Source organism: Zingiber officinale, chromosome 2A, assembly GCF_018446385.1.
Source record: "Zingiber officinale cultivar Zhangliang chromosome 2A, Zo_v1.1, whole genome shotgun sequence".
Taxonomy (NCBI): Eukaryota; Viridiplantae; Streptophyta; class Magnoliopsida; order Zingiberales; family Zingiberaceae; genus Zingiber; species Zingiber officinale.
Genome location: NC_055988.1, coordinates 78,324,601 through 78,396,689, shown reverse-complemented (window position 1 = coordinate 78,396,689; position 72,089 = coordinate 78,324,601).

Below are 72,089 nucleotides of genomic sequence, written 5' to 3'. Positions count from 1 at the left end.
GTGGTATGAGTTATTATTGATGGACTTGGGTTGGGTGTTCGGGCCGAACACAGGAAGCCCAAGCCCATCATAGGCCTAAACCAATTCCTCCTATAGGTCCCTGTTGTAGCCTCTATATAAAGTCTCGCATCCACCCATCCATAACTTGGTTTGGTTTAACTTGGCTTGGTTTAACTTGGTTTGGTTTAACTTGGCTTGGTTTAACTTGGCTTCGTTTAACTTGGTTATAGAAAGGGAGATTTTTCTAAATAGAATTCTGTTATTTTTCTTTCTTTGTAACTGACGGCAAGCCTATAAAAAGGAGTAGGTGGTGGTTCCTAAAACCTAATTTTCTCTCTTCTCCTCCTTGTGGCCAGCGCCCCTCCCTTTCCTCCTCACTTAGGGCCGGCGCCCCTCCCCTTCTCCCTTGCTAAGAGTCGGCGACCCCTCTCCTTGCTAGGGCCGGCGACCCCCTCCTTGCTAAGGCCGGCGCCCCCCTCTTCTACTCCTTGGTGGGTAGCGGCTTGAAGAAGAGGAAGAAGAGGAAGAAGAAGAGAAGGTGCCCTATCCTAAGAGCTCCTTTTATAGTCGGCGGTTTGGAAACCGAGAAGAGAAGGAGGGTGGTTTTGTCTTGGTAGATTGTCGCTCACATGACATCCAAGAAGAGGATAGGATACGACAGAAGATCAAGAGGTCTTTAGCTACAAAGGAAAGATACAACTAGTTCTTTAATTCTGCTGCGTAATTAGTTAGTTTTCTTTGTATCATTTTTAGAATACCAACACAAGAGGCCAGCGATCTTGTACTTCGATCAAGGTGTACTTTGATCATTCAAGAACTTGGTTGATTGATCAAACACATATTTGATCGAACATGCGGGTTGCTAGGAAAAGTTCTGTTCTTGTACAATTTTTTTTTTGTACAGGGAAATTGAAATAGAACAGAATTCCAGCGGCCTTCAAGTGGTATCAGAGCATGGTTTCTGGTTCTGTGTGATTGATTTTTGGTTAAGTTATGCACTGTTCATATATAAATTTAGGTCGGATAATAGTAGGATGTGCAAGATAGATTAACTCTGTGGTTGCAGGCATCCTAAATCCAACTATTATGGCTTTGTGTGTTTATGTATGATTTGAACCCTTGGACATGTCGAGGTTGTTTGTGTGTGCATGATTGTAATAATTAAATACGACCGATTATCATATTATTTTTTACATTTTGTTCGATCTAGATTACATGTAAATTCCTTTGTGGAATATAGGATCGATAAATGTAAATTTTATTTCTTTATGTTGCGGCTTGTATCCTTGCTATGCGTGGTGCTATTTTGAGGACCGGAGGCGCGGCAGAGAATTTTGTTCGATCTTGATCCATTGGCGGCACATTGGAGGGCAACGATCCATTAGCGGCATATTGGAGGACATGAAGCTGATTCCTGGACATATGATGAAGCACTCCAAGATAAAGATATAGCATCTTGGCAAAGTACAATGAACTTTGAAATAGAATCTATGCATTCTAATCAGGTCTGAGAGCTTGAAGAACCACTGAATAGTGTGAAAGCCATTGGATGTAAATGGGTCTACAAAAGGAAAAGAGGAACAAACGAGAAGGTGGAAACCTTTAAAGCGAGGCTTGTTACGAAGGGGTATACTCAGAAAGAAGGAATCGACTATGAGGAAACCTTTTCGCTGGTATCCATGCTTAAGTCTATCCGGATTCTTTTATCTATTGTTGCTTATATGGATTATGAGGTTTCACAAATGGATGTCAAGACAACTTTCCTTAATGGAAGTCTTGAAGAAAATATCTATATGAAGCAACCATAGGGATTCATTGTGAAGGGCAAAGGACATCTTATATGTAAGCTCAATTGGTCCATCTATGGACTGAAGCAAGTTTCAAGATCTTGGAATATCCGGTTTGATGGAGTGATCCAGTCTTATGGATTCATTTAGTGTCCGGATGAGTCTTGTATATACAAGAAAAGTGATGAAAACGTGGTGGTATTTCTTATACTATACGTAGATGACATTTTGCTCATTGACAACAATGTCAAAGTGTTGTCAGACGTAAGGGTATTGATGTCCAAGCAGTTTAATATGAAGGACTTGAGAGAATGTGAACATATTCTTGGGATCAAAGTAATAAGGGATTGTAAGAAAAGGATATTGTGCTTATCCCAAGCTTCATACATCGATACTACCTAGCTTGTTTTAGCATGCAAAACTCCAAGAAAGGTTTTCTACCTTTTCGGCATGGAGTAACTTTATCTAAGGAGATGTGTCCTAAGACATCAAAGGAGATAGAGGAGATGAAGGCAATTCCTTATGTTTCGGCTGTAGGAAGCCTAATGTATGTGATGCTATGTATGAGACCGGATATCTGTTTTATCGTGGGCATGGTTAGCAGATATCAAAGTAACCCAAGACCGGGATATTGGACTGCCATAAAACATATATTAAAGTACCTGAAAAGGACTAGAGATTATGTGCTGGTTTACTAGACAAATGATTTACTCCCTGTGGGTTACACTGATTCGAATTTTCAATCAGATAGGGACAATAGTAAATCAACCTCGGGATATGTGTTTACTTTGGGAGGTGGAGCCGTAACATGGAGGAGTATTAAGCAGAAATGTGTTTCAGACTCCACCATGGAAGCTGAGTATGTGGCAGCTTCTGAGGAAGCCAAAGAAGTTGTATAGCTCAGAAACTTCTTGATGGATTTAGATGTGATTCCTGATTTGCCCAAAGTTATCACAATTTATTGTGATAACAGTGGTCCAGTAGCAAACTCGAAGGAACCACGAGCCCATAAGGCAAGTAAACACATTGAGCGCAAGTACCACCTGATACGAGATATCGTAAAACGAGGAGAGATTGTTGTCGCCAAGATTACATAAGCAGATAACCTGGCAGATCCTTTCACTGAGGCCCTTCCGACAAGAGCTTTTGGTAGGCATGTTGAGGGGATAGGAATCAGATGTATGGCAGCATTTATGACAGCATAGTCTTTTAGTATAAGTGGGAGATTGTTGAGATGTATACTATAAGCCTAGCTTTTGTATGAACATCTGTTTTGAAATATTTTGAAATAAGAATCACTTTGGTCAAATGTCTGTATTTTATATTTATATATATGTATTATCCATTGAATTTATAATGTAGATAACATGGTGTGTGGTGCCACACAGAAGATCATGTTATCGGTTCCTTTAAATTATAAATAGTAGCTCACACCCAAGATGGATAGGGACGAACCATTGGAATGGTTGTAGTGTAATTTAGTATCAGTTGGGAGATAGTATTATTTATATGGCGTGTTGTTGATTATAGAAGGAATCTGTGTCCTAATTATTTAGGTTGATGATGTCCCCTTGAGGAGATCATAAGGATTATCATGTAAACCCTGCAGGTAGACTTAGTCTGGCATGATAATAAAGTTGAGTGATACTACTCTTGGAATAAGATGTTAATTAATTAGGTTGTCAGTAACTCAATTAATTAATGGGCACACGATATCTTAGACACAGGGAGATTAACGCACTCATGATAAGAAAGAGCTCATATTGTAATATGAAATTGTTGTAGTAGTTCAATAATAACCCTTTAGTGGTATGAGTTATTATTGATGGACTTGGGTTGGGTGTTCGGGCCGAACACAGGAAGCTCATACCCATAAGGAGGCCTAAACCAATTCCTCCTATAGGTCCTTGTTGTAGCCTCTATATAAAGTCTCACATCCACCCATCCATAACTTAGTTTGGTTTAACTTGGTTTGGTTTAACTTGGCTTGGTTTAACTTGGCTTGGGATAGATTCAGATGGTGTGAATTTTAATTAAGGATTTATTGATTGGATTAATCGAGGTAAATCGACGATTAGTGTTGATTAATAATCATTGCGATGGAGAGTTACCTTATCGATTTTGGGAACTAGGTTTAGCTAGTTGATGTATAACATGATTAGCTAAATTGTATATCATATTATTTGTAGGACGTTGATTCAGGACGAGCGTTTCGACATAGGATTTTTGATTCGATCTTCTATGAAAGGTGGGTACTTCTTGTAGGATCGAAAAGAATATAGATATCTCCACAATGGTATGATATTGTCCACTTTGGGCCTAAGCCCTCATGGTTTTGCTCTTGGGCTCTACCCAAAAGGTCTCATACCAATGGAGATATCTTTCTCTTATAAACCCATGATCTTTTCCATGTGTTTTCAATATGGGACTATGTTTACAACCTTGCAACCCCAACAATCCCCCCCTCAAACAAAGGACCATGGGCTTCCCACGTCTGATCCTTGACCCACCAGGTCTTCCTGCCCCTCGGTCTACCCGACCTACTAGGACTTCCTTGCCTAGCCGCAACTAGGACTTCCTACCCCTCGGTCCACCCGACCTACTAGGACTTCCTGCCTGGTGTCTGGTCCTCTTGATCCGAACATAGGAACCCCCACTTTCTTTGTTCAAGGTCAATATTGTACTCACATGGCTCAATCAGACCATAACTCTTGTGCACAGTCGGCGGTTAAACCTTCTGGCAGTCCGGGCTCTGATACCAATTGTAGGATCGAAAAGAATATAGATATCTCCACAATGGTATGATATTGTCCACTTTGGGCCTAAGCTCTCATGGTTTTGCTCTTGGGCTCTACCCAAAAGGCCTCATACCAATGGAGATATCTTTCTCTTATAAACCCATGATCTTTTCCATGTGTTTTCAATATGGGACTATGTTTGCAACCTTGCAACCCCAACATTTCTTACTTTGACTCTTTAGTTCTTTGAACTTAGTGCATGAGCTATCTTTGGTTAGAAATTGCTTTTACCTTGACTCCACTCTTATTTCTTCTGCGTTTGATACTTCCACTCGATCTTTGAGATATTCATTTCCATATCTATACAGTCTCTCATTGTTATCCATTATATGTAGCAGATACTAGATACCATGTTTGCATGTTTTGATTGTTATTTATTTATGTTCCGTATTGAGCATGTTGGCTTCATGTAGCATACCTAATTTCTGCTTATATTTTTATGATGACTGTTGCATCTTGCGCATCATATCATTACATGCATGTCAACAACAAATTCTCCCTTGTGGTCGAGAGAGTCGTTGACCAGAGTCGCACGCTCGGTCACTCGAGAGAGTGGTGGCTGGAGCAGATGTCGCTTGTCCTGTCGTGCTTCCACTCGGTCACTCATAGATAGTGATAGCTAGAGTTGTGAGTAGCAAGAACCCCCGTCGCAGACGTAGCTAGTTAGCTACTATGCAACTGTCCCCTCGACCACTCGAGAGAGTGGTAGCTGGAGTGGTGTACAGTCTATCACTGACCCGACCTCTCGACCATACAGGGGTCATGGTGCAGAGAGGTGGGCGGGAGTGACCATCCGTGCATACGCTGTTATTATACTTGCTTTGGCGGCTACTGTTTACATATGTTGTTATTGCTTACTTATGCGATTGTGGTATACTTGTGCTGTCATCGCTTACTGTTGTTGTTCACTTATACTATTATGCTTACTTATGTTGAGATATACTCTCATTGTAAATGTTTAGACGTTGGTTTATTTATTGGAAATTTATATATACCTTGCTTATTACCTCTGTGGTTATGAGTAGTACCGTAGCATATTAGTACCACTTCTGACCTTCTATTACCTAGCCTAGGATATGGTTTCAGGTATGAGCTTTTATTATGATTTTATTTTAGTATCTGCTATTTTCTTTATGAGACTGTATACTGTTGGTACTCTCTATTTGGATAGTATGTTCATGCACCATCTTTCCTTTACCCGCTGAGATCTAGTACTCACCACCCCACAAAATGGTTTGTCTTTTGCCAGGTAGCAGGTAGATGAGTCATGAATACTTGGAGAGATGCTGCCTGCCAGTCCTGTGTCATATCCAAGGAATGATTTTGGGGTTTTGTTTCTCTTTACTTGCATTTTGTATTCGTTGGATTTGGTGCTATGAGAACTAACTATATTTTGATACTTGTTTTGTGGACTTTGTATCTGTGATGTTTTGTGGACTTTACATTTGTGGGTTTACTTTCCGTTATTCTGCTATGTTTTCAGTGTAGCCATATGGGTTGTTAGTGTTTTAAACTGCGTGGGTGTTGTTGTTTTATTCCAGCCGAGTAGGCTATATTATATAAACTACGTGGTTGTGTGTTTGATAACCATGATTTTGCTACATTATTTTGATTCATAATACATATTTTTAATGGTCTATCATAGCTTAAATTCATGTTTACTCTACATTTCATAAATTGCATTTGATTTTGAACTTAATTGTAAATTAGCTTATTTTCATGGTATTTGATGCTAATATTTTACTTTTATTTTATAGGCATCAAAAGGGTCAAGGACCCGATCAGATCAGACCACACTTGGGCTCAAATCTAGGGCTAAACGAAGCGATCAATCTTGGGAGCGACTTGGATCATCCATTGAAGATCGGAGAGATCTACACCATCCATTGGAGATCTGGATCATCCGACCTAATGAGGAGCAGATCACATCCATTGATGAAGATCCAGGAATTTTGATCTAGATCCGAGACAATCCAGCCGTTGATCGAGCCCTGGATTGTTCTGAACTGTTGGATCAGATTTAAGGAGGATTCAAAAGCCTCGCGAGAAGCTACAGTGACTTGGGCTCGGCTTCGCGATTTCTTCTACTGTGCCTTCATCTTCTTCGCAACGACGCTTAGTTCCCATTCCACTTTCAGATCCTAGAGCTTATCTTCTTCATCGTCGGCGATCATTGAGCTGTCGGCGTTCATCGTCCGAGGTCAGATCACGACGGAGGGTGTTTCCCCAGTCTGTGAGTTTGATTCTGATTCCCGTCCGCGATCCAGGCAGAGGGTGTTTCCCCAAGATCTGCGATATCCATTAGCCAACGGAGCTCGAAGGGCGTTTCCCAGAAGCATCCGGATTTCATTCCATAATCATTCCATCTGCTGAACTCCAGTTGAATTGATCAATCGGTCGAGTGATGCAAAATTCCAAAATTGAGCTACTATTCTTCGTGCGATGTGAGTGCCAGCCGATTCGTGAGCCCGAAGGGTGTTTTCCAAAGGCTGTGATTGAAACGTTGCACTAGTTGGAAGCTTGATTCTTTGCCAGTGGTCACCCGAAGGGCGTTCTCAGAGGTGACTCTGTTTTTTTTGGAAGAATGAAGAGGATCGGATCCGGATTTGATTTGTGGAATGTTTAGGCTTTTTGATTTTTTTAATCTTTATCTTTGAATTGTTCATGTTCATGCTCAGATCTTCAGATTTGATACATTTTCTTGCAATTTCATTTTTGTTTGAGTTTTTTGTATTTCCGATTTCGATTTCTTGCTTACAACCCCAGATCTTATTGTTCCTTTGCAATTGATCTATGATATGTTAAGTTCTTGCAGCACTGATACTGCTAACTTGTAGGTTTTTGTTATTTCGTTAATAGTTCCAATGCTACATACACTTAATCTTTGTTACTTTGATATTGTTAAAGTGTCAATTGCTTACTTTAAGTTGATGATTGTTTCTTCTCTTCAATACTAGCTTGTTTGAACAGAATTAGAGTGTAATTGTTGAGTTCAAGTGTGAAGATAAATGAAATGTTATTTTCAGTTCTTGCTATTGTGATGAAATCAAGAAGATCATGCCTAGTTGAGAACATTATCTTTAGATATTATTCTTGAATGAATTAGATGGAGACAATTTGAAATGTGAGACAAATGGAAGCACTTAGTTGAAATTACTGACATTAGAGTTTGATGTGAACCGAGTCTAGAGTATGTATACATTAACTAGTTATCCTTGGAAAAATACGACTTGAGACTCCATACTACACGAGTTTTCTTTAGTTAATTGAGTTCCAATCTTTATCAATTTGGGGTGCCTCGTGACATGTAAAATGGCTAACACCAAATTTTGGTACCGTTGCCGGGAAGCAACCAACTAGTAGTGTGTGTTTATTTTAGATTGTGCATTGGATTTGATTGATTTATTTTTTTAGCATATTGATTGATTTGATTGATATTCTTTGTGTATTCTCATGTTGGCTTGTTCTTTAATTGTTAAGACCTTTATAGTTCATATTTTCATGTGATTGAAACTTTATGCTCTTGAGTCTTCTAATCTTGAGTTTTAGTGTTGTAGTGAAGAATAGGAGATTTCTTTAGCATGGATCCATATTTTCAGAATTTTGAAGGTGAAATGGAAAATCAGTACTTTCAGCCTGAGTATCAAATTTACCCAAACATGGATTAACAAAATAGGTATGAGTCATTTTCAAATAGTTTTAATGCTAATTGGGTGGATAATTCATGTTTCAAGTATAAAAGTGCACAAGGACCATTTATTGAGTCATATCTAGCTTACCAGAATTCATATGGATTTCAAGAGGTTTCAACATCATTTTTATCATATCCTTTTTAATAGAACGATCCTCAGATAGATGAGTCAACATGGAAACTCAGGGAGATTATGCAACAAATGAGTGAACATCAAGAGCAACAATTCTCAAGGATACAAAATATACAGAATCAATTAGATCAAGTTGCATCATCCATTAACCAGTTGCAAACACAAAGCGCCAGTGAGGAGTTGGATTGTGGAGCTCTTGTCAGGCCTGACACTGCATCTACTACTTTACTAGATTCTTTAAGTACTGTTTATTGTTGTGATGATGTAGTTGAGCATACTTTTGATTCTACTAATGATGTCGCTCTAGATGTTGAGAATGATGCAGGAATTGATGTTGAAGATGATTTAAGTGTAGGGGAATGCTTACTGGAAGCATTACCTCAAGAATCACCGATCGAGAATTAAAGATGTAAGTGTAGGGACTTGTGCTATGGAGCCAAGTACCCAAGAATCACTACATGAGGATGTATATTCACCAGAACCAGAGCTTGAGCCATATCTTGATAAAAAGGAGGTACCAATGACCACTCCAGGTACCTTTCAACTTGACAAGGTGAGTAATTTTTATGATACATCAGAAAATTTAATCGAGCTACCAATTGTTGATTTTATTAGATGTGATTCATTCATTGACAAATTTTCTACCCACACTAATGTTCTCCTATCTTTTTCTTATCCCATACGAGTGTGGGAGATGCCTTGCTTTATTGATGTTGTAGGAGAACATAAGCTTCTGAAGTGAGTACTTAAACTGAACTACCTTCGACCTCCAGAAAAAGCTTTCAATGGAAAAATGAAGAATAAAAAGGATTTAATTGCAACCAAGGATACTCCACTTCCGGCATGGATTCTTTTTTTAAATCTACTTTAACCGCCCGAAATTGAGGGGAGTTTGTTCCTTGATTTTATTTTTGCTTTATACATTTTTTTAGCTTTATACTTTGTGTTTGCACTTTATTTTTACATTTTGCATTTTGTTTCCACATTTGCTTTAACACTTTGCATTTTGTTTACATAGCATGTCATTTTTAATAAAAATCTCCATGAATTGTTTAGTAATATTTTTAAGATGGTAAAAGTCTCTTAAATTTGATCATCAATTTTAGGTCACTTGACATAATTGGATGTTTTACTTACATGATATTGGTTAGTTTGGTGGTAGAGTCTAATTTGATTGATTGAGCTTGATTGCATATAAAAATTACCTAGAGAGGACCACCCTTAGCCTATACCTCATTACTTTATTTTGTGTGACATGCACTCATAGCAATTGAAACTCTAGAACTTGCTTAGTTTCTTTCAAAGTCACAATAACATTGGTATGCATGGAAATTGAGGATTTTGTCAATTTTGTTTCCCTTCATACTTTCCAATTCCTTTCCTCACAATTTTCTTTATACATTCTCATCTAGCACTTTAATCCTTGATTATCTTTACTTGTCATTCTTTAATTGAGAGCTTTGGTTGAAATACTTGATGAGTTAGATTTTGCAAGATGATAAAGGATTAAGTGTGGGGGAGGTGTGTAGTGTTTTTGAACTTTTGGATGCACTTGTTAATGGTTGGGAAAATTCAAGCTAATGATGGAGTTTTGAAAGAATGTTGTTATGAATTAAGTACTCTTTAGATTGTATGCTTAATGTATTCATATCTTGAGTTTTATCATGTCAAGAGTGAGCTCCAATTGTTTTGAAGTGCAAGACTTGATACTATGTTGATGCATTCAAAATTGTAAGAGACATGTGGTAAGAAGGTTTTGGGAATGCTTAAATCTTAACTTTCTGTTCGAGTTGTTGTGCTGTGCTGAATTCTGCAGAAATAAACACTACAACTATGGAGCAATGGAAGATTAAAAGAATGCTAATGAAGATGTCTGCCTCTGAATTTTGCTCGTGTTAATGTAAGACATGTTTAGAGTAGGCTACAGAAGCATGACTTTGTAGAAAAGAAGAAATATGTTGCTGAAATCTAATTGTGTATCAAGTTTCAAGAGTAGCAGTTTAATCAGAGAATGGACCAAGTGAAGTTCTTCTAGGTGAAGACGCAAATGGTATCCGAGCTCTTCCATGATTTATACAAGCTTAATATTTTGATAGCAAAGAATTTGAATGGCTGAATAAGGAATGAGTGAAAAGGGAATTCAGAAGCTGTGAATTGATGAAATTGAAGCAAGAAAACTGCAGATTTGTGGGGTTTCAAATTACGAAGAAGCAGGAGTTAAATACAAACAAAGAAATACATTTTAGAAGCTAAATTTTGGAGTTATCTATAATAATGCAGTAAAGGCAGCAGCTGGAAAACATGATTCAACCTTGAAGATGTATCAAGTTGTATCAACCTTTTATGTCCAGTTTTCAAAATAGCAAGGAAAACCAGTGAGCCTCTTACATTTACAAATTCAAATGGTATCTCAATTCTTCTTATGCCTTTCTATATTGCTTTGAATAGAATTTTGAAAGTATCAAATGGTTTAAATGGAAAATTGGGAGCTATTTGTATAGGATGAATGTAATAGCAAGAAATCTGTTATATAGAGCATAATTTGAAATTGAATTGGTGGACACCATTTCATTTATGAAGCACTAGAAGATATCATCATTTAATCTGGAAAGTTGAAGAAAAGGGCAGCAATTGGTACATTAAACAGTGAGGTAAATGCTGGAAATAGAATTCAGTTTGCATGGGTATCAAGTAGTGCAACTCCTTTATTATCAGCCTTCGAAACCCTTGGGAATGAAGTGAAGTCTTGTATTTCCTGCAGTAATTGTTGTTTATTTTTCTTCCATATTCTACAAACCTGCTAGACAGGATTATGACAGTATCAAATTGCTGGATTCTGAAGTTGCTGTAACTATTTCTAGCATCAATTGGAAATCAAGCTATCATTTGACTAAATGATTTTAAAAAGTTATGGAAATAAATTGTTCAAGCTTCAAGTGAGAAAGCAGTAACTTCATATGAGGATATTGAGTTAACAATCTGGAATTCAGTAATTCTGAGAGAGATATGTGCAGAACTATGCAATTCTAAATTTTGAAAGTTGTGCAGTTTGGAATGAGTGAAGTATTAAAATTTCAGAAATGATACCAAGGAAGGAAGAAGCTTGTAGGAAGTTTTGTAAGGTGAAGTAACAAATGGAATGTTGACATCAATAGCTTCTACCAAGATTCATTTCAGTTACTGAAAAGTATGATATAGTAATGACACTTGATAGTGCTTGAAAGACTGAATTTTGGGGGAATGAGAAGAGTAAAAGAAGACAGTGATAGCTTTCAAGTTGGGAACTGAAACTCATTTCAAAGATTTTTTTTTTCCTTTCTGAAACGTTGAGACTGTAGAAAAGAATGCAGAACAACTGATTTCTGGAATTGTTCAAGTACATTGCATTGTTTAGTGCCAATCTTATTTGCTGATTTTGAAGAGCAGGAATTAAAACTCAATTTTGTATGGATTCTATGCTAAATGCAACTCTTTGTGAATCTGAATTTTCTACGTTACAAATTAAAATTACTTTAATTTATAGATTCTGAAACTTAGTCCAAGAAGTTGCTGAATTAGATTGCTGAATTGATACTAATCTGCAGTTAAGGAATCTGAGCTATGAGGCAGCTACATCTAATTCTTCATTCTTTTGTAAGGAATGAGGTTCGGGTTGCCTAGTTATAGGTAAAAGTGGGAAACAGGTTGGATAGAAGTGAGATTGTTGTATTTTCCAGACTTGAGTAAGATCTGCGAATTTTGAACTTTGAAACAGAGAAAGACCATAATCAAGTTTTGTGCCAATTCTTTATGCTGTTTTTGATCAGCAATGTTATGAAACTAAATGCCTATCAATTGAGAGTCAAATGTTTCCCTCTTTCAAGCTGAATTCTTAATAAATTAAATTGAAGTTACTTTGGAATCCAATCATTGAGAAGTTGAATAACCAACCTGAACAGGGACTGATGTAGGAGTAAGACTTAAAAGAATTGAGGAGTTTCGGAAGGTTAACAAATGTTTAATTGCTGGAATTTTGTGCAAGCTGCAGGACCAAAAATCTGGAACAATGACATGCTGGATACAGAATCCAGAATTCAAAATAAAGTTTTCTGCATCATCTGCTTTTACATAGCTCTAATCACTTTAATGCTTAATGAGACCAATGTTTGAGCAGAAATTTTCATATTTCAAGCCGAAATTGCTTCAACTCTTGAACCTGTAACTTTAAATTTACTTTCTGTAATCATGGAACTTGTGGAGCTTTAAAGCTGGATTTAAGTCTTTGGATTCAGAAATTGATATGAGATTGCTGGAATTTTTAGGAATCAGATGTGCAAAATGTTTGATGTTAAGCCTTTGCTGTTCTGTACCAATGATAGCTAGTTGTTGAATTCTAAATTTCTGAAACTTTCTAGCAGTCTAAATTCTTTAAATCTAGAAGTGTTCTTTGATATCTGAATTTATGAACTAGCATCTTGATTTCCTTGAACTTGATTTCAGTTTAATGCACAGAATTGAAGCTGATTTCTGAATACAAAGATGAAACTTAATGTTGTAATTAAGTTGACTTCATTATGCTGTTTATATACTCGATTTTTGGATATCTGAAGTTGGAATCCTGTTTAATGATGTTTCTTTGAGCTTCTGTTGACCAAATACAACTGGAATTCAATCTACAAATATTGACAGTGTTGATTTCTGAATGTACTGCATATGTAGGTTTCTAAATTTCTACTTCTTGTTGAAATGATTTAAGCTCTTGCTGGAGTTAAGGTTTGGAATCATATCTCTTGGTTACTTAAGTTCCGAATGAATAGGAAAAGGAAAAGAGAAGAATGTAGAATGGAAAAAGAAAGGTGGTTTAAAAGTGTATCAAGCATTTGGATGGCATGTGTTGTTCTATTGTCCGAGATGACCAATACTTTAAGTGTGGGTGAGGGATATCTTCTTCATGATTTGAGTTTGTTTTAGCTTCAAGATTCTGAAATTGAAGTGTGAAAAAAAACAACAGAAAAGAGAAAATTAGCAAGACAAAGAATATCAAGGTGTGGAGATAGAGTATCAAGATTCTATGTTAGCCATCAAATTGAAGGGGAGTTTAGCTTGATCTTTTGTATTGATAATGACAAATGGTATTCATCTTTTACACATCAAAATTGGTCAACTCATCAAGTATATTCCTCCAATACTCTCATTCTCCCATTTTCTTCATTAATGCCTTTTCTTTTGCTATTACATTCATTTCAATTGCTCTTCTTGCTTTCATTTCAATTCTTGTTGATGAAATCCTTTTGATTCATGTATGCTATGTTTATAGTGGTGGAGAATTAGAAAATAAGCAAGTTTATGGTAGTGAAATATTGTGAGTGACATTGAGTGAGCTCCACTAATACATGTTTGAGTGTGAGGGCTAGAATAGGTAAATCCCTTGTGAGATTGCAACTTGCTTAATTTTTCAATTAGATTGAAATTACCATACCTATTGATTATTGTTTGGATTGTATTCATAATTGTTGGTGATCTTTAGATGACCTTAGTTAATTACTTCTTACCATCTTCTAGGTATTGCTAGGGAATTTATGTGGAGATAATTTTTAGTTTTCTTGACTTGAACGGGACGTCCAAGATTAAGTGTGGGGGATTTGATAACTATGATTTTGTTACATTATTTTGATTCATAATGCATGTTTTTGATGGTCTATCATAGCTTAAATTCATGTTTACTCTATATTTCATAAATTGCATTTGATTTTGGACTTAATTACAAATTGACTTATTTTCATAGTATTTGATGCTAATATTTTATTTTTATTTTGTAGGCATCAAAATGGTCATGTACCCGATCAGATCAGACCACACTTGGGCTCAAATCTAGGGGCTAAACGAAGCGATCAAGCTTAGAAGCGATTTGGATTGTCCATTGAAGATCAGAGAGATCTACACCATCCATTGAAGATCTGGATCATCCGACCTAATGAGGAGCAGATCACATCCATTGATGAAGATCCAGGAATTTTGATCTAGATCCGATCCAGCCGTTGATCGAGCCTTGGATTGTTCTGAATCGTTGGATCAGATTTAAGGAGGATTCAAAAGCCTCACGAGAAGCTACAATGACTTGGGCTCGGCTTCGCGATTTCTTCTACAGTGCCTTCATCTTCTTCGCAACGACGCTGAGTTCCCATTCCACTTTCAGATCCTAGAGCTTATCTTCTTCATTGCCGGCGATCATTGAGCTGTCGGCGTTCATCGTCCGAGGTCAGATCATGGTGAAGGGTGTTTCCCCATTCTGTGAGTTTGATTCTGATTCCCGTCCGCGATCCAGGCAGAGGTTGTTTCCCCAAGATCTACGATATCCATTAGCCAACGGAGCTCGAAGGGCGTTTCCCAGAAGCATCCGAATTTCATTCCATAATCATTCCATCTGCTGAACTCGAGTTGAATTGATCAATCGGTCGAGTGATGCAAAATTCCAGAATTGAGCTACTGTTCTTCGTACGATGTGAGTGCCAGCCGATTCATGAGCACGAAGGGTGTTTTCCAGAGGCTGTGATTGAAAGGTTGCACTAGTTGGAAGCTTGATTCTTCACCAGTGGTCACCCGAAGGGCGTTCTCAGAGGTGACTTTGTTTTTCTGGCAGAATGAAGAGGATCGGATCCGAATTTGGTTTGTGGAATGTTTAGGGTTTTTGATTTCTTAATCTGTCTTTGAATTGTTCATGTTCATGCTCAGATCTTCAGATTTGATACGTTTTCTTGCAATCTCATTTTTGTTTGAGTTTTTTGTATTTCCGATTTCGATTTCTTGCTTACAACCCCGTATCTTATTGTTCCTTTGCAATTGATCTATGATCTGTTAAGTTCTTGTAGCACTGATACTGCTAACTTGTAGGTTTTTGTTATTTCGTTAACAATTCTAATGCTACATACACTTAATCTTTGTTACTTTGATATTGTTAAAGTGTCAATTGCTTACTTTAAGTTGATGATTGTTTCTTCTCTTCAATACTAGCTTGTTTGAACAGAATTAGAGTGTAATTGTTGAGTTCGAGTGTGAAGATAAATGAAATGTTATTTTCAGTTCTTGCTATTGTGATGAAATCAAGAAGATCATGCCTAGTTGAGAACATTATCTTTAGATACTATTCTTGAATGAATTAGATGGAGACAATTTGAACTGTGAGACAAATGGAAGCACTTAGTTGAAATTACTGACATTAGAGTTTGATGTGAACCGAGTCTAGAGTATGTATACATTAACTAGTTATCCTTGGAAAAATACGACTTGGGACTCCATACTACACGAGTTTTCTTTAGTTAATTGAGTTCCAATCTTTATCAATTTGGGGTGCCTCGTGACATGCAAAATGGCTAACACTAGTGTTCCAGCTGTGTGGGTTGATGAATATGTTATTATAATGTTTGTGTATGTATATTGCTTCATATTGTCATCGGTACAGGGGAGATGCTGCCGAAATTTTATTGGTAGGGACTCCTCTGGGGGTGTGACAACAATAGTATATTATCTCAATGGATTCCGCCATATATGCCACAACATAATGGTGTTGGAAAGGCATAGCCGAACCTTGTTGGACATGATTAGGCCATTGATGGATCATGCAAATCTTCCCAAAACTTTTTGGGGTTATGCACTCATGACAACTATTTACTTGCTAAATAGAGTCCCGACGAAGGCAATTTCAACTACTCCATATAAGGTATGGACTAGTAAGAAACCCCTCATATCTTATTTGAAGATATAGGGATGTCCTGCTTATGTGAAGAGGACTATATCAGACAAGTTGGATGCTAAGTCTGATAAGTGTTCATTTATTGGATATCCTAAGGAAATTAAGGGTTACCATTTCTATCACCCCTTAGAACAAAAGGTGTTTGTTTCAAGGCATTCTACCTTCCTAAAGAAATAATTTCTCGTACATGAATCAAGTGGGAGTATCATTGAACTTGATGAAGTTCAAGAGACTTCCAATAAACACTAATGAGATGCATAGTCAAGAATCACAACCAATTATGATACAACCTACTCGTAGATCAGATAGGACACGTAATATTCCTAAGAGATATGAATCTCTTGTAAGAGAATCGAATGACATGTTACTCATTGAGGATGAGAAACCCGCTAATTACAAAGAGGCTCTAAATAGTTCAGAAAAGACAAGTGACTTACAACCATGAAGTCAAAAATGGATTTCATGTACGAAAACCAAGTTTGGAATTTGGTGGGCCCACCTGAGAGCATTACGCCTATAGAGTGCAAGTGGGTTTTCAAGAAGAAAATTGACCTGGATGATAATGTAATTACCTACAAGGCAAGGTTGGTTGTGAAAGACTATCGTCACAGGCAAAACATTGACTATAATGAAACCTTCTCACTTGTAGCCATGCTTATATCTATTCAGATACTCCTGGCCATATCAGCTCATCATGATTATGAGATATGATAAATGTGTTGGTTGCTACTCGGAAAACCTAGAGGTTCCACTGTACAAAAATTTTGTACAAAGGTCTAAACCTTTTCCTAGCTACCATGTGTTCTTTTAAATTAAATTTTGGATCGCCTGCGGAACTTAACACGTTTGATCCAAAACTTAATTTATTTGTTCTTTTAGGTTTAGACTTGGATCTCCTGCGGAACTTAACACGTTTGATCCAAATCACCTAAGTTATTAATTCCATTAAATATTAATTTCCATAATTGGTTCCCAGTACTGACGTGGCGAGGCACATGACCTTCTTGGATATGGGAGCAACCACCGCCGACTAGACAAAACCTTTTATGGAAAGCTAATATTTAATTTCCTAAAATAACCTTAGGTTAACCGAAAGGAACAATCAAATCACAAGGAAAAGAAATAAACATAAGAACACTACATCGAAAATAAATTCTAAATACTAGAATCGTAAGCCTCTTGTATTTGATATTATTTCCAAAAATAACTAGTATGATGCGGAAAGGAAAAATTACTAGTTATACCTTCTAGAAAGACCTCTTGATCTTCTACCGTATTCCTCTTCTAACCTCGGACGTTGTGTGGGCAACGATCTTCCGAGATGAGAAACCACCAATGAACCTTCTTCTCCTCCTAGCTAGGTTCGGCCAAAACAAAAGAGCTTCACCAAGGATGAAGAAAAAAAACACCAACCAAGCTCCAAGGGATACAAGCTTTCTCTCCTTCTTCTTCTTCTTCTCCAAGCAGTATCCGGCCACCACAAGAGCTCCAAGCAAGAGGAAGGATTCGGCCACCACAAAGAGAAAGAGAAGGAGAGAGGTTGGCCGGCCACAACACCAAGGAAAAGAGGGAGAGAATAATAGAGGTTGTAACACTTGAAGGCACCCCCACCCCGTCTTTTATATTCCTTGGCTTTGGTAAATTAGGAAATTTAATTACAATAAAATTTCCTTAATTTTCCTTGACATGAATTAATTGAGAAAAATAAAATAAAATTCCCCAATTAAACTTATAATGGCCGGCCACATCATAGAGAGACAAATTAGACAAGTTTCAATCAACAAATTAAAACTTCCTTATTTGTTTCCGGAAATTTTAAAAATAAAATTTCTCTACAAAAATCCCTTCATGGTTGATAAAAAGAAATTTCTATAATTTTAATTTTTTAACATGTGAATAATTTTCAAAGAGAAAATAAAATATCTTTCCAATCTACAAATAAGGAAAGAGATCTAATCTCTTTCTTTAATCTTTTGTAGACCCTTTTAAGAGAGATATTTTAATTTTAATTCTCTTTAATAAATTATATCTTCCACATAATAAAAATTAAAATTAAAATTCTTTTTAATTTTATTATGGCCGGCCCCTTCTAGCTTGGGTTCATGCTAGGGCCGACCACCCATAAACCAAGCTTAGGCCGGCCCTAGCTTGATTCCCAAGCTAGCTTGGCCGGCCCCCTTTAGGTGGGTATAGAAGGTGGGTATAGGTGGGTATAGTACTCTATAAATAAGAAGCTACGATAGGAACCAAGAGGAGGAATCGGTTTTGGTCTCCCGATAAAATTAAGCATCCCGTGTTCGCCCCGAACACACAACTTAATTTTATCAATAATAATTCATTCCACTAGAGAACTATTATTGAATTACCGCACCAATCCCAAATTATATTTTTGGGCTCCTTCTTATTATGAGTGTGTTAGTCTTCTTGTGTTTAAGATGCCAAATGTCCACTAATTAAGTGAGTTACTGACAACTCATTTAATTAATATCTTTATCCAAGAATAGTACCACTCAACCTCATCATCATGTCGGACTAAGTTCACCTGCAGGGTTTAACATGACAATCTTTATGAGCTCATCTTGGGGACATTATCAACCTAGATTACTAGGACACAGTTTCCTTCTATAATCAACAATACACACTATAAGTGATATTATTTCCCAACTTATCAGGCTTATTGATTCATCGGACTAAATCTCACCCATTGATAAATTAAAGAAATAAATATCAAATATATGTGCTTGTTATTATATTAGGATTAAGAGCACATACTTCCATAATAACTGAGGTATTTGTTCCTTTATAAAGTCAGTATAAAAGAAACAACCTCAAATGGTCCTACTCAATACACTCTAAGTGTACTAGTGTAATTATATAGTTAAGATAAACTAATTCCTAATTACACTACGACCTTCTAATAGTTTGTACTTTCCATTTTAGTCGTGAGCTACTGTTTATAATTTATAAGGTACTGATAACATCCTCTTCTGTATGTGGCACCACATACTATGTTATCTACAATATAAATTAATTGAACAACTACAACTAAATGTAGACAATTTGACCAAATGTGATTCTTTATTCAAAATAAATGTTTACAAAAGCTTAGGCTTTCAGTATACATTCCAACAAAATGGATGTGCAAATAGATTTTTTTAATGGAAATATGCTCGAAGACGTGTATATGACACAACCTAAAGGTTTCACATCTATTAAAAAGAATAAAGTATGTAAGCTTCAACGGTCCATTTATGGACTGAAGCAAACATCCAATAGTTAGGATATCCATTTTGATGAGGCGATCAAAGAATTTGATTTCTCACAAAATCCAGATGAACCTTGTGTGTATCAAAATATTAGTGGGAGTGTGGTCGGATTCCTAATATTATATGTTGATGACATATTGCTCATAGGAAATGATGTGTTAGTTTTACAGTCAGTTAAAGTTTGGTTGTCCAAAATATTCTCCATGAAAGACATGAGAGAAGTAATATACATCCTCGGGATGAAAATCTATAGAGATAGATCGAAAATGTTGCTTGGTCTTTCACGATCAACATATATAGATAGAGTGCTAAAACGGTTTAACATGTCTGAATCCAAGAAAGGTTTCATACCTATGAAGAATGAAATTCACCTTTCGAAGTCTATATTGTTGGTTGCTACTCGGAATATCATACTGGTTCTCCTGTATAAAAATTTTGTACAAGTCCCGAACCTTTCCTAACAACCTATTGTGTTATTTAGAAATTAAATTTGGAATCACAAATAGAACTTAACATTATTGATTCCAAATTCAACTTATCTGTTCTTAGAGGTTTTGACTTGGATCGCAAATGATGCTTAACATTATTGATCCAAATCCACCAATGTTACAAAGTTGATTAAATATTTATTTCAAAGATCGGCTTCCAGGTTAAACATGGCGAGGCACCAGGCCTTCTTGGGTATAAGATCATCCACCACTTCCTAGACAAAGCCTTTCAACAAAATTCAATATATAATCTCCTTATAGTAACCATAGGTTTAACCATTAAGAACAATCAAATCACATGATCGAAAAACAAAAGAAACACAAAATCAAAACATAAATTCGATTGCCTAGAATCGTTAGCCTCTTGTATTTGGTAATTCAAAATCCGTACAAAAAAAACTAGTATGATGCGGAACAAGACAACTAGTTATACCTTTCTTTGTAAACAAAAACCTCTTGATCTTCTATTGTATTCCTATCCTTCTCTTGGACGTCGTGTGGGCGACGATCTACCAAGAAGAAATCCACCAAAGCCTTCCTTGCTTCCAAGTTTCGGCCACCACCACAATGTTCCAAGGGATGCTAGAAAACAATGCCTCCTTTCTCTACTTCTTCACCTCCAAGCAACCGGCCACCAAGAGCTCCACAAGAGATGATGCCGCCGACCACAAAGAAGAAGAGAAAGAGAAGAGAAAGGGTCGACCACCAAGGATGGAAGAGAGGAACAATATAATAGGTTGTGTGTCTCATGAAGGCACCCCTCCCTCTCTTTTATAATCCTTGGTAAATCCAAAAAAGAAAGTTTTATAACAAAAAATAAAACTTCCTTTTATTCCTCTCTATGGCCGACCACACCATGTTTAAACAAACAAGGAAAGATTTTAAACAAAAATTAAAATCTCTCTTTTAAAAATCCCTTTTGTGGTTAGCTATAAAAGAAATGTTTTATAAATTAAAATCTCTCTCTTTTAAATTCTTTTATGGATATCTATAAAAGATAAGATTTAAAAATACAACTCCTTTTATATCATGGTTACAAAAAAGGAAAGTTTTATTAAAAATTAAAATCTTTCTCGTAACATTATAGATATCTACAAATAAGGAAAGATATCTAATCTCTCTTTTAATCCTTTATAGACAATCTATAAAAGGAAATATCTTAAAATTAAAAACTCTCTTTTAAAACCATGTGGATAAAAACATAAAAGGAAAGATTTTATCAAAATTTTATTTTTAATAAAATCCCTCTTCCCTTTCACACTTGGCTGACCCCTTGTTTGGGCACCAAGCAAGGCTTGGCCAGCCCCTTGCTTGGGCTCCAAGCAAGGATAAGGGCTTGCCCCTAGCATGGGCTAAGAGGCTAGGCTTTGGGTGGATATAATGCTTTATATAAGAGGCTACAATAAGGACCGAGAGGAGGAATTGGTTATGGTCTCCCGATGAACTTGAGCTTCCCGTGTTCGCCGCAAACACCCAACTCAAGTTCATCAATAATAACTCATACCACTAAAAAGCTATTATTGAACTACCACACTAATCCCAAATTATATTTTGGGCTCCTTCTTATCATGAGTGTGTTAGTCTCCCTGTGTTTAAGATATTGAATGCCCATTAATTAAATAAGTTACTGACACTCACATAATTAACGTCTAGCTCCAAGAGTAGTACCACTCAACCTTATTGTCATGTCGGGCTAAGTCCACTTGCAGGGTTTACATGACAATTCTGTTGGAATGTATACTAAAAGTCTAGTTTTTGTAAACATTTATTTAGAAATAAAAGAATCATATTGGTCAAATGTCTACATTTATTTGCTAAGTGTAGTTGTTCAATTAATTTATATTGTAGATAACATGGTAAATGATGTCACTCATAGAAGATCATGTTATCAGTTCTTTATAAATTATAAACAGTTGCTCACGACTAAGATGGAAAGGAACAAACCATTGGAATAGTCGTAGTGTAATTAGGTGTTAGTTTATCTTGACTGATAAATTATACTAGTACACTTTGAGTGTACTGAGCAGGACCATTTAAGGTAAGTTCTTTTTGTACTGAATTGATAAAAGAACAACACCTTAGTTATTATGGAAGTGTGTGCTCTTAATCCTAATATGATAACAACCACATATATTTAGTATTCATTTCTTTAACTTATCAAAGGGTGAGATTTAGCTCGATAAATCAATAGGCCCGATAAATTGGGAAATGATATTACTTATAGTGTGTGTTGTTGATTATAGAAGGAAACTATGTCCTAGTAATTTAGGTTGATAATGTCCCCAAGAGGAGCTTATAAGGATTGTCATGTTAAACCCTGTAGGTGGACTTAGTCCGACATGACGATAAGGTTGAGTGGTACTACTCTTGGACTGAGATATTAATTAAAATGAGTTATCAGTAACTCAATTAATTAGTGGACATCCGACATCTTAAACACAGAGAGACTAATACACTCATAATAAGAAGGAGCCCAAAATATAATTTGGGATTGGTGCGGTAGTTCAATAATAATTCTTTAGTGGTATGAATTATTATTGATAAAATTAAGTTGGGTGTTCGGGGCGAACACGGGAAGCTTAATATCATCGGGAGACCAAAACCAATTTCTCCTCTCGGTCCCTATCGTAGCCTCTTGTATATAGAAAATTATACCTGTGTGGTTAAGTTAGGCCTTCATTACCTAAAGAGGGAGTTTGCCCTCTAGGAAAGGGGGAGAATGAAGGAAACTCTCATTCATGTTGGCATGAAGAAGGTTGAGGCTATGAGATTAGTCTAACTTAAAGGAGGTATTGTCAAACATCAAAAAGGGGGAAATTGTTGGTGCAATATTCCCTAGGTCAAGGTTGACTTGTTTGACTGAGCTTGAGTTGGTTCAAGCTCGAGTCTTGATGTTTGAGTTTCGATGTTTGACAATACATGTAGACAACATATGGAGATTGTAGATGCAATTGTTCGTGTGGGAGATTGTGAAGGAGAGTCAAGTAAGTCAAGGTTGACCGGATACGTTATTGGAAAATCCTGGTAAGTGAAGCCAGGTGAAAGCCCTAGTGAGTGAAGCTAGGCAGGAGGAAAGTCCTAGTGAGTGAAGCCAGGCAGATGAGAAGTCCTAGTGAGTGAAGCTAGGCAGGAGGAAAGTCCTGGTGAGTGAAGCTAGACAGATAAGAAGTCCTAGTGAGTGAAGCTAGGCAGAAGGAAAGTCCTGGTGAGTGAAGCCAGGCACGGGAAAATCTAGATGGGTTAAGGTTGACCAGATATCTGGTGAAAGTCCAAGTAGGTCAAAGGGATTGACCGGATACTTGGCATGAGAAGAGAAAGTCCAAGTGGGGCAAAGGGATTGATCGGACACTTAGTGAGGGAGTCTTAGCAGATCAAGGGTGACCGGATGCTAGGAATGATGGACCAACAAGTCATGGATGACCGAATGTTGGTTTAGGGGGTTTTGGACTTGACTTTGGACGAAATCATGAGCTGGATCGATCAGCCGATCGATTAGCTCATGCCCAATCGATCAGCTGATCGATTGGGCGAGTCTTTGCGACAAGCCCCCTCCCAATCGATCAGTCGATCGATTGGGAGAATCGTGTGATCGCACAGAACAGCTCTGGATCGATCGACCGATCAATCCAGAGCCTTCAATCGATCGGGTGATCGATTGGGAGGTTCTATTTTCGCGCGATAAGGGCTGGATCGATTAGCCGATCGATCTAGACAATTCCCAGAGTATAGATGCGCAATGGATCGATCGGTCAATGGATCCAAAGCCTCCCCGATCGATTGGGAGCAATCCAATCGATTGGGATCCGACCGTTGGCGCAGGATATAGCTGTTGGCGTGCGTTCATCTTCGGTAGAGCTCACGATTTTCATCTCAGATCTACATAGCGCTTCCAGAGCTTCTCCACAGAGTTCTCACCGCAAGTTCTTGAAGTTCTTGGAGGTCTTTCCAAGTCAAGAGGCGGATCTACAGTAAGAAGAAGAAAGCTAGGGTTAGGGTTTTCTTGTGCAAACTTGTAAGCTTTTGCTTGTATTTTGTTTCCTTTCCCTTTCTTCTTGTAGTGTGAACTTGTAGGGCTTCTCCGCCTTTGGTAGTTACCATAAAGGAGTATTTTATTAGTGCAGGGTGCATGATTGTGTGGATCCTTGGATTAGTCACCTCTTCTTGAGGTGAATATCAAGTAAATCCTTTGTGTTAGCGTTGTATGTGTTGTTTCTTGTATTCCCGCTGCATATCTTTGAAGAAACAAGCAACGAAGAGCACAACGAGCGCGAAGAGCTATTCACCCTCCTCTAGCTACATATTTGGTCCCAACAATACCCACCTACACCCACCTTTCTACCCACCTTAAGGTGGTCGACCAAGCTAGCTTGGAGCCCAAGCTAGGGCCAGTCAAAGCTAATGGTGGAGCCAATTTTAGGTGGCCGGCCAAAGTTTGGATCCCAAGCTTAGGTGGCCGGCCACTAGAAAATAAAAAGATATTTTTATTTAAAATTATTTCTTATGTGAATATCATGGTTTTAAAAGAGAGTTTAAAATTTAAATCTTTCCTTTTATAGCTTTCTACAAAAGATTAAGAAAAGATTTGATATCTTTCCTTATTTATAGATTGAAAGGAAGATTTTAATTTTAATAAAACTTTCCTTTTTTGTAACTATGTTCATGATTTAAAAGAGAGTTTTAAAATTAAATATTTCCTTTTATAAGTTTCTACAAAAGTTTAAGAGAAGATTTGATATCTTTCCTTATTTGTAGATTGAAAGGAGATTTTAATTTTAGTGGAAAACTTTCCTTTTTGGAAATCATCCACATGTTTAAAAGAAAGATTTTAATTTATAAAATTTCCTTTTATAACCCACCATGAAGGGAAAATTATTAGAGAAATTTTTTAATAAATTTTCAGAAATAAATTAGGAAATTTTAATTCTTATGTGAATTAAACTTTCCTTGATTGGAGCTAATAGGTGGTCAGCCATGTTGTTTAAGGAAAGGAAATTAATTTTTAAATTAATTAAATTTTCCTTTTCATGGCAAAAGAATTAAGGAAGTTTTTATTTAAATTTCCTTATTTTCCAAGGACAATGATTATAAAAGAGAGGGTAGAGGTGCCTTCATGGGAAACAACTCTATTCTATTTCTTCCTCTCTTTTCTTCTTTGATTGTGGCCGGCCCTAGAGGTTCTCCCTCTCCTCTTCTCTTCTTCTTTAGTGGTCGGTTTCATCCTTCTCTTGGAACTTTTGATGGTGGCCGGTTCTAGCTAGGAGAAGAAGGAAAGAAAGGAGGCTTTGTTTCTTGCATCCCTTGGAGCTTGGTGGTGGTGGCCGAAATTCTACATCCTTGGAGAATTCTTGGTTTGGCCGAAACTTGCAAGGAGGAAGGAGAAGGGCTTGGGTAGTTCTCATCTCGGTAGATCGTTGCCCACACAACGTCCGGGATAAGAAGAGGAATACGGTAGAAGATCAAGAGGTCGTTGTATACAAAGGAAGATATAACTAGTAATTATTTTTCGCATCATACTAGTTTTTCTTTTGTATGAATTCCAAACACAAGATGCATTAGATTCTAGATTTTCGGATTAGATATTCGAAGTTGTGTTTCTTTTCTTTTATTTTTCGAATTTGTGATTCGATTGTTCTTTTTTATTAAACCTAAGAGTTATATAAGGAAATTAAATATTAGCTTTTCTTAAAAGACTTTGTCTAGGCGGTGGTGGATGCTCTCATACCCAAGAAGGTCATGTGCCTCGCCATGCAGTCCTGGAAGCCAATTTTGAAAATTAATATTTAATTGAATTTATAACATAGGTTGATTTGGATCAATAGTGTTAAGTTCTACTTACGATCCAAGTCTAAACCATTAAGAACAGATAAGTTAAATTTGGAATCAATAATGTTAAGTTCTGTTTGTGATTCCTAATTTAACTTCTAAAGAACACAATAGGTTGTTTAGGAAAAGGTTCGACACTTGTACAAAATTTTGTACAGTGGAACCGGTACGATACTCCTAGGACCAACCAACAAATCCTTATGAGCTCCTCTTGTTAGGATGTATACTAAAAGCCTAGCTTTTGGTATAAACATTTATCTAAAAATAAGAATCACATTGGTCAAATGTCTACATTTATGATAAATGTAGTTGTTCAATTAATTTATATAGTAGACAACATGGTGTGTGGTGTCACACATAGAAGATCATGTTGACAGTTCTTTATAAATTATAAACAGTTGCTCGTGACTAAGATAGAAATGAACAAACCATTGGAAGGTCGTAGTGTAATTAGGTATTAGTTTATCTTAACTATATAATTACACTAGTACACTTAGAGTGTATTGAGTAGGACCATTAGAGGTCGTTTCTTTTTATACTGACTTTATAAAGAAACAAAGACCTCAGTTATTATGGAAGTGTGTGCTCTTAATCCTAATATAATAACAAGTACATATATTTGATATTTATTTCTTTAATTTATCAATGGGTGAGATTTATTTTGATAAATCAATAAGCCCGATAAGTTGGGAAATGATGTTATTTATAGTGTGTCTTGTTGATTATAGAAGGAAACTGTGTCCTAGTAATCTAGGTTGAGAATGACCCCAAGAGGAGCTCATAAGGATTGTCATGTTGAACCCTGCAGGTGGACTTAGTCTGACATGACGATAAGGTTGAGTGGTACTACTCTTAGACTAAGATATTAATTAAGTGAGTTGTCAATAACTCATTTAATTAGTGGACATTCATTATCTTAAACACAGGGAGACTATCACACTCATAATAAGAAGGAGCCCAAAATGTAATTTGGGATTGGTGCGGTAGTTCAATAATAGTTCTTTAGTGGAATGAATTATTATTGATGAAATTAAGTTATGTGTTCGGGGCGAACACGGGATGCTTAATTTCATCGGGAGACCAAATCTAATTCCTCCCCTCGGTCCCTATCGTAGCCTCTTGTATATAGAGATTTATACCCACCACATACCCACCTTCTTACCCATGATATCCTAATGGGGTCGGCCAAGCTAGCTTGGAACCCAAGCTAGGGTCGGCCAAGACCAAGTGGATGAGCCAAGTTGGTGGCCGGCCAAAGCTTGGGTCCCAAGCTTAGGTGGCCGGCCACTAGAATATTAAAAAAGATTTTTATTAAAAATTATTTCTTATGTGGATATCATGGTTTTAAAAGAGAGTTTAAAATTTAAATATTTCCTTTTATAGCTTTCTACAAAAGATTAAGAAAAAATTTGAAATCTTTCCTTATTTGTAGATTGAAAGGAGATTTTAATTTTGAGAACACTTTCCTTTTTAACCATGATCATAATTTAAAAGAGAGTTTTAAAAATTAAATATTCTCTTTTATTAGTTTCTACAAAAGATTAAGAAAAGATTTGATATCTTTCCTTATTTGTAGATTGAAAAGAGATTTTAATTTTTAGAGATAACTTTCCTTTTTGAAAATTATCCACATGTTTAAAAGAAATATTTTAATTTATAAAATTTCCTTTTTATAACCCACCATGAAGGGAAAAATTATTGAAGAATTTTTTTATAAATTTCCGAAAACAAATTAAGAAGTTTTAATTTTTATTTTAATTAAAACTCTCCTTGTTTTGGGGAAATAAGTGGCCGACCATTGATATTAAGAAAAGGAAATTATTTTTAATTAAATATTTTTTTCTTTTTCATGGCAAAGGAATTAAGGAAGTTTTTATTAAAATTTCCTTATTTGCCAAGACCAAGGAATATAAAAGAGGGGGTAGAGGTGCCTTCATGGTGAACAACTCTATTCTTTTCTTCCTCTCTTTTTCTCCTTGGTGTGGCCGGCCCTTAAAGGTTCTCCCTCTCCTCTTCTCTTCTTCTTTAGTGGCCGGTTTTATCCCCTCTTGGAGCTCTTGATGGTGGCCGGTTCAAGCTAGGAGAAGAAGGAGAGAAAGGAAATTTTGTTTCTTGCATCCCTTGGAGCTTGGTGGTGGTGGTCGGACCTCTACTTCTCTTGGAGAATTATGGTGGCCGAATCTTGCTTGGAGAAGAAGGTGGCTTAGGTGGTTCTCATCTCGGAAGATCGTTGCCCACATAATGTCCGAGGTTAGAAGAGGAATACGGTAGAAGATCAAGAGGTTATTTTTGCTTACAAAGAAAGATATAACTAGTAATTGTTTTCCGCATCATACTAGTTTTCTTTGTATAGTTATTTATGGAAATACCAAACACAAGAGGCATATACTAGAGTTTTTGAAATAGTTTTTTTCAGTTTGTGTTTTCTTCTTTTTCGAATTTGTGATTCGATTGTTCTTTTTGGTTAACCTAGAGTTATTTAAGGAAATAAATATTAGCTTTCCTTAAAAGGCTTTGCCTAGGCGGTGGTGGTTGTTCCCATATCCAAGAAGGTCATGTGCCTCGCCATGCAGTCCTGGAAGCCAATTTTAGAAATTAATATTTATGGAATTAATAACTTAGGTAGATTTGAATCAATAGTGTTAAGTTCCGCTTGCGATTCAAATCTAAACCATTAAGAATAGATAAGTTAAATTTGGAATCAATGATGTTAAGTTCCGTCTGCGATTCTTAATTTAACTTCTAAAGAACACAATAGGTTATTTAAGGAAAGGTTCGACACTTGCAAAAAAAAATTTTGTACAGTGGAACCGGTACGATTTTCTTAGGACTAACCAACACCTCTTGGGGACATCATCAACCTAGATCGCTAGGACACAGTTTCCTTCTATAATTAACAACACATACTATTATTTCCCAACTTATCAGGCCTATTGATTTATCGAACTAAATCTCACCCACTGATAAATTAAAGAAATAAATACTAAATATATGTGCTTGTTATTATATCGGGATTAAGAGCACACACTTCCATAATAACATAGGTCTTGTTCTTTTATGCAGTCAGTATAAAAAGAAACTAGCTCAAATGGTCATACTCAATACACTCATAGTGTACTAGTGTAATTTATTAGTCAAGATAAACTAATACCTAATTGCACTATAACTACTCCAATGGTTTGTCTCATTCCATCTTGATTGTGAGCAACTATTTATAATTTATAAGGAACTGATAACATGAACTTCTGTGTGTCTTCTCAGACCATGTTATCTACAATATAAATTAAATGGACAACTACACTTAGCATAAATGTAGACATTTGATTAATGTGATTCTTATTTCTAAATAAATGTTTATACAAAAGCTAGACTTTTAGTATACATTCCAACATATATATCCACGCACAGAAGACGAGAGGATTTGCATGGATAAGATATCTTATGCGTCCGTAATAGGATCTATCATGTATGTTATGTTATGTGTTAGGCTCGATGTATCGTATGCTCTGAGTGTTACGAGTAGATACCAATCAGATCCAGGATTGGATCATTGGGCGGCTGTCAAGACAATTCTAAGTACTTAAGAAGAACTAAGGATATGTTCTTAGTTTATAGAAATGGTGATATGATCATACGCGGATATGTAGATGCAAGTTTCTAGATAGACAAGGATGACTCCAAGTCCCAGTCTGAATTCATATTTATATTAAATGGAGGCACAGTTAGTTGAAAAAGTTCCAAGCAAGATATTATTGTAGATTCTACTTGTAAGGCGGAATACATTACAGTTTCAAAAGCAGCAAAGGAAGAAGTTTGGATTAAAAAGTTCGTTATTAAACTTGGAGTGGTTCCATCCGTTGTTGAAGCATTACCTATTTACTAGGATAACACTGGAGCTATTGAGCAAGCAAATGAATCGACGTCTCATTAGCGATCAAAACATGTGCTTCACCACTATCATCTGATCATGGAGATCATTAGTAGGAAAGAAATACAGCTCGAGAAAATTTTTACTAAAAGGAACCTAGCAGATTCTTTGTCAAAGACTTTACCACAAAGCAAGTTTGAGAGTCATGTCCATGCTTACGATTTAAGATAATGTGGCGATTGACATTAGGTCAAGTGGGAGTGTTAGATTTTGAGGAATGTCCTAAGGAAATCACCTTACAGTCTTTACTAAATATAGATTCCCTATTTAAGTGCATATTATATGTTTGATTGTCTTAAACTCATTTACTGAATATTTGTAATACAATTCATAGCATGAGAGAAATTGTGATCGGATCACAACTAGTGATTATCTCTACATGTGCAATTATGAACGTATTAGAATTTTCCTAGTCATCAAATTGATGCATTCGGACATCATCAATTTTGTAAGACTAGCATGGGTTATACTCCTTGATTCACCAAGCATCTATTTTCTCACTAGCTGGAGACATTGGAATGCCGAAAGTTAAACATGGATGCTAGTTATGGTAACTAGTTCATTGGAGTAACTTGTTGTAAGACTTCATATGGTTATCTATATCTATGGATATCTTTGTGAAATTTTACAGCAGCTTGAGTGCAAGTTTCCTTCAACTTGAGGTATACAAGTCATCTTAGCCATGGAGACTTATACTTTGATATCTTAAACAAGTACCTCGCTGAGATGTGGACCCGAGATGATTGGGTATAAGTTAAAATGCCTGAAGATATTTGGATAGCCCATAGAGGATTCATCACTCTTTGTAAAAAGATGTATATTCTATGGCCACTCATTATAATTACTACTCAAAGTCTTTGGCCAAAACATCACATGTTAAGAGTACGAGAATCTTAGACACATATACGAGTAATTTAAATCCGTAGAATGAGGAAGTATTACTTGGGCTAGGTGTGACATAGTCAGTCTAGTGGGGATAGGCACATAAACCATGTCTTGAACCAAGTGGATATAAGACGAGTGAAAGAAACAAGGCACGACTCACTGTAGCTGCTAAAGGATTTAGAATTAGTTCTAAGATCAACTATGATTTTCCTGCTAATTGGGAATCATGATGTACTAATAGATATCACTCATGATCATTCTATAATTAAGTAGTTAATTATAGATGTCCAAGATGAATTGGAAACCTATTGGGTCACACGCACTAACGAGTCTCTAAAAGACGTAAAATAAGTTAAAGAATATGATTCTTAGATCAAGAGATAAATATTTGGTTGAACCATACATAAGACAAATATAAAAATATTTGTCATAATGGAAGTACGGATGAGCTACATCTCTTATGGTAGAATTGGACTATATTTGATTTAATCATGAATTAGTTATTTAGTTATGAATCAATTTGATTTAGTTATGAACTAAATCAAGGGGTTAATTGGCTAATTTTTGGTTAATGGATAATGAGTTGGATTTGGGCTTTCTAATCCAATTCATTAAAGAGGTTTATATATAGATGTAATTAGGAGAGAATTAGATAATAAATTTCATTATTTGGTTAATTAAGTTTTGGGAAACCAAATCTACCTCTCCTCTCCCTCTCCTCTCTTTCTCTCCGCCAACAACAAGGAGGCTCCCCTCCTTGTTGTCGTGGCCACCATAAGGGAGAAAAACTCTCCCCTTGCGTGTTTCTCTTCTTCTTCGTCTTGATCCCTCTTCTTCGCTCGTGGTTAGTAACTTCTGAAGGAGAGACTTATGTTGGTGCAGTGAGCACCAGATGATCGAACCTGAGTTTTGATTATGGCAAAGGGTTCAAAGTTAAACTGTGGTGTTATCTAACAAGGTTCATGGAGCTTGCAGGAAAGTCCCAAGTGATACTTAGGCAAAAGTCCTAGCTGCGGTTAGGCAAGGTGAAAATCCTAAGGGGCGGTAACCTTAGGTCCTAGGGGGTGGTAATCCTAGGTGGAGGAAACCCTAGGGGGTGGTAACCTTAGGTCCTAGGGGTGGTAACCCTAGGTGAAGGAAAACCCTAAGGGGCGGCAACCTTAGGTCATAGGGGGTGGTAACCCTAGGTGGAGGAAAATCCTAAGGGGGGGGGGGGGGGTAACCTTAGGTCCTAGGGGGTGGTAACCCTAGGTGGAGAAGAACCCTAGGTCCTAGGGGGTGGTAACCCTAGGTCCTAGGGGGTGGTAACCCTAGGCAGAAAGTCCAGTCGGTCTGGAGGACCGGACTGGCATCAGGTAATCTCTCCTGAGGGGAGTAGGTGAGGACGTGTTCCTCGCAGAGGGAACAGTAGGCGTCGGGTCGACCTAGGGATTTGGTCGGAAATTCGAAGTCAGACCCGTACAGTCCGATGACTGTCAATCACTTAATTTACTATATTTTATGTGTGCTAACTTTGTTTTCAGGATATGTGTGTGTTTGGTGAACTAACATGTTTTGCAGGGACAAATGAGCAAGGCAAGCCTTGGATGAACAGTATCCGAGGCGCCTCCATAGAGCTTGGAGGCGCCTCGGGTGCAAAATGTAAGCTGGCCGTGAAGCAGTGTTGGAGGCGCCTAGGATGGAGCTGGAGGTGCCTTGGGCCTAGGCTTTGAGGCGCCTTGGAGTGGCTTGAAGGCGCCTTCAAGCTGATAAGGTGCGATGAGTTCAGCAGTGATCCACGCGGGTGACTCGGAGGCCTGGAGGAGCCTTGGATGGTCTTAGAGGCGCCTCCAATAGTGTATAAAAGGAGTGTTCGTGGCAGCACCTAATTCAATGAATTCTAGAGATCTCTACTACAACGTGCTGCTTCCAAAGACACCCTGAAGTGTTGTTGCAAGTCTCCGACGATCCGAAGCTTTGAGACTTTGATTCTGTTGTTGGTATAACTATGCTATTGTTACTGCACTACTGTAATACCTTTGTAATTGAATTTGCGCGATATAGTTGTTGCCCATAGAAAGCGATCAATGATCGCGGGCCTTGGAGTAGGAGTCGCCCTAGGCTCCGAACCAAGTAAATATCTTGGTGTCTTTTGTGTATTGTTCTTCTTCCGTTGCTACTTCTCGATTGTTTTACGATTACGAAATGAGTGAAAACCATGAGCGCTATTCACCCCCCCCTCTAGCACTTCTCGATACAATAACTTGTACTTAAGGAGTTGTCTTGAGGAGCTCAGCTTGGATACAAATAGAGGCGAAGTTTGACAACATTGTTACAGTTGATGTCCTTCTCGTTACAGGTCATCTGTAAGGTATATTAAGTGTAAATTTACTTCCCATAAAATTTTAATTATGCGATCATGTTTGACATGCTGTATATTTGTATGTGTGTGGTGTGTGTGATGTAATAATTAGTAATTATTATTATTTTATTTTCCGCTACGCATATTTACGAAATGTGTTCTAGCATGCATCCGCATTAGGCATATCCCAACAGCTAGGTGGTGGATGTCCTGGTGAGTGAAGTCAGGCTCTAATGAGTGAAGTTAGGTAGTAAAAGTCCTGGTGTGTGAAGCCAGACAATGGAAGTTTTAGTGAGTAAAGCTAAGTCCTAGTGAGTAAAGCTAGGTGGTGAAAGTCCTAGTGAATGAAGCCAGATAATGAGTGAAGCTAGGCAACCTTAGGAGGAGACAATGTTGGTGCAGGAAACATCCGATGATCGAACCAATGTTTTGATAATGACAAATGATTCAAAGTTAAGGTTATGTTGTGATCTAACAGTTTGAATGAGCTTGCAGGAAAGTCCTAAGTGTAGTTAGGAAAAAATTCTAACCAAGGTTAGGCAGGTGGAAAACCCTAGGGGGTGGTAACTCTATGCGGAAAGTCTTGGTGGGTCGAGGGCTTTAGGAAAATGTCCTAGGGGGTGGTAACCCTAGGTGAAAAGTCCTGGTGTCGCGAACCAGGTGGAAGACTGGACGGGTCAGGGAGCGGGTGTCCAGCAGAAAGTCTGGAAGCATCGAGCACTGAGCAAAAGTCCAGTGGATCTGGAGGATCGCACTGGCAATAGGTAACTCTCCTGAGAGGAGTAGGTGAGGACGCGTTCCCCGCAGAGGGAACAGTAAGCGTCGGGTCGACCTAGGGTTTTCGGTAGGAAATCCGAAGTCCGACTCGGATAGTCCGGAGACTATCAATATTTTATTAACTATGATTATTATGTGCTAACTTTGTTTTGTAGGGTATGTGTTTGGGACTAACATATTTTGCAGGAACAAAGGAGCATTGTTTCACCTCGGATGAACAGTACCCGAGGCGCCTCCATGGAGCTTCGAGGCGCCTCAGGTACAAGGGGGAGGCTGTCTGTGAGAAGGAGCTGGAGGCGCCTTGATGGGGACTGAAAGCGCCTTGGACCGCGGCTTGGAGGTGCCTTGGAGTGGCGTTGAAGGCGCCTTCAGGTGGATAACAAACAGCGGTCAAAGCCTGATCGACAGCGGCTAAGTCGGGATAAAACCTTGGGTTGGAGGCGCCTTGGAGCTCAATGGAGGCACCTTGAATACCCTTTATAAGGGGGTTTCGACCAACAGCCAAATATATCTTCTACCAAGCGACCTTTGTGCTACAAGCTGCTAACAAGATGATCCCGAAGTGCTGCAACGAGATCCAGACGACCCGAAGCTTAGAAATTGCTCTTTCTTGTTATCGGTATACTCTTTCAGTTTAATAGATTGTAATAATTCTATAACCATTATTCGATCTTATAGGTGTTGTCCACAGAAAGCGATCAACGATCGCGGACCTTGGAGTAAGAGTCGCCACAGGCTCTGAACCAAGTAAACAACCTGTGTTTGTGTGTGTTGTGTTTTCTTTTATCTTCCGCTGTGTATTTACTCGACACGTTTTAAATCAAACGAAATAGCCACGAGCGCTATTCACCCCCTCTAGCGCTTCTCGATCCAACAGACAACCCTAGGTAATGAGAAGTCTTGGAGGAGTAAACTCCAAGTATGTGTGACTGATTGGTTTCTAGCCGATTGTGCGCAGTCGACGGGACCAACGAATCTTGAAAGCTGCTAACACTGTTTTATATCTATTGTGCTAACTCAGTATTACAGGTAAGTCTTAGTAGATCAGATTGATCAGACACTAAGCAGAACTAGAGAAAGTCCAAATAGGCATGGAGGACTAAATGTTTGACAGGTAAGTGTAGGTAAGCACGGGAGGAGAGTGACTTACTGAGGATGAACTCCAGTTAGGGACTTTAGGCGCTGGTCCAACTTAGATCTATTTTGGAAGTCTAAGTTGAGACCATGATTAGATCCTGGTATAGGGAAGACATGATCTAATTAATAATATTATTTTATTATTGTGCTAACTCTATTTTATAGGGTAAAGTGTGTTATTTGGACTAACATATTTTGCAGGGGTAAAAAACACTTTAAGCCTTGGGTGAACAATGATTTGAGTCACCTCCTATTCGAGTGGAGGCACCTCGACTGCACAAAAGCACCTCCCATGTGGTTGGAGGCGCCCAGGAGCATGGTGCGGAAGTGCCTCGGAGCGCATGGAAGGTGCCCTCACGCGGATAAAGGCCGCAAGCTATTAAGCTTATTGAGTCTGAAGCTCAAGGGATAATTCTTGCACTTGGAGGTGCCTCAGATGAGGATTGGAAGCACCCTCAACAACCTATAAAAGGAAGGTTCGACCAACATTCAACACAACTAAAATATAACTTCTATACGTGATCCTTTGAGATTTCAGCTGCTCCGACTTTGTCCTCCCGCTGTGCTACGATGCTGCTATGCCCTACTACTACTTAGAAACTATCTAACACCAAGATCGATCTAATATTCTTCATGTGTTGGGTAATAAAATTTTCAACTAAGTTTTTAATTACTACATAAAGGGAAGTGTAGGATTGTTACACTTCTCCATTGTTATTTCTGTGTAGGAGTTGAGGAAGGTTCTGAACCAAGTAAACCGACTGAGTCTTGTTTGTTTTTCATTTCTATCTTCTTTTATTTTCACTGCACTTTGCATTATCTTTTAAGTTTTAAAAAATACACGTGATTTATCCCCCCCCCTCCTCTAGCGTGTCTCGATCCAACAAATACCAAGATGTAAATTAGTTATGGAGAAAATTGGACAAGCTCCATGAAGATCCCTCAACTTTGCCAACCCAAGACAAATCCAAAGAGAGAAACTCCTTGGATCAAGAGAAAGAGGATTCGAAAGTTAAAAGATATTCAATATCCGAAGAAGAAATTGAAGAAGCATCTGTTGGGACACTCCAGAGCTAGGGGATGAATAGCTCGCATGCTTTGTCGATGATGATCTTTTGTAGTAGAAATACTCAAAGTAAACTTCTCTAATGCTAGTATAAAGGATTTACTTGGTATCCACCTCAAGATGAGGTGACTAATCCAAGGACCCACACACGACTCTCTACTATCAAAAACACTTCTTCTCAGAATAATTCGGAGATGGAGAAATCTTGTACAAACTCACACAAGCATACAACTTGAAATAAGAAGTAAATACACAAGAATACAAATGAAAACCTTCTTGCTTGATCTCTTGTATCTTGTAGATGCCTTTGGACCAGTTGAAAAGTACAACAACACTTGTCTTCTAAGCCGAAAGTCCGACAAACAAAAGTAAAGAAGAATCGTGTAAGCGTTGTTGTGTTTGAACCTCACCGTCGCCTTTATATCTATACTTTTAGGGCTTCCAATCAATTGGACTTGCTCTTAATCGATTGCCATGTCAGATCCTAACAATCACAGCCATCCAAAGCTCACAACTTATGCAACGGTCATATCCCAATTGATTTACCAATCAATTAGGGAGGCGTCAATTGATCAACTTATTGATTTAGAGTGCCTTTGTACTCTCACAGAAAACCTGGAATCAATTGACCAATCAATTCTGTCTACCTCACGATCTCACGAGAAAAAGTAGCCTAATTGATCAATTGATTGATTGGGGAGTAGCCCAATTGATTGGCTGATTGATTGGAAACCTTTTTGTGTTGCGAGAATGATTGCCAATCAATCAAGCATAGCCCCAATCGATCAGTTGATCGATTGGGCTCTAGCTCAATTGATCACTGATCGATTGACCAACCTTAACTTGCTTAGCTCAAGTCTAGAGTTCCCATGCCCAATATCTGGTTAACTGTGACCTGTTGGGACTCCTCATTGCCTAGCATCTAGTTAACCTTGACCTGCTGGGATTTTGTCACCAAGTGTCCAGTCAACCCTTTGAACCACTTGGACTTTTCTCCTCATGCTAAGTGTCCAGTCAACCTTGACTCACTTAGACTTACTATCTTATGCCAAGTATCCGGTCATCCATGATACACTTAGACTTCCACTCACCAGATATCCAGTCAACCTTGACTCACCTGGATTTCTACTGCTTGACTTCACACACCAGGACTTCTTCACTGCCTAGTTTCACTCACTAGGACTTTCCCACCTGGCTTCACTCACTAGATTTCCATCTATCTAGTTTCACTCAGTAGGACTTCCCAACTACCTGATTTCACTCACCAGGATTTCCTCACAACCTACTTTCACTCACTAGGACTTTTCCACCTAGTTTTACTTACCAGGATTTTCATTTTCCTAGCTTTACTCATTAGGACTTCACATCCGCCTAACTTCACTCACTAGGGCTTTCCAATTTGCTTGGCTTCACTCATCAAGACTTTCCACACCAAGTGTCTGGTCAACACTGACTCACTTAGATTTTCTTCTTCTGCCAACCTTCCCATTGGACTTGCCCTTACCTAATCTTCAGTTAGGGATTTCCAGTCAAGTATCTGATCAACTTTACCTACTTGACTCTTCAAGTCAACATTTGATCGTTAATCTCTTATATGGACAATTACACCTACAATCTCCATATATTATCAAATATCGAAACTCAAACATCAAGACTCAAGCTTAGTCAACCTTGATCCAGGGGAAATTGCACCGACAACATCCACCTCAAGGATTGAGAGGGAGTGTAATTCATTGACACTGGAACAGGAAGAAAGATGTACCTTCGGGTCAAATAAAAAAGGACTAAGTGTCACCTCTACAAGCAAAGGTATAAAATTTCAATTTGTAAAAATAAGATCATATCATTTACTTTGAGTGTAGGGAAAAAAGATACTATAAGAGCAAATGTCTTAAATTGGGGAAGAAGAAGACCCAAGTGGCACCCAAGATGAAGGAGAAGCCAAAGGAGGTTGACCCCATGATACAAAAAGGCAAGGAAAATATTGTGTACTTTTCTTGCAACAAAAAAGGACATTATTGGAGTTAATGTCCAAAGAGGATAAATCAGAACAAGATGAAAGGAGGAAGCTCAAGTTTAGTTAATGGTACTTATTTAAATCATGATAAAATGCAAGCTAGGAATAATTTCTATCATTTTAATGTTATTTATCATGAAAATAAAAAATATTAAAACTATAAGGAAAATTATGAGTCTTTTCATGCTAGGACTATCTTACCCAAGGTAAGGATAGGAAGGTAGAAAATAATTTAGACAAGAAACTAGAACAAGTTAAATATGATCCTAAAAAGAAAAGTGTCCAAGGAAATAATAGAAACTCAAAATTTGAGGATTTAAGGATGGAAAATCAATTTTAGAGGTCAAAACTTGAGAAATTAAAAAAATCCCTAAAATAATGGAAAATTTGCTTAAGAGTTCTAAAGAACAAAACCTAGATTTAGGAAAGCTAGAGTCATACAAGGGCAAGAAGGGTTTGGGGGTACAAACCTAAGTCCAAGGAAAAGGTGGTCTCTTATCATAGAGTTCTATATAGTTATGGAACTAACCCAGATCTAGAAGTCAAGTATGTTAGTTTTGAGAGGTATTCTAAGGTAATCACCTTATGATTTTTATACTTACTTATTGGATAAATAAAGTTTTACTAATTGAGTGCACATTATTAATGTGTATGATTAGATCTTATAAACTCATTTACTGAAAGTCCACAATACAATACATAGTATGAGAGACTTATGATTGGATCACAACTAGTAAGCATCTCTACATGTGTAATTATAAAAGTATTGAAATATTCCCTAGTCAATGAATTGATATATTTGGATATGATCAATTCTGTGAGATTAGCATGAGTTATATTCCTTGGTCTAATCAAACAGTTGTTACTCACTAATTGAAGATATTATGATGTTGAGAGTTAAACGTGGATACTAGTTATGATAACTAGTTCATTGGAGTAACTTGTTGTAAGGTTTCATATAGTTCTCTACATATATGGATATGTCTATGAAGTTGTTATTGCAACTCGAGTGTAAGTTTCTTTCGACTTGAGGTATTCAAATCATCTTGGTCATGGAGGCTTATACTTTGAGATCTTAAGAAAAATATCTTCTTGAAGATGTGGACTTGATATGATTGGGTATAAGTCGAATTATCCGAAGGAGTTTGGATAACCCACAAAAGATTCACCTCTCTTTACGAGGAGATGTATACCCTATGGTCACTTGTCAGAATTGTTACTCGAAATTTTTGGCTAAAGTATTACATATCAAGAGTACGAAACTCTTGGACACATGTACGAGTAATTTGAATCCGTAAGATGAGAAAGTTTTACTTGGGCTAGGTGTGACATAGTCAGCCTAGTGGGAATTGACACATAGACTATATCTCGAACCAAGTGAGTATAAGACGAGTGAAGGAATAAGGCACGACTCACTGTAGCTGTTGAAAGGTTCAGAAGTGGTTCTAGAATCAATCATTTAATTTTTCGATCAATTAAGGATCATGATGTATTACTAGCTAGGTATCACTCATGATCGATCCATAATTAATAGTTAATTATATACGACCAATATAACTTGAAACCTATTGGGTTACACACACTACAAGTTTTTCTGAAAGATATAAAATGAGTTTGAGAATTGAATCCTCAAATTAAGAGAGAGATTGAGTCTGGTGGATCAGACGAAGGGTAAAAATGGAAAGAGTTTGGCACAATGGAAGCATGATAGGACCACGTCTTTAAAGATGAATTGGACACTCTTTAACTTAATTAATGAACCAAATTGATTTGATTCTAATTAAAAGAGGTTTGATTATTGAACCAAATGATTTAATTTTGAACAAAACTTAAGATTAATGACACGGGTTGCGGGTTAATGAATACGGATTTAGATTGGATCCAAATCCAATATCCAATAGGAGAGCTATATATGATACAGCTCGAAGAGAATAGAGAATTAGAAAAAACCTAATACGATCAGGTTTTACTTTCTCTTTTATCTCCCTCCTTCGTGTGTGCCGACGACAACAAGAAGCGCCGCCCCAGAAGAATCCGCGGTGGGTGGACGCCAACGCCGCCGACCAAGAAGTTGCCCCCTGAGGTGAGTACTCCAATGTGAACAGTTGAGCATGCGCTGCCGGTTGTTGAGTTGCCACTTGCCGGCGTGTCAAGCAACACACGTTGCTGTAAGCAACGTGTTGCTTTGAGTTGCCATGAGAAGTAGCTCAACGTGAGAAGCAATTCATGTTGCTTTGTTGTCAACATGAGAAGCAATTCATGTTTGCTTTGTTGTCAACTTGAGATGCAACTCAACATGAGAAGAAAATCATGTTGTTTAGCATGAGAAGCAATTCATGTTGCTTTGTTGTCAAAATGAGAAGCAACTCACGTTGGTCCTGCGTTTGTGAGCTGATCTCACATGAACGGCAACTCAAGCAATATACGTTCATGCGGGAGCTTTCCGATCTCCGAACAGTGGCAACAAAAGTTATTGTACCGCGGGGTATAAATCGGACGATGATCCTTCTCTCGTATTATTCAATCTCTCCACTTTGACCAGTACCGAAGCATAGACTCAGACTTGGGATTTGGAAGTCGTCTTTTAGATAGCTTAGTATGGATACGAATAGAAGTGAGACTCGAGAGTATTATTTTAATTTGATTGATTCAATTCCACTCCTCATCAATCTGCTGCTTGCTCATTAATTCCGAAGGAGGCTAGCCTTGGGAGGCCAACAAATGTTATCTACAAAGTTCGATCATGAACTGTCAAGATACGTTTAGGGTAAATTTATTTTTCATAAAATTTTATATTATAATTATGTCTGCATGATATGTATCTTATATATGTGGTGTGTGTTGTAATAATTAAGAATTATTATTATTTATGTCTTTCGTTGTGTATATTACGAAACGTGTTTTTCCAACAAAGTCAAGGTTACAAGGGAATTTATCCCTAGGGTTAACCTTAAGGAGACTAGTATAACTAAGACTTCTAAAAAACATATGAAGGTGATCATTAGGAAGGTGTCAAAGGAAGTTATTCCTAGTGAATACCTAGAATATCTAAGGAGCATCAATAGATTTTGAATTTTTAAGAGTGTGTTCTCTACACTCTAGGTGAGTTTAGAATGTGTCAACTCTAAATAGAAGGACAGTTAACCAAACTATGGTTAAGTTGACATTTTGGAGGCATTTTCAAGGTAATGTTACACCTTGAAAATGAAGATTTAAATTTTTACTCTTGAAAGAGTAAGAATGTGCTGATAAAATTTAAAGACTTGAACTTAATTAAATTGACACAATTATGATAGAGTCTAAAGAAATGTCAAGTCAGAATTTTGATATTTTCTAGGGAGAAAAGGGTAAAATTAGATTTATTTTAAATTAAGCGATTAGTTAGTGATAGATAGATAATCTAGATATTTTCTTTATACTAAAATTGTCATGATTGTGTGCTCTATCACATGCTATGACATCATTGCTTTTGCATTTATAGTATTATGAAAAATATCACAAGTTATATCATACATAATCATTTAGATATAATAGATTTCATTTTGAAAAAAATATATTTAATGTATGTCATGATCATTTTCATGTACAAATTTAAATTTCCTATAATTAAGGACAATGACATTAATTGACATCTTAGGTTGGATGATTAAAGTTTAAATGCCTAGTTAAAAATGCATCATCCCTTATGTTGACAGGCGGCTCATATTTGGATGAAGGTTAATATGAGGGATGTTATGGAAGAAAAATCTGTTAAGATTTTTCGTAATAAAATTCTGTTAAGATTTTATATAACAGAATTTTGTTGTGATTTTTCATAGCAAAAATTCTGTTACGATTTTACCGAGTTTTAACATTATTTATAGGGATAATTGTAAACCTATTGCACAACAACAATCATAAGAATCATGTAATGTGATTCTCATGTGTAGAGAGAATTCTAATAAAATTCAACCGTTTTGGTGGAGTAGACACACCGTCGAACCACAGTAACTCTTCTTCTCCTTCCTCGTGTTTGCTCTCTTTTTGTGCGTCTTTGTCTTGTTGCTCCACGCGATCTCTTTTCTCTCTTCCTCTTCTTCCGCATTTTAGAGGTTGAGAGGTGTTGCTCTCTCTTTGCATAACAATTGGTATCAGAGCTACAGGTTTTGGCGGATTTCTTCAACATGTCGGGGACAACTTATGCGAAGTTTGATATAATGAAGTTTAACAGAATCAGAAACTTTAGATTATGGCAGAGAAGAGTTAAGGACTTGTTGGTGCAACAAGGCATGGTGAAGGCGCTTGGAGAAATAAAACTGGAAAGCATGGAGAGATCAGATTGGGAAGAACTTCAGGTGAAAGTAGTAGCAACAATCAGATTTTGTCTTACGGATGACGTGATGTACTATGTTATCAATAACGAGTCACCGGTTGCAGTTTGGAAAAAGATGGAAAGCCAGTACATGTCAAAGTCATTAACAAACAAGTTGTATCTTAAGCAGAAATTATTCGGGCTGAAGATGACAGAAGGAACCGATCTGAGCCATCACATCAATGTATTCAACCAAATTGTAAGTGATCTGAAGCAGGTTGATGTGAAGATTGAAGATGAGGACAAGACGCTGATGTTGTTGAATTATCTACCTTCATCTCCTACGTACGAGAATTTAATTACTACTTTGATGTGGGGAAAGGAAACTCTCAAATTGGAGGAGATCATAGGTGCGTTGCTAGGTTTTCACCAAAGGAAGAAAACATGCGATGAAGTTTCTCAGGGAGAAGGACTTATGGTAAATAGCAACCCAGAGCGTGATAGGAGCAAATCTCGACATGGATTGGGTAATAACAGCAAGGCTTGTTCTAAGTCGAGAAGGAAGAAGGCGATCACATGCTACAAATGTGGAGGCAAAGGTTATATCAAGAGAGATTGTACAGAGATAAAGAAATATATTGCAAAGAACAAAGGTAGTTCGACAAAGTCTGCAAACATAATTGAAGAAGAAAATTCAGAGAGCGGTGATGGAGATATGCTATCAGTTATGTTGAGTTCGGAGCAGCTGACTGATGAATGAATTTTAGACTCTGCATATTCATATCGCATGGCTCTAAACAAGGATTGGTTTGACACCTAGAGGGTAGTGGATTCTGGTTCAGTGTTAATGGGAAACGATGCGTCATGCAAAGTTATCAGAATAGGGAATGTCAGACTCAAGATGTTTGATGGTGTAATCAGAACTTTGTGTGATGTCAGATATATACTAGAGCTAAGGAAGAACTTGATCTCACTAGGCACACTAGATGGTATTGGTTGCAATTACAAATCAGTGAGCAGGGTGATGAAGGTCAGCAAGGGAGCTCTGACGGTAATGAAAGGACAAAAGGTAGCAGGAAATATCTACAAGTTGATAGGGACTATAGTTGTAGGTGGAGCCGCCTCAGGGGAGTCTGAATTAGACAGTACTATCTTGTGGCATATGCGGCTAGGGCATATGCATGAGCATGGGATGCTAGAACTTTACAAGAGAGATTTGTTGAAGGGTGTCAAGATGTGCAAGCTTGAATTATGCAAATTCCGTGTTCTTGAAAAATAGAGCAAAGTGCAATTCAAGACGACAACAAACAAGACAGAGGGGATTCTGGACTATGTGCATATAGATCTCTGGGGACTAGCTAGTGTAGCATCACGTGGAGGGCACTTGTATTTGTGAGTTTTACTGATGATTTCTCACGAAAGGTTTGGGTATATTTTATGCGTCACAAGTCAGAAACTTTTGTAAAGTTTAAATTATGAAAAAATGAAGTAGAGAACCAGACTGGAAGAAAGATCAAATACCTTAGGTCAGACAATGAGACTGAGTACATGGATTCAAAGTTTCAGGAATTTTGTGAGTAGCATAGGATAATGAGGCATTTCTCGATTCGTAGGACACCTCAGCAGAATGGAGTAGCGGAAAAGTTGAATAGGACAATCATTGAGAAGACAGGATGTCTCAGGCTGAATGCAGGGCTTGCAAAGAATTTCTAGGCGGAAGCAATTAACATGGCATGTTATCTTATTAATAGATTACCAAGGGTAGCACTAGAAGGCAAAGTATTAGAGGAAGTATGGACAGGGAATCAAGTAGATTACTCTCATCTTCTAGTTTTTGGATGTCCAACCTATATGCACATATCTAGTGAGGAAAGATCAAACTTGGATGTGAAGTCAAAGCAATGTATATTTCTGGGGTATCAGAAAGGAGTTAAAGACTTCAAGTTTTGGGATCTTAAGGCAAACAAGGTGGTGATCATCAGAGATGTGGTGTTTGACGAGAAAGCTATGTTACAGCGTACTCAGGAAGAAGGAAAGGAAATACCACAGAGAAATATGAAGAAATATATTGTGCAGGTGGAGCTAGAGACTCATGACTCTGATGATTCTAGCTCAGAGCACACGGAGCATCACACTATAGCTAGTGTTAGAACGAGACAAGTTGTAAAACCACCCACTAGATACAGATTCAAAAACTTGGTATCTTATGCACTTATCACTAGTAGCGGAGACCCTACATCTTTTCAGGAGGCGATACACAATTCTGAGAAGGGCAGGTGGACGGGTGTTATGACAGAGGAGATGGAGTCATTGCATAAGAACCAAACGTGGGATCTAGTGGAACTTCCTGAAGGAGAGAAAGCTATAGGGTGCAAGTGGATATTTAAGAAGAAAGAAGCAATGTCAGAAGGAGAAGAAGTGAAGTTCAAGGCTCGGTTGGTAGCAAAGGGGTATTCACAGAGAAAGGGGATTGACTATGAAGAAATTTTCTCTCCGGTGGTACGACATACGTCAATTAGAGTGGTGTTGGCTTTAGTGGCACATCACGATTTGCAGCTTGAGCAAATGGATGTGAAGACGACATTTTTTCATAGAAATTTGGAGGAACAGATTTTTATGTTACAACCCAAAGGATTTAGTCAGCCCGGATAAGAGCGGTTGGTTTGCAAGTTAAAGAAATTGCTCTATGGATTGAAATAATATCCTAGGTAATGGTACAAATATTTTAATTCATACATGATTCAAAACAGATATAGGAAATGTGAGTATGACTGCTGCATATATGTGAAGAGCCTTAAAGATGAATAACTGGTTTTCTTACTACTATACGTAGATAACATGCTCATTGTTGCGAAGAAGATGACAGAGATTGACAAATTGAAGAGGCTACTGAGCAAGGAATTTGACATGAAAGATATGGAAGAGGCCAAGAAGATTCTTGGGATGGAGATTCACAGGGATAGAGCTGTAGGAAGATTATGATTGTCTCAAAGTAGTTATGTGGAGAAGGTGCTGGATAGGTTCAACATGAAGAATGTAAAGTTAGTGAGCACACCCCTAGCGCATCACTTCAAGTTATCCAGTACACAGTGTCCAAAGACAGATGACGAGATCCAAGAGATGTCAAAGGTTCCTTATGCCAGTGCAGTTAGTTGTTTGATGTATGTCATGGTTTGCACGAGACTAGATTTGGCACAAGCAGTTAGTATGGTGAGCAAGTTTCTCTCAAATCCTAGTCGACCACATTGGGATGTAATGAAATGGACTTTTAGATATTTGATAAATACAACTGATTATGACATCATGTTCAGTAGACAACCGGAAGATCCTTCAATTGCTGGATACGTAGATGCAGACTATGCAAGAGATTTAGATAACAGGAGGTCTACTACAGGATATGTGTTCACTGTGGCAGGAGGACCTATTTGTTGGAAATCTATGATAGAATCTATTGTTGCATTGTCTACTACAGAGTTCGAGTACATGGCAGCAGCTGAAGTAACGAAGGAAGCTTTATGGCTTATAGGTGTTGGTGCGGTTAGCACTAACGGTCTAACTCAGGTTTTGATGAATGACAAATTAGGTTAAGTTAGGTTTGTCGTTATCTAACACTCTGACTGAGTGTGCAGGCGAAGTCCAGATAGGTCGACGGGCTGACCGGATGTCTGGCACGAAGTCCAAGCGGGTCGACGGGCTGACCGGATGCTTGGCACGAAGTCCAAATGGGTCGACGGGCTGACCGGACATTTAGCACGAAGCCCAAGTGGGTCGACGGGCTGACTGGACGCTTGGCACGAAGTCCAGCTAGGTCGAAGGGCTAACCGGATAGCTGGCGAGAAGTCCAGATGGGTCAAAAGGCTGATCGGACGTCTGGCAGGTGAGTAAAGGTAAGTCACTGGAGGGGAGTGACGGTGAGGACACATTCCCGGGAAGGGAACATTAGGCGTCGATCCGGCCTAGATCCATTTCGGATATCTAAGTCGAGATCGTGACTAGATTCCGGTCTCGGAAAGACGGAATCTAAGTCATACTCCTTTTTGAACTTATAAATTGTGCAAACACTGTGTTTTGCAGGTTACACATTATGTATTTGCCTCGGACTAACCTTGTCTTACAGGAGAAGGATTTTCAGGAGAAAGGAGGTCCGGGCGCTCGGAGGCAAATATTATCCATTTCACGGCTTTGACACGTGGAGCTCGCTGGTTGGGACTACCACGTCACACTAGGACGTCCGGAAGGGATCCGGGGCACCCCGAGCCTCCTATATAAGGAGGGTCAAAGGCGGAGCTCAATACAACAACTCTGAATTGAAGAACTCGCTCTCCTGTGCTCCTGCGATGCTGCAAAGCTCCGACAAACGCGCTGCTTCTTTTTTTAAGTCTCTTATTTTGTCGGTATTGTTTTAATTCTGTCATTAGCATTTTCTGTACTTAGTTTGTAATATCTTTCGAACTACTAGTGAATTTCCCATCGAAAGCACCCTTGTGTGCGGGCCTTGGAGTAGGAGTCGCCAAAGGCTCCGAACCAAGTAAATCCTTGCGTTCTCTTTGGCTTGTTCTTTTCTTTTCCGCTGTGCTTATTCTCTTCGAAATTTTTGTAATCGATATTCACCCCCCTATCGAAATTCACGATCCAACAAGTGGTATCAGAGCAGGTACAGCTCTGATTTGGTGCAACCACCAATCAGACAAGAGGGTAATCTGTTTTAAATTTTTTTTTCTTTTTTCGGATTTCAGTTTTTCGTATAATTCCAAACTAGTATTATTACCTTTTTGGAAATCTTTTTCCGTTGCAATTAAATTGGTGCAACACCAATTTAATTCCCTTTATTTTTTTAATTCTTCCCACACTACTAATCCAAGACCAAAGTCTTGGGATATTTTGTCATTATTTACTTGTTTGCATGATGTCTCAGATCGAAGGTTTCAGTACAGTGTGTCCTCCTCTATTCAACGGAGACGATTTTCCGTACTAGAAGAAGCGAATGGAGGTGTATCTCAAGACGGACTTCGACCAATGGCTAAGCATCACAAAAACTACAGAACACCGGTCGACAACTCTGAAAATCCACTAGATCCGGAACAGCGGACTCCGGGCATGAAGAAAAAGGCATCGACGGAAAACAAAGCAATCAACACTTTGCAATGCAGACTAACAAGGGAAGAACTGAACCGGGTAGGACCGCACCAGAACACTAAAGAGCTGTGGGACAAGCTGATTGAACTACACGAAGGAACCAGCGACACTAAGGTAACGAAACGCGACCTGCTATTAAATAAAATATTTAATATAAAAATACAGGAAGGTGAAATAGCGAGTCAGCTGCATGCGAGGATCAAGGATATCCTCAACGGACTCCACGTGATAGGGCATCAGATGGACAACAGAGACCTAATCAGGTATGCATTAAACGCGTTTTCATGCAATGTTTGTGGGCATCCATCATGGATGCCTACAAAATTTCTAAGAATTTAAATAAACTTAAATTAGATGAATTGTTTTGTGAATTGGAGTTGCATGAGCAGACTAACGTCGGAGCCGAGAAAGGCATTGCTTTTTTATGCAGGTTCCTCCAAGAAGAACAAGCCTGAACCTGATGAAGACTCTGACCAAAGCTCTGAAGATGAAGAGCACCTGGTGAATCAGGTAAGGAAGATGTTCACCAGGAGGAAGATAAGCCTCAGCAAGAAGGATCTACAAAAGATCAGTTCTCCAACCGATTCGAGGAACGTGGCATGCTTCGGATGCAACAAAAAGGGGCACTACAAGAACGAGTGCCCAAGACTGAAAATCGACAAACCGAAGTCGACCAAAAAGAAGGTCCTCAAAGCGACGTGGGACGACTCCTCCTCGGAAGAATCGGAAGCAAAAGATCAGAAGCACCAGAGCCACCTCGCGCTGATGGCCCTCGAAGCAGAGTCGAAAGACGAATCAGAAGACGGGTCTGAACTCGAATCGAGCCACAAGTCCGTACTCGTTTCCGAAGGTTCCGAAGAGGTATTCCTAACCTTAAACCGAAAGTTTTTTAAAATTATTTCTTGCTTAAATAATAAGTTAGTTAAATTAGAAAATGAAAACAAATTGCTCCTCGAGGAAAATCAAATCCTCAAGAAACAAGTTGTAAATAATAAACCAACTCAAGATCAAACACTTAAGGAGGAGAATTCATCATTAAAATTAGAAATTAATAATTAAAAAAATATGTTAGAAAAATTTACTACCAGATCAAAAAATTTAGACTTAATCCTAAATAATCAAAAAGCATGTTATAATAAAATCGGACTCGGATATAAGTCGAACTCAAATAAAACTTTTAAATCATTAATAACCCAATACAAACCAACGAATAAAGTTTGGGTTCCGAAAGCGTGTTTAACCACGCAAATAGGACATAACCAATATTATATCTCTAAAGATAAAATATATTACGTAAAGTCAAATAAACCAAATCAAAAACCAGAATACAAACCTAAACCAAAAAATTTAAAATCTAAATATATTAGAACTCAACAAAACTTAAACTATCACCAAGTAAAATATAATTATAAAATAAATAGACATAAACCTAGAACTAAAAATTAAATTAATGGCCATTAATTCAGGGGGAGGTTCTAGAATAGCTGACACCTCCAAAACTAACCTACCCGGCAGGGTAACCCTAACCAACCTACCCGACAGGGCAATTAGAACTAGTTAAAAAGGGTTCAAGTTTAACTTGAAAAATGGTACTAGTGAAATTTTGGATGATAGTACGTTAGGGAAGCTTAGTCTATGCATGTCTAGGAAGATATGGCTTCGACCTGGTGCATTTGGCTGAGTGGAACTGACCGAAGCTACCCTTTATGGATCCTAACCAGTTAGACCAAGGTTTTGTACTAAGTCCAGTGGATAGGACTATTTGGAAAACCTCGAACGCATGGTTACTCTAATGATGTCCAAGTGACTCACCATAGCCCAGAAGTATATCCAGAGAATGCCTATTTGTTGAACCCAAAGCTATACCTGAATCTAACACAAGTTAAAAACAAACTCTAAAATTGAACCTAATTCATCTCACAAAATTATAGGATTCCCTAATTGAAAACATACATCGGGTGAGATGACTAAAGACTAAAATTAAAATTAAATTAAATTAAATTAAATTAAATTAAATTAATTTTTTACTTAAAAATTTATTTTAAAAATTAAACTTAATTTTTTAAACTTTTAACTTAAATGTTTTTTTTTAAACTTAATTCTTTATAACTTAAAAAAAAAATTTGAACTTAAAAATTTATTTTAAAAATTATTAAACTTAATTTTTTTTAACTTAAAAATTTATTTTAAAAATTAAACTTAAATTTCTTTTTACTTAAAAACTTATTTTAAAAATTAAACTTAATTTTTTTTTAAATTTTTTTAACTTAAAAGTTTTTTTAAACTTAATTCTTTTTAACTTAAATTTTTTTTTAACTTAAAAATTTATTAAACTTAAATTTTTTTCAACTTAAAAATTTATTTTAAAAATTAAACTTAAATTTCTTTTTACTTAAAAATTTATTTTAAACTTAATTTTTTAAATTTATTTTTAACTTAAAAGTTTATTTTTTTAAACCTAATTCTTTTTAACTTAAAAATTTTCTTTAACTTAAAAATTTATTTTAAAAATTAAACTTAAATTTTTTAAAACTTAAAATTTATTTTAAAAATTAAACACAAATTTTTTTATTTTAAAAATTGAACTTAAATTTTTTGAACTTAAAAATTTATTTTAAAAATTAAACTTAAATTTCTTTTTACTTAAAAATTTATCTTAAAAATTAAACTTAAATTTTTTTTAAACTTAAAATTTATTTTAAAAATTAAACTTAATTTTTTTAAAAACTTAAAATTTATTTTAAAAATTAAACTCAAATTTTTTAAAAACTTAAAAATTATTTTAAAAATTGAACTTAAATTTTTTTTACTTAAAAATTTATTTTAAAAGTTAAAACTTAATTCTGTTTAACTTAAAAATTTATTTTAAAACTTAAAAAATTTATTTTAAAAAGTTAAACTTAAATTTTTTTAACTAAAAATTTACTCTAAAAATTAAAATTTTATTTTTTTAACGTTAAAATTTTTATTTTAAAATAAAAATAATAATAAATTTAATTTAATTTAAAAATTCACGTATTCAACTTACTTTCATCAAATCTAAAGAATGACTACTTACACTAACCCCAATTCCTACCTATTGTAGGAAACTTTGTGAATTTTGGACAGTGGTTGCTCCAAAGATATGACTGGAAATCACACAAAATTCACTCAACTCACCTTCAAAAGCCTAGGAACAGTTGCCTTTGGAAACAACGACAAACTCAAGGTAATTGGTATGAGTAATATCAAACTAAAAATTGACTTTATTATTACAAATGTTTTACTTGTTGAAAATTTCAAGTATAATCTTTTAAGTATCAGTCAATTGTGTGATACTAGGTATAAGGTTAGGTTTTTATCCACAGAATGCTTAATCAAACACCTAGACAATCCTAACATAAGTCTAAAAGGGTTTAGAAAAGACAATATCTATGCAATTAACTTAACCACTTCTTCAAATAAGTGTTACTTAACATAAAAAGAAGAAACCTGGTTATGGCATAGAAGAATGTCACACACGAATTTTAGAAATATAAACAGACTAAATGGATCAGTTAGAGGTCTACCAAAATTACCTAACTTAGATTCAACCATATGTAATGCCTGTCAACAAGGTAAATAAACAAAATCTACCCACAAACCAACTAATCAATCACAAACCAACTCAACATTAGAACTTTTACACTTAGATCTATTTGACTCCCATGGAGTCAAATCAATAAATGGAAGCCTATACTGTCTAGTAATAATAGATGACTATTCTAGGTTCACTTGGGTAAAATTCTTAAAAAAATAAAGATGAAACCTTTGAAATATTTATAAATTTCTATAAACAAATTGAGAATGAAAAAGATATCAAAATTAAAAGACTTAGAAGCGACAATGGGGGAGAATTTAAAAACCACAATTTTAGTAAATTCTGTCTTGAAAACGGATATCATCATGAATTTTCGTGTCCAAAAACCCCCCAACAAAATGGAATAGTAGAAAGAAAAAATAGAACCTTACTTGAAGCTTCCAGAACGATGCTAAATGAATATAATCTACCTAAGTACTTTTGGACAGAAGCTGTTAGTACAGCCTGCTATGTACAAAATAGAACAACACTAATTAAAACGCACAACAAAACCCCTTTTGAAATTTACTATAGCAAACAACCCAATATAAAATACTTTAGAGTATTTGGGTGTCCAGTGTTCATCCTAAACACAAGAGAACATTTAGGAAAATTCACCTCTAAAATAGAAAATAGAATTTTTGTATGTTACTCCCTAAATAGTAGGGGCTACAGAGTTTATAATAAGGTTACCTTAAGAATTGAAAAGACTACCAATGTGAAATTTGAAGAGTCCAATGAAACCCTAAAACAAACTCAACCAATTGAATTTATTCAAGAAAACAATTCTGAAGGAACCAACCAACCCCTAAATCATGAAGAAGAAGATCAACCTCAAGAGAATCAACATCCTAGAACTATAAGAGTCAACCCTAACAATCCAACTGATCAAATAATTGGTGACCCATACCTAAGGGTTCAAACTAGGTCATCCTTTAGAAATCTAAGCCAAATATCATTAATCTCAAAAATTGAACCCAAAACCATAGCTGAATCCCTACTTGACCCTGATTGGGTCATAGCTATGCAAGAAGAACTAGCTCAATTTGAGTGTAATGAAGTTTGGGACTTAGTACCACCACCCAAAAACAAAAAAGTAATAGAAACAAAATGGGTATTTAGAAACAAACTAAGTGAAACTGGGGAAATTACTAGAAATAAAGTCAGACTAGTTGCTAAAGGGTTTAGTCAAGTAGAAGGACTTGACTATGATAAAACTTATGCCCCAGTAGCCAGATTAGAGTCTATTAGAATGTTACTTAGCTATACAGCCCACAGAGGGTTCATATTATACTAGATGGACGTTAAATCTGCGTTCCTAAATGGAATAATAAAAGAAGAAGTATATGTAGGATAACCACCTGGATTTGAAAATCTAGAACACCCTGACTATGTCTACAAATTAAAAAAGGCATTATATGGACTTAAACAGGCACCTAGGGCATGGTATGAAAGACTAACCTCTTACCTAATCTCTAAGGATTCAACCAAGGTCAAATTGACCTTACCTTATTTGTCAAGTTAATAAAAGAAGATATTTTTATAGCTCAAATCTACGTCGACGATATAATCTTTGGTTCAACAAATTCAGAATTTTTAGATGAATTTACAAGCCTAATGGAACACGAGTTTGAAATGAGTCTAGTAGGTAAATTAACCTATTTTTTCAGAGTTACAAATCAAACAAACGAATGAGGGAAATTACATTTTTCAACAAAAATACACTAAGGAATTACTTAAGAGATTTGGAATGGAAAATACTAAAGAAATAAAAACACCTATGGCAGTGAACACAATCTTAGATGATGACCCCAATGGAAAACCAGTGGATTTAAAATACTATAAGAGTGCCATAGGTAGCCTACTATACTTAACTGCAAGTCGACCAGATATATTATTTGCAGTTAGTATGTGTGCTAGATACCAAACCTGTGCTAAAGAATCTCATTTGACTCAAGTCAAAAGAATCTTTAGATACCTTAAAGGAACAAAAAACGTAGGAATTTGGTATCCCATAACCAATAACTTTGAATTACTTGGATATTCTGATTTTGATTATGCCGGGTGCAAATTAGACCGCAAAAGTACAAGTGGTGGGTGTCAACTACTGGGTCCATCACTTGTCAGCTGGTTTAGTCGAAAGCAACACTGTGTTGCCCTATCCACAACCAAGTCAAAATATATAGCTATAGGAGAGTGCGTTGCACAATTATTATGGATGATGCACACCCTAAAAGATTTTAACTTAAACCTTACAAATGTAAAAGTTTTAATTGATAATATTAGTTCAATTAACCTAACAAACAATCCCGTGCATCATTCCCGAACTAAACACATTGAAATTAGGCATCACTTTATCGGGGATCATGTCACTAAAGGTGACATTGAACTCAAATACATTGAGTCCAAGTCAAATTTAGCAGACATATTCACAAAACCACTCCCTAAAAGTGAATTCGGCAATCTACGTAGAAAATTAGGGATGTGTTTAATAGACTAGGGTTTTTCAAAATTCAAAAACTATTTTCAAAAATAATGGTTTTAAATTCTAGGTTAAAATTATTTTATTTTTTTCAAAACTTTCCTACTTTTAGAATTTTCAAAACAATTTTAACCTTAGACTAGAAAAATCCCCTTAGAAATCATGTTCCCCTAGGACTAGTATTTGAGCATCTCACTAACACTCTAGGTTTACCTTGCTTGTGATTGACAAACATAGAAAGGGGTGAGATGTATAGGCCTATTGCCTGGACTTAAGATGCTTATGTCAGTGCATCGATATAAGTCTGGGCGTTAAATACAAATATACATTGATCAAGTTAAGTTATTCAGTTTAGTCAAACACTAACTGATTACAATGCACATAACTTGACTAACCAAGTGAAAGCTGCTATCTTCTGATAGTCAGTAAGTACCTAATTGGTTAGACAACTATTTTGAATGTCAAGTTTAGGGGGAGGGTTAAATCAACCTACTTTTAGCACCAAAACTATTTTCTCCACTTTAAAAATAATATCTTCTCTCAAATTTGTTCAGTTTTGAGTTTGAAACTAAGGTTTTGAAATTTGAAGTTTATACAAACTTAGTGCTGAAAAATCTTAATCAGTTTTGCAAAACTAGACTTTTCAAACTTAGCTTTGAAATTTTGATTTTGAAAACTTATGTTTGGAAATTTTTTGTTAAAAAATTCGCTTTTATAAACTAAGTTTTTAATTGGATTTTATAAACTAAGGTTTAAAAAACTGATACTTTTACAAACTTATTTTGAAATTTTGATTTTGAAAACTTATGTTTGAAAAGTGTTCTTGAAACTTGAAACTTAAACACTTATGTTTAAAAATTAAACCATCTAAACTTCCCTAAACTTATACTTGAAAATTAACTTTTAAAAAATTTTTCTTTGAGTTGGCAAATTCATCTAATTTTACAAAAATTACTCAAAATATACTAAGTTATGTTGCTAAATTAAATATTTTTTCAAAACTTAGTTATGTTACAAAAGTTAAAGTACTATATGGTGAAATTTAAAACTCCCCCAAATTAACTTGACATCATTTCTTATAATTTTTACTTTGTCTGTATTCTGTATTTTTGATTGCTTGACTTATGTCCTTGTTTAATGAATGCCAAAGGGGGAGGGATAGGTGGTTAAGTTAGAGAAACAAAAATGTCAAAATTAAAAACTAACTTAAACCCTAAAAATCATGCTGGTTTTGTTACGTGCATACTTTTTCACTAACTTAATCAGGTTGTCATTCCATCAAAAAGGGGGAGATTGTTGGTGCAGTTAGCACTAACGGTCTAACTCAGGTTTTGATGAATGGCAAATTAGGTTAAGTTAGGTTTGTCTTTATCTAACACTCTGACCGAGTGTGCAGGAGAAGTCCAGACAGGTCGACGGGCTGACTGGATGTCTGGCACGAAGTCCAAGCGGGTCGACAGGCTGACCGGACGCTAGGCACGAAGTCCAAATGGGTCAACGGGCTGACCGGACATTTAGCACGAAGTCCAAGTGGGTTGACGGGCTGACCGGACGCTTGGCATGAAGTCCAGCTAGGTCAAAGGGCTGACCGGATAGCTATGAGAAGTCCAGACGGGTCGAAGGGCTGACCGGACGTCTGGCAGGTGAGTAAAGGTAAGTCACTGGAGGGGAGTGATGGTGAGGACGCGTTCCCGGGAAGGGAACATTAGGCGTTGATCCGGCCTAGATCCATTTCAGATATCTAAGTCGAGATCGTAACTAGATTCCGGTCTTGGAAAGACGGAATTTAAGTCATACTCTTTTTTGAACTTATAAACTGTGCTAACACTGTGTTTTGTAGGTTACACATTATGTATTTGCCTCGGACTAACCTTGTCTTGCAGGAGAAGGATTTTCTGGAGAAAGGAGGTTCGGGCGCCCGAAAGGGATCCGAGCGCCCGGAGGCAAATATTATCCATTTCGTGGCTTTGACACGTGGAGCTCGCTGGTTGGGACTACCACGTCACACTAGGGCGCTTGGAAGGGATCCGGGGCGCCCCGAGCCTCCTATATAAGGAGGGTCAAAGGTGGAGCTCAGTACAACAACTCTGAATTGAAGAACTCGCTCTCCTGTGCTCCTATGATGCTGCAAAGCTCCGACAAACACGCTGCTTCTTTTTTTAAGTCTCTTATTTTGTTAGTATTGCTTTAATTCTTTCATTAGCATTTTCTGTACTTAGTTTGTAATATCTTTCGAATTGCTAGTGAATTACCCATCGAAAGCACCCTTGTGTGCTGAGTCGCCAAAGGCTCCGAACCAAGTAAATCCTTGCGTTCTCTTTGGCTTGTTCTCTTCTTTTCCGCTGCGCTTATTCGCTTCGAAATTTTTGTAATCGATATTCACCCCCCCCCCCCCTTATCAAAATTCACGATCCAACAATAGGGTTGGTCAGAGAGCTAGGTGTTCAGTAAGGTGGAGTCAAGTTGTTATGTGATAGTTAGAGTACTATCTATTTGGTGAAGAATCAAGTGTATCATGCGAGAACCAAGCACATTGATGTGAGATTTTACAAGATCAGAGAGTTGATTGCTACTTGAGAAATTCAACTTGAGAAAGTTCACATTGTAGATAATGCTGCAGATATGCTGACAAAGCTAGTGATCACAGAGAAGTTCAAGAATTGCTTGAACTTAATCCATATCTCTAAATGCTAGAGGAAGGAAGTCCAGACCCAGAGATCCAGGTGGAGCTTTATTCAGATACTCGTGTTCTTCAAAGTGGTGAATATTCACCAAGGTGAAGATTGTTGATGGGTGGCTTATATTTGGATGAAGGTTAATATGAGGGATGTTATGGAAGAAAAATTTGTTAAGATTTTTCATAATAAAATTCTGTTAAGATTTTATATAACAGAATTTTGTTGTGATTTTTCATAACAAAAATTCTATTACGATTTTACCGGGTCTGGGATTTAGCATTATTTATAGGGATCATTGTAAACCTATTGTACAACAACAATCATAAGAATCATGTAATGTGATTCTCATGTGTAGAGAGAATTCTAATAAAGCTTCGGCCATTTTAATTTGGTGGAGTAGGCACACCGCCGAACCACGGTAACTCTTCTTCTCCTTCCTCGTGTTTGCTCTCCTTTTGTGTGTCTTTGTCTTGTTGCTCCGCGTGATCTCTTTTCTCTCTTCTTCTTTTTTTCCACATTTTAGAGGTTGAGAGGTGTTGCCCTCTCTTTGCGCAACACCTTAGTTTTAGGGAAAATCTATTTTACATCTCACAAGACTATATGCTTGACTTGTATGTGCTTTTGAGAAATATTAGATACAAGTGAGATGTTAGGAAAATGAACAAAACTTAAGATATTAATGTAGTGCATCTGTAAGAGTTTTATTATCATCAAAATAATAGATTATGTGAAGTCAAATTATTAGGAAAGCTAATGTACAACTGATGTGCATTTAGCCCCAAAAACATGGTTAAAAAATTATTATAAAAATTATTTCAAAATCATTTAAAAAAACCTTGGTGAAGTCTATATTTTGATAATAATCACCATTGATTAGTTGGATACAAAGTAAAATGAAACATTAAAATTTTAATTATTTTTAATTTTGTATCAATATTTGAAAATAAGATTTATTTTCTTAGAAAACTATTTTTCTCTTATAATATATGACATAAATAATGTCTACACAAAGTTCATCAATTTTAGAGTTTTATAGAATTATTTATATATTTCTAAATTTTAGATTGAAATCAAAAATGGAAATTAGAAATTCAATTATGGTAATCGATTGAGCCAATTGATTACCACACCCTAATCGATTGAGGTGGATTTCCATGAGCACATAGGTTCACGGATTCAATCAAGTGATTGATTAAACTACTTAATCAATTGTATCAATCGATTAACACAAGTGTAATCGATTGAATCCCAACTTCAATCAATTTAGAGAAGTTGTAATCGATTGGTAGCTAAAACCAATTGATTAAGAAGGTTGATTTTAGCTAAAATTGTTTGATTTCAATTCATTAAGCTATACGGATATGTCCGATGCGGTGTGTGCTAAAACACATTTCGTAAACATACGCAGTGAAAAATAAAGTAATAATTATTCCTAAATTATTACATCACACGCACCACACGTATACAAGGATACAACATGCCAAACATGATAGCATAATTAATTTTTTTTACAAAAAGTAAATTTATGTTAGGTGTACCTTACAGATGACCTGTAACGAGAAGGGCATCAACCGTAGTGACATTGTCGAACCTCACCTCTATTCGTATCCACACCGAGCTTCTCAATACAACTCCTTGAGTATAAGCCTCTCCTTCGGAAGTTATTATTCATGAGCGAAGAAGAGGGATCAAGAGGAAGAGGAAGAGAAGAACATAAGGAAGAGATTTCTTCCTTATGGTGGCCACGGTAACAAGGGGAAGGGCTTCCCCTTGTTGGCGGCGGTAAAAAGGGAGGGGAGAGGTAGATGAGAAGAGAAATTGGGTCAAGATTTTCCAAAAACCTTACAATCCAATTAATGATCTCATATGTATAATTTTCTCTAAACCATATCAATATATAGCTCTTGATCCGGCGGTAAGAATGGGGGGCCCACCCTCTGAAGGGTCCCAGCCTAAGGACGGATGGAAGGCTGGTCAAGCGGGTAATGGTCCGAGCGGAGCTAGAAATAACCCATCCATGGGCTTGGGTTTCCGACGCCAAGGCAGGAGGATCGAAGGGCCGAGCGGGTAGTCCGTTCGGCCAAGATAAGGGTGAGGGTACAGAGGTAGCCGAGCGGCATATCGCTTGTCTCGGGATATGGGATGTCAGAGAGGGCATGTCTGATGATTAGGCCGTACACAAGATTGCACGATGGAAGATCTCGCCATCACATCAGGGAGAGGTGGATACAGTAGCAGTATGGCCTCATGGACGTCTTCCTGACAGATCCATATCTGGGCATGGCCCTTCTGACAGACCCATACCTGGGCATCGTCAAAAGCAGGTGGTTGCTTTGATTGGCGCGCCCAGGCTTCTTTGAGAGGTCTATATAAGGTCTCCATTTCTTCACCGGAGGTACACGAGTCTTCTACTTAAAAGCCACTTCTTTGCTATTTCCTCGCCTGACTTGAGCGTCGGAGGGCCGTCGCCGGGACACCCCTCCCGGCTCGGTTTTGTTGCAGGTTCGCCGGAGCACCTGAGGATCCAGTAGGGAGCGCCACGTCCCCAGCGTTCGTTGACCCCAGGCTTCTTTGAGAGGTCTATATAAGGTCTCCATTTCTTCACCGGAGGTACACGAGTCTTCTACTTAAAAGCCACTTCTTTGCTATTTCCTCGCCTGACTTGAGCGTCGGAGGGCCGTCGCCGGGACACCCCTCCCGGCTCGATTTTGTTGCAGGTTCGCCGGAGCACCTGAGGATCCAGTAGGGAGCGCCACGTCCCCAGCGTTCGTTGACCCCTGGTTCGGACAGGATCAATTTGGCGCCGTCTAGCCGAGCGGCATCTGTTTGTAAAGTTGGCCAAAAGTATCCGGCCAAGAGGATCTTCTTGACCAATGAGCGCCCGCCCGGATGACTTCCGCATGATCCTTGATGTACTTCCTGGAGGATGTAAGCTGAGTCCTCCGAGCTTACACATTTCAGCAACGGGTGCGAGAAAGCTTTCTTGTAAAGCTGATCTCCGATGAGTGTAAACCGACCGGCCCTCCTCCTGAGCAGCTGGGCTTCATCCCGATCGGCCGGTGTGGCTCCCGAGCGGAGGAACTCTATGATGGGTGTCCTCCAGTCGCTTGGAAATGTGAGGCCTTCCATCCGGTCGACGTGCGCCACCAGCAGTACTTTTTCAATTGGTTGCTGAATGGCGACCGGCGTTATAGAACTTGCTAGTTTGGCCAACTCATCGGCTGCCTGGTTCTCCGTTCGGGGAATCTTTTGAATAAGGACCTCTCGGAAAGTGGCTTTGAGTTTTTCAAAGGCCTCAGCGTAGAGCTTAAGCCGAACGCTGTTGATTTCAAAGGTGCCAGAAAGTTGTTGAGCGGCCAACTGGGAATCCGAATAGAGGGTCACCCGACCGGCACCCACATGCCGGGCCGCCTGCAATCCAGCTATGAGAGCCTCATACTCTGCTTCGTTGTTGGTAGCTTTATAATCCAGCCGGACGGATAGGTGCATCTTCTCTTCTTGAGGTGAGAGCAGCAATATTCCGATCCCACTTCCGAGCTGAGTAGAGGACCCATCCACATATATTCTCCACATAGCTTCCGGTTCTGGCCTTTGCACTTCGGTCACAAAATCAGCCAAGGATTGGGCTTTGATCGCCGAGCGGGGTTGATATTGGATGTCAAATTCACTCAATTTTGTCGTCCACTTGATGAGCCGTCCGGACGCTTCTGGATTCAACAGTACTCTTCCGAGTGGACTGTTCGTCCGGACAATGATGGTGTGAGCCAAGAAATACGGTCAAAGGCGCCGAGCAGCTAGAACCAAAGCAAAGGCCAACTTCTCGAGCCCGGTGTAGCGAGATTCAGTATCTTTTAAAATGTGGCTCAGAAAATACACCGGCTGCTCTTCGCCGCTCGCCTTTACAAGTGCTGAGCCCACAGCATGCTCAATTGACGATAGATAAATATAAAGTGACTCACCCCCGATCGGCTTGGCAAGAATAGGCAGAGAATTAAGATATGTCTTCAATTCTTCGAAGGCTCGGTCACATTCTTCATCCCACTGGAACTTAGTAGCCTTGCGCAGGATCTTGAAGAACGGTAGGCTCCGGTCGGCGGTTTTGGAGATGAACCTGGACAAAGCAGTTATCCGACCGGTCAACCGTTGCACTTCCCTTGTATTTCTGGGAGGCGGCATGTCTTGCAGAGCTTTCACCTTGCTGGGATTGGCTTCAATTCCCCGCTCGGTCACTATATATCCCAAGAAACGCCCCCCTTTTGCTCCGAACAAGCATTTCTGGGGATTTAGCTTGACTCCATACTTGTGCAGCGTTCGGAAGGTTTCTTCCATGTCCTTGAAGAGATCGGCAGCTCGGACGGATTTGATAAGAATGTCGTCCACATAGACTTCCAGATTACGCCCGATCTGCTCCTTGAACACCTTGTTCATCAAGCGTTGATAGGTGGCCCCGGCGTTCTTCAATCCGAACGGCATCACATTATAGCAATATGTGCCGTCGGTCGTTACGAAGCTTACTTTTTCTTGATCTTCCCGGGCGAGCGGCACTTGATGATATCCTTGATAGGCGTCAAGCATGCAGATTAATTCGCAACCGGCCGTAGAGTCCACCAGTTGATCTATCCGGGGCAAGGGATAAAAATCTTTGGGGCATGCTTTGTTCAAGTCTCGAAAGTCAATGCAAACCCTCCACTTGCCGCCCGGCTTGGAGACTAGTACTACGTTAGCCAGCCAGCTCGGGAACTGCACCTCGCGTATGTGGCCGGCCTCCAGAAGTTTCTCCACTTCCGCTCGGATGATGGAGTTCTGTTCGGCGCTGAAATCTCTTTTTCTCTGCTTTATCGGCCGAGCGTCCGGTCGAACATGCAACTCATGCTGTGCTATGCTCGGCGAGATTCCAGGCAACTCATGTGTCGACTAGACGAACACATCATGATTTCGTCGGAGGCATTGGATCATCTCCTCCTTCTGCTTCTCCTCCAGATCAGAGGCGATAAAAGTTGTAGCCTCCGATCGGGTCGGATGAATCTGCACCTCCTCTTTTTCCTCATAAATTAAGGTGGGTAGCTTTTCAGTGATAGTATTTACCTCGATTCGAGGCGCCTTCCGAGCGGAGTTGGATTCTGCTCGGACCATCTCTATGTAACACCGCCGAGCTGCCAACTGATCTCCCCGTACTTCTCCCACCTTGTCCTCGACGGGGAACTTCATCTTCTGGTGGAAGGTTGAGACGACTGCTCGGAATTCGCCGAGCGCCGGTCGGCCCAAAATGACGTTGTATGACGAGGGAGAATCGACCACCACAAAATTTATTGTTCTGGTCCTCCTGAGCGGCTCCTCTCCCAGCGAGGTAGCCAGCCAGATCTATCCGACCGGCTGGACTTCGTTACCCGTGAACCCGTAGAGCGGGGTTGTCATGGGAAGCAGCTCGGCTCGATCAATTTGCAGCTGATCGAACGCCTTCTTGAATATGATGTTGACCGAGCTCCCTGTGTCAACAAATATGCGATGAATAGTGTAATTTGCTATTACCGCTTTAATGAGCAGCGCGTCGTCGTGGAGCACTTTGACTCATTCTAAGTCTCCAGGCCCGAAAGTGATTTCCGGTCCACTTGCCCGCTCTTGGCTACAACCAACTGCATGAATTTGTAGCTACCGGACGCCCGCCTTTCTGGCTCGGTTGGAGTCTCCTCCAGTCGGCCCACCCGCAATAACGTTGATCTCGCCTCTGGCAATATTGCTTCGATTCTCCTCTTCCCGAGCGGACTGTCGTGACCGTTCTCTGGACGCCCGGCGATTATCCTGTCTCGGAGATCGGTGCCGATCGGGTGTCTGTTGATGTCGCCTTTCGGTGCGGGTCCGGTCAGCTTCATGAGTCCTTTGTCTCCTGTCGGTGGGAGGTGACCGTCGTTCGGCTCTCCTAGGAACGGGATTGGCCACGAAGGGAAGACTTCGACAATCCTTCGTGTTGTGCGTATCCGTCTGGTGGAAGGAGCAGAACATAGCGGTCCACCTCTTCTTTGGCTTGGGCCGAGCGGCAGCCACTTCTTGTACGTGCGATCTGGCGTGGGGGGATCGGATTGCTTCGGCTCTCGGTCCTCTAGGTGGCTGCTGGGCGGCGTTCTGTTTCCGCTCGGCATGAATAGGTGCCCGCTCGGTAGGAGTTTCCTTCTTCCACGTTTATGTATTCGTTGGCCCGATGTAGCATATGATCATAATCTCGGGGCGGCTTTCGGATGAGCGACCGGAAGAAGTCCCCATCCACAAGGCCCTGCGTGAAGGCATTATCATCGTCTCCGATGTGGCCGTTGGGATATCCATCGCCACTTGGTTGAATCGCTGGATGTAGGCTCGGAGCGATTCTCTCGACTCCTGCTTGATGGCAAACAGGCTGACACTTGTCTTCTGATAACGCCGACTGCTAGCGAAGTGGCGGAGGAAGGCCATTCGGAAGTCCTTGAAGCTAGTGATGGATCCGTCCGGCAGCCTCCGAAACCACCGTTGAGCCGATCCCGAGAGAGTTGTGAGGAAGACGCGACACTTTACTCCATCTGTATATTGATGGAGTGTAGCTGTGTTATCAAACTTACCCAGATGATCATCCGGGTCCGTTGTTCCGTTGTACTCGTCGATCGTCGGAGGCACGTAGTGCTTGGGTAGAGGATCTCGTAGAATAGCCTCCGAGAATTGGCGATTGATCCGCTCGGGGGATGAGTCTGCCCGGGGAGCTTTCCCTTTTCTGTCATCCCGCCTTGGCATTTCGTCTGAAGAAGAGCCTCTATCTCTTCGAGCTGGTGCGGCTTCAGGGGTGCGAAATAAGGCCCGATGGAATGCGACGGTGGCTTGAGGTGCTTCCGCTCGGCCACCAGACGCAGATGTTGCTTGTTGCTCCGGTCGTTCGGCTGACGTTTTTTGTTTTTGCTCCACAAGTTTGGCGGCCCTCATCTCGACCAGAGCGTCCAACTCTTCTTGTGAGAGTGCCACATTGTGTATTCTTCCAGCCTCGTCCATTGTCTCTGTTCAGATGCAGGAGCGTTCCCACAGACGGTGCCAAATTGATCTTGTCCGAACCAGGGGTCAACGAACGCTGGGGACGTGGCGCTCCCTACTGGATCCTCGTGTGCTCCGGCGAACCTGCAACAAAACCGAGCCGGGAGGGTGTCCGGCGACGGCCCTCCGACGCTCAAGTCAGGCGAGGAATAGCAAAGAAGTGGCTTTAAGTAGAAGACTTGTACCTCCGGTGAAGAAATGGAGACCTTATATAGACCTCTCAAAGAAGCTTGGGCGCGCCAATCAAAGCAACCACCTGCTTTTGACCATGCCCAGGTATGGGTCTGTCAGAAGGGCCATGCCCAGATATGGATCTGTCAGGAAGACGTCCATGAGGCCATACTGCTACTGTATCCACCTCTCCCTGATGTGATGGCGAGATCTTCCATCGTGCAATCTTGTGTACGGCCTAATCATCAGACATGCCCTCTCTGACATCCCATATCCCGAGACAAGCGATATGCCGCTCGGCTACCTCTGTACCCTCGCCCTTATCTTGGCCGAACGGACTACCCGCTCGGCCCTTCGATCCCAGCCGATCGGTCTCCCGCTCGGCCCTTCGATCCTCCTGCCTTGGCGTCGGAAACCCAAGCCCATGGATGAGTTATTTCTAGCTCCGCTCGGACCATTACCCGCTTGACCAGCCTTCCATCCGTCCTTAGGCTAGGACTCTGAAGGGTCCCAGCCTAAGGACGGATAGAAGGCTGGTCAAGCGGGTAATGGTCCGAGCGGAGCTAGAAATAACCCATCCATGGGCCGAGCGGGTAGTCCGTTCGGCCCTTCGATCCTAGCCGATCGGTCTCCCGCTCGGCCCTTCGATCCTCCTGCCTTGGCGTCGGAAACCCAAGCCCATGGATGGGTTATTTCTAGCTCCGCTCGGACCATTACCCGCTTGACCAGCCTTCCATCCGTCCTTAGGCTGGGACCCTTCAGAGGGTGAGCACCCCCTGCTGGGCCTCCAGATTCTTAGACTGCTGATCTAGGGCTCGGACTTCAACTTTCATTTTGTCCAGATCAGCAATCGCCTGCTTCTTCCGAGCAGTAGCGCATTTGGCATCCGCTTCACGCTTCTTGACTTGGCCCTCTAGCCGAGCCACCTCTGTAGCCAGTTCGGCGGACTTCTTCTGTTCGGCCTCAAGGGATTGTTTCTCCCGCTCGGCCGATGGACCCCCTGACACTTGGAGTTTCTCTAGGAGATCCTCCAGCTCGGCTAGCCGATGGCTAGTGGCGATTTGCTCAGCCCAGCGCTGTAAGGGAAATAATAAAATGAGGAACCGGACAGTAGCCTATCACAAGAAGAGAAATGAATTTACCTGAGTCGCCTGCTGCATATTGTTGTCGCCGAGCTGCTTAGGCGTCATGAGGGCCACTTGAATCTGGGCGTCCTCGAAGAGCTTGGCGAGCGGGCCCGTCAGGGTTATTTCATGGACGGGGCTTGATGGCCGATCAGCAGACAGTAAGTATTCCTCCGATGGGAATCGGAGGGTAGTCTTGATGGTCGGATGGCCGGACGGTGCTTCTTCAGTCGCGGCCGCCTGATGCGAGGACTCCCCCATGGTGGAAGTTTCGCCCAATCGACGTAAGCGGCGACGAGTTTGGGGAGGAGAGCCAGAGGGCCGTGCGGTAGGCGAAGCCACGGGGGTCCCGATCTGCTGCGGTGTGCGGTCTAGCGAATCTACCCCGATCGGAGCTTGTGGTTCGCCTTGAGTCGGAAGGTTGGGGTCTCTTCGACGTTTCCGCCGAACTTCCAGTGGGGGATCCCCGACCTGGGGGACTCCCAGCTCTGCGGGAGCAGAGGAAACAGGATCCGCCTCAACCTCCGACTGTGTCCCCCCCTCTCCTGTAGCTGTCGGGCGGCTGGGGATAAGACCCCGCTCGGCGAGTTCTCTTTTAGTCGCCGCTTCGATTTCCACGGACTTCAACTTCAGATGATCGGTGGCCTTGGCCACTTCAGCTGCAGTAAAGAAATTAAAATCAATTAGACAAAAAGACTAAGAGAGTAAAGAATCCTTACTCATGCGGAAGGGAGATTTGCGAACGGAGACAATCAAAATATACAACACCTTGAGAAGCAAGGTCGATCTTGTATCGACGGATAACCGATTAGTTGCATGAAGATAGGGGTTGCTCGAACTTGCCGAGCTCGGTGAGTCAATGATGCCATTTGGTTGAAATCTGGCTCGGGAAGTCGGATGTAGAAGAAAAATTCTTTCCAATGCTTGTTGGAGGTCGATATTGTCAAAAATTTAAAGCCTATTCTACTTTGGAAAATAAAAGTCCCCTCGGATTGTTTAGGGTAGAAAAAGTGGAATATTTTGGGGTCGAGAGGGATACTGTCTAAAGAGGACGACCACCCCGCTCAGCAGTCTAAAGGAATTCGGCACAAGTTGGCCGAGCGAGATGCGGAAATAATTACAAACCTCCAAAATGAATGGATGGGTAGGAAATCTAAGGTCGCCCTGAAATTGGTCTAAAAAGAAACAAACGGTACCGATCGGCGGGTCATGGGGCCGGTCAGACGGGTCGGCTACAACTATTTCATAGTTATCGGGAATCCCATACGTCCGAACAAGGCGCCGAGCGCCCTCCTCATCAAATCGGCTCTCCATAGTCAGGTACCAAGGGCCATGAACTCCAACAGCGGGTTCAGAGGAGCTTGCCATCTCGAAGGAGCAAAAAGACAGCGAGAAATAGAAGGAATGGGAACAAAGGAGGTAGAACAAGTTGGGAAGGCCTTATAAGGGAAGGGAGAAGCTTACTGAGGGAAGGTAGACAGAAAGGATCACCAAAGAGCCGAAGACCACCAAGAGGCGAGAGCTGGGACGGCCGGAATGATGCAGCAGCAGCGGGCACCTTCGACGGAGAGTACGCTATGAAACAGAGAATGCGGCGTAAAAGGCGAAGACGAGGGCTTTATACGAATGAGGCTGGTCAGCCTCGTCCGTCGGATGCAGGTCACGGAAGACGAAGTCATCATCTAGCCGTCCGTTTTAAAATGACCAGCGTCCCATCGTACGGATCATCATCGCCACGCAAGAGGAGCCACGTGGCGCTCTGTCGCCAGGCACAATTAATGCGCCCATACCGCGCATGCTTCGACTTAATGGAGAGGATTTGCGTGATTTTTGAGAAGATCTAGACAAGCAAACATCCATGTTGAGCGACAAGACAACCGAAATGAAGAGCCGAACGACTGAATTTGGCAGAAGGGCCGAACGGCCCTAGAGATATTATAAGCGACTGGAAGGCGACGACCGCCCGCTCGGACATATAGTCCAGTCAGTCGGACTCACTGCCTCCTTCGACTAGACTTGAAGGGAAGGCAAGTGATCCGGCAGTAAGAATGGGGGGCCCACCCTCTGAAGGGTCCCAGCCTAAGGACGGATGGAAGGCTGGTCAAGCGGGTAATGGTCCGAGCGGAGCTAGAAATAACCCATCCATGGGCTTGGGTTTCCGACGCCAAGGCAGGAGGATCGAAGGGCCGAGCGGGAGACCGATCGGCTGGGATCGAAGGGCCGAGCGGGTAGTCCGTTCGGCCAAGATAAGGGCGAGGGTATAGAGGTAGCCGAGCGGCATATCGCTTGTCTCGGGATATGGGATGTCAGAGAGGGCATGTCTGATGATTAGGCCGTACACAAGATTGCACGATGGAAGATCTCGCCATCACATCAGGGAGAGGTGGATACAGTAGCAGTATGGCCTCATGGACGTCTTCCTGACAGATCCATATCTGGGCATGGCCCTTCTGACAGACCCATACCTGGGCATGGTCAAAAGCAGGTGGTTGCTTTGATTGGCGCGCCCAAGCTTCTTTGAGAGGTCTATATAAGGTCTCCATTTCTTCACCGGAGGTACACGAGTCTTCTACTTAAAAGCCACTTCTTTGCTATTTCCTCGCCTGACTTGAGCGTCGGAGGGCCGTCGCCGAGACACCCCTCCCGGCTCGATTTTGTTGCAGGTTCGCCGGAGCACCTGAGGATCCAGTAGGGAGTGCCACGTCCCCAGCGTTCGTTGACCCCTGGTTCGGACAGGATCAGCTCTCATTAATGAGTTGGATTAGAAAGCCCAAATCCAACCCATTATCCCTTAACAAAAAATTAACCCATTAATCCCTTGATTTAGTTCACAACTAAACCAAGTTGGTTCATGACTAATTCATGATTAAATCAAATATGGTCCAACTCTTCCATAAGAGATGTGTCCTATCCGCGCTTCCATTATGACAAATATTTCTATATTTATCTTATGTATGGTCCAACTAAACATTTATCTCTTGATCTAAAAATCCTATTCTTTAACTTGTTTTACGTCTTTTAGAGATTCGTTAGTGCGTGTGACCCAATAGGTGGACGTCCATAATTAACTACTTAATTATATAATAATCACATGTGGCACCTAGTAGTACATCATGATCCCCAATTAGTCAAAAAATCATAGTTAATCTTAGAATTAATTCTAAACCCTTCAACAGCTATAGTGAGTCGTGCCTCGTTCCTTTCACACGTCTTATACTCACTTAGTTCAGGACATGGTCTATGTGTCTTGTCCCCACTAGGCGACTATGTCACACCTAGCCCAAGTAATACTTCCTCATTCTGTGGATTTAAATTACTCATACATGTGTACAAGAATCTCACACTCTTAACATGTGATGCTTTGGCCAAAGATTTTGAATAATAATCCTAATGAGTGGTCATAGGGTATACGTCTCCTCGCAAGGAGCGATGATTCCTCTGTGGGCTATCCAAACACCTTAAGGCACTTATACCCAATCATCCCGAGTTCACATCTCAATGAGATGTTTGCTTAAGATATCAAATTATAAGTCTCCATGACAAAGATGACTTGTATACCTCAAGTTGAAGGAAGCTTGCACTCGTGCTGCAGTAAGAACTTCACAGACATATCTATATATATGTAGAGAACCATATGAAGTCTTACAGTGAGTCACTTCAATGAACTAGTTACTATAACTAGCATTCACGTTTAACTTTTGACATCCTAATATCTTCAACCAGTAAGAAAACAGCTTCTTGGCCAAACCAAGGAGTATAACCTGTACTAGTCTTACAGAATTAAAGATGTTCAAATGCATCAATTCGACGACTAGAAAAATTTTAATATATTTATAATTATGCATGTAGAGATAATTACTAGTTGTGATCCAATTACAAATTCTCTCATGCTATAAAGTATATTATGGACATTCAATAAATGAGTTTAAGACAATCATACATATAATATGCACTCAAATAGTGAATCTATACTTATCAAATAAATAGAAAAAAAATCGTAAGGCGATTGCCTTAGGACACCCCTCAAATTCTAACATAAGCAACGTTTAGTCGAGTTAACCATCCCTATGTTGGGATGGGTTGAGCTAGAGGGGGGGTGATTAACTCTGTTGGCTTCGTCGATGATGACTTGCAGCGGAAAATTCGAAGCAAACTCTAACGCCCTAATTTACTTGCTATCCACCTCTACGAGATGACTAATGTTGGGACACTTCGGGAGCTAAAGGGGGGCAATTAGCTCCATTTTCTTGGTCAATGAGCTGTTGCAATGAAAAACACTCAAGAAACCCTAACAAGATGGATTTACTTGGTATCCACCTCAAACAAGGTGACTAATCCAAGGATTCTGTCCTCTCTCACACATCTACTATGTAAACACTCATTCTCGAAAATAATTCGGAGGCAGAGAAGTCTTGTACAAGCTCACAATACAACAACAAGAAAAGAGGAGTAAATACAAATAAAATCTTATAAGATTTACCACAACGAAACCCTAGCTTGCTCCTTTTTTGTTTGGAAATGACTCTTGATACTTGGAAATGCAACAACACTTTGCTCTAAGAACCTTCAAGAACTAGCAATGATAATCGAAGAAGAAGATGTGTGTAGAGTTGCTGAAACAGTGCTCGTGTCCACATTTTTTTTTGGCTCTTCGAGTGCCTTAATCGATTAAGAATCTCCTTAATCAACTATCACGTCAACAATCTACATAACGACTATTTTCTGAAGCTTAATCGACTAATCCAGTCGATTATGCATGTCTAATCAACTAGGCTAATCGATTAAGCATGCTTTTGTTTGCATGAGAATGACCCGTAAGCGATTAAGCTTCCCTGCTTAATCGCTTACCGTAGCTTCCGTTTCTCACAGAAATAGCCTTAATCGATTAAGGCTTGCTGAATCGATTACCCCAATCGATTCAGCTCCATTTTGTTTCTGCAATCAACCGGCTTAAGCGATTAAGGTAATCGCTTAAGCTACGACAATCAATTACCCAACCCTAACTTCCAAACCTGAGTCTTGAGCTCCTTTTCACACTATTCGATCAACCGTGACCTGTTGGGACTCCTCGTTGCCTAACATCTGGTCAACCTTGACCTGTTGGGATTTTTCTACCAAGTGTCTGGTCAATCCTTTAACCCACTTGGACTTTGCTCCTCGTATCAAGTATCCGATCAACCTTGATCCACTTAGACTTACCATATTGTGCCATGTGTGTGGTCAGTCTTGACCCACTTAGACTTTCAATCACCAGGTGTTCGATCAATCTTTGATCCACCTGGATTTTTAACTGCCTGACTTCACTCATCAAGATTTGCTCACTGCCTAGCTTCACTCATTAGGGGTTTTCACCTAGCTTAACTCACCGGGACTTCCTCACTATCTGGCTTCACTCACTAGGGCTTTGCACTTGGATTCACTCACCAGGATTTTTCATCTGCTTAACTTTACTCACTAGGGCTTTCCCTGACTTCACTCACCAGAACTTTCCATCACCTAGCTTCACTCATTAAGATTTTCACCTGGCTTTACTTGCCAAGATTTCCATCTACCTAGCTTCACTCACTAGGGATTTTCACCTGACTTCATGCACTAAGATTTTCCATCTTCCTAACTTCACTTACTAGGGTTTTTCGCACCAAGTATCCAGTCAACACTGACCCACTTGGATTTTCTTCTTCTGCCAACTTTGCCGTTAATCTTACCCTTTCCTAAACTTCAGTTAGAACTTTCCAATCAAGTATCTGGTCAACATTGACTTACTTAACTATTCTTCACATCAAATTGGTGAAACCTTAACTAGACTCACTAAACAAACAATTACACTTGTAATCTCCATATATTGTCAAACATCAAGACTCAAGTTTGAGTCAACTCAAGCTTAGTCAAACTAGTCAACCTTAACCTAGGAAAATTACACCAACAACTAATCCAAGGATCTGACCCTATCTCACACATCTACTATGAAATAACTCCTTCTTGGAAACACTTTGGAAGTGGAGAAACCTCGTACAATCTCTCAACAAGAATATAATACAAATAAGAAGTAAATATAAGAATACAAATGGAAAACCTCTTCTTACTTGATCTCTTGCAGCTTGTAAACACCTCTTGAACCTTGAAAGTGCAGCAACACTTGTCTCCAAGAAACTTCAATAACTGGTGACAATGGCGGAGTTGATAACGAAGAGAAGGGTTGCAAAGAGCTGCTAGAAAGCCCTTTATCTATGCACTTTAGGGTTCCCAATTGATTGGGCTTGATCCCAATCGATTGTCACGTTAGATTCCCATTCAAACCTGTGCAACAACTCTTTCCTTTTTCTCTCAATCGATTAGCCAATAGATTACTCGACTTCAATCGATTACTTGATCGATTAAGAAGCCCACTATTTATCGCGAGTTTCCCCTCCCAATTGATTACCTAATCGATTGGGAAACTCACTATTTGTCACAAAGAAACACTCTCAATCGATCACCTAATCAATTAGCAGCTTCAATCAATCACCTAATCAATTCAGAAGCTCACTGTTTGCTCATAAACTCTCCATATCGATTACCTAATCGATTGAGGAAGATCTTGATCGATTACCAAATCGATCAAGACACTTTCTATACTATTCTTCGTCAACCAATCGATTGAGCCCCCAAATCAATTACCTAATTAATTGGTAAGTAGTAAAATATGTAGATCTTTAAATGAGCTTTGTTTCACATCCAAGGTCACCTCATTTTGATATCCAAGTAAAAAATTATGACCTTCGGAAGTTTACTATGTTGGAACTGTAGGATCGAGATGCGCTAGAAGGGGGGGGGATGAATAGCACTTGTGGCATTTTCACTCGTTTTGGAAAACACATAATAAACGCAGCGGAATAGAGACAAAAATCAATCACAAACACAAGTAGGATTTATTTGGTTCGAGACCTGTGACGACTCCTACTCCAAGGCATGCAATCGTCGATCGCTTTCGCTGGGCAATCACTATATATTTGGAAATAAGTACAAGGATGTATTACAATGAAAGTATTAAATTAAGTGCAACACTTAAGTATACCAACGACTTTTGAGGATCTAGAAGGTAGTTTTTACGATCGTCGGAGTCGTGTTGCTCGGTTGCCGGAGTCGAGTCACAGAGTCGTAGGATCATTTTTTTAGAGCAGCGTGCCATAGAATGACCGCAAGAGAGTTGTTACAAGCCTCTACTCCAACCTGCCTTAAATAGGCTGTTGAAGGCTCCTTCAACCTCCATGGAAGGCGCCTCCACCTTGATTCTTATCCCCGCAACTTCGGTCGTCGATAACGTCTGTGTTCTGCGAATTTTATCTCTCCAAAGGCGCCTTCAAGTTCCATGGAAGGCGCCTTGAACACTGTTCACCGAAGGTGCCTTCAAGCTCCATGGAAAGCGCCTTGAACACTGTTCACCCGAAGCTCTTTTGTGTTTTTCACTTTTTACAAGGTATATTAGTCCAAATACAAAATATACCCTGTAAAATAGAGTTAGCACAATAAAATATGAAATAATAAATTATTTTGATAGTCTCTGGATTGTCCGGTACCGACTTCGAGTTTCGTTGAAACTCTAGGTCGAACCGACACCTACTGTTCCCTCGTCGAGGAACACGTTCTCACCTACTCCTCTCAGGAGAGTTTACCTTTTGTCAGATCGGTCCTCCATATCGATTGGACTTTTGCTCTA